General features: G+C 35.8%; 4 protein-coding genes across 4 annotated transcripts; 1 reads left to right on the plus strand and 3 right to left on the minus strand.

Annotated features, from left to right (window-relative positions):
* Positions 1–5,464: 5,464 nt before the first annotated feature.
* On the plus strand, positions 5,465–10,537 carry LOC104103765 (protein trichome birefringence-like 35). Its single transcript, XM_009611695.3, has 8 exons — positions 5,465–5,491; positions 5,991–6,018; positions 7,445–7,543; positions 7,771–8,050; positions 8,411–8,582; positions 8,719–8,915; positions 9,080–9,232; positions 9,967–10,537. The coding sequence occupies exons 1-8, from the start codon at positions 5,465–5,467 to the stop codon at positions 10,292–10,294; spliced, it is 1,284 nt and encodes a 427-aa protein (XP_009609990.2). The 3' UTR covers positions 10,295–10,537.
* A 9,346-nt stretch (positions 10,538–19,883) lies between these two features.
* Positions 19,884–20,844, minus strand: LOC117278602 (uncharacterized). Its single transcript, XM_033658081.1, has 2 exons — positions 20,533–20,844; positions 19,884–20,120 (listed from the first exon to the last, which is right to left on the minus strand). Exons 1-2 carry the CDS (start codon positions 20,842–20,844, stop codon positions 19,884–19,886), a joined length of 549 nt encoding a protein of 182 aa, XP_033513972.1.
* Positions 20,845–42,014: 21,170 nt separating this feature from the next.
* LOC138904592 (uncharacterized) lies at positions 42,015–42,927 on the minus strand. Its single transcript, XM_070193098.1, has 2 exons — positions 42,616–42,927; positions 42,015–42,251 (listed from the first exon to the last, which is right to left on the minus strand). Exons 1-2 carry the CDS (start codon positions 42,925–42,927, stop codon positions 42,015–42,017), a joined length of 549 nt encoding a protein of 182 aa, XP_070049199.1.
* A 24,787-nt stretch (positions 42,928–67,714) lies between these two features.
* On the minus strand, positions 67,715–69,523 carry LOC104093133 (dehydration-responsive element-binding protein 2C-like). The gene is made up of 2 exons (XM_009598847.4): positions 69,437–69,523; positions 67,715–69,281 (listed from the first exon to the last, which is right to left on the minus strand). The coding sequence occupies exons 1-2, from the start codon at positions 69,457–69,459 to the stop codon at positions 68,051–68,053; spliced, it is 1,254 nt and encodes a 417-aa protein (XP_009597142.1). The 5' UTR covers positions 69,460–69,523; the 3' UTR covers positions 67,715–68,050.
* Positions 69,524–72,089: the final 2,566 nt, after the last annotated feature.

Below are 72,089 nucleotides of genomic sequence, written 5' to 3' on the forward strand. Positions count from 1 at the left end.
ATAAGTATAGACGTCTCTGTACCGATATGCAAGACTTTACTAGACTTGCTCATGAATCGTGAGACCTAAGTGAATCTAACACTTTGATACCAAGCTGTCACGACCCAAAATCCACTAAAGGTCGTGATGGCACCTAACGCCGCCGTTAGGCAAGCCAACAGTGATTGTTCAACTTAATTACTCATTTTATTACTTTTGAAATCATAATTTTCATTAATTAAATAATATGAAATAGAATTTACTAGGTAAAAGGATAATAATCACGTGAACTACCATACTAAACATCCAGTAGAAACCCCCAAAACCCGATGTCACAAGTGCATGAGTACCAACTAGAAAATATAATAAAATACAACATATGTCAAGAATACAAGTTAGACAGAAAAACATAAATAACGCTGATGGAGACTCTGTATACTGCAGATCGTAATATAAAATGCAGCTCACCATAAAGTCCCCGCAATAGCTACGCCTCTACGCCCGAAAGACCACTAGAAATGTAAACCTGCACAATAAGTGCAGAAGTGTAGTATGAGTATGTAAATCGATGCATACCCAGTAATTATCTAGCCTAACCCCGGAGAAGTAGTGACGAGGGGTCGACATCGACACTTACTAGTGGTCCAATAAATCAAATGCAGTAGGAAGTAAACAGATGTGAGGCAGAGTAAACAAACGAAGTAAACAAGTATGGATACGTGGTACAATCCTCCTCTCAACAATAAACTCAAGCTCTCAATTAGCAGTTACCTCCTCAACCGGAGTGTATATATAATGGACCTCACTAGATAGGTGGGCTTTATTCAAATCAGGAAAACTCACAGATACACTAGCTTCTTGTCAAATATGATGCATGATTCCATAAGAGTATTTTATAGAAATGATGAGGCCTACGGCCCGATCCCATCATATTGTGTGCACTGTCAAGGGTCGAACGACACGAACCATTGATGCATCTATTATACTGCCGAGACGAACAACCCTCTCTCGTGAGAGTGTGGTACATGATCCTGCCGAGGCGAATGGCCCGATCCCATTAGAATAAGAAGCTTTAACGGGTCCTTGATCCCACTCATGAATAAACGTGTGAGTTATATATTTTTAAGGAAAACCTTTCAATGAAAAAGCATAGCGCGGGAGAAATTCGTAAGAGTTTTACAATTATTCCACAGCTAATCATGAAGATCGTCAAATCTCTAAAATAGCAAGTCTATCACTCTACACAAGTCTAGTCCTAAGTTGTAACGTAAAACAAAGGAATTTAATAGGCCAAGTACAACTCAAATAGTACAGTTATAGCATGGCGGGAACCTATGTCTACCCGGACATAACATGAATTTAGCTACGTACGGACTCTCGTCACCTCGTACGTACGTAGCTCCCGCAACAAGTAGTACATCTCAAATACATCACCTAGGAGTAGTTTCCCCCTCACAGGGTTAGACATGAGACTTACCTCGCTCCGAAGTTCCATAACCGGCTCTAACACTACTCTAACACCTCAAACCGATGTCAAACATCTCGAAACTAGTCAAACATCGTGTAAATCAATCAAAATATACTCCAATGCTTAATTTAACAAATTATAACAATTCCTAACTCTGTTCGAAAAGTCAATAAAGTCAACCCTCGGGCCCACGTGCCCGAATTTCAAAATATTTTTGAAGATAAACTTTACCCATAATACCACGAAATCAAATATATAATTTATACCAATTATGTGGTAAAAAAATAAAAAAAATACCAATTTCTAAGTTTCTCTCAAAATTTCACAATTTTTACAAATTTCCATGTTTAAATCCACATATAATCCATGTATTTCACTAACATTATCTGGGAATTACTTACCTTGCAATGGTTGATGAAAATCTCCCCTTGACGCTGTCCAAAAATCGCCCAAGTCAAGAGAGAGTGAGAGAAAATGGGCCAAATCCCGTATAAAAATCAAGTCTACCTAGCGCTGCCTCGCATCTGCGGTCTCCTGATCGCTTCTGCGACAGCCGCTTCTGCGGCTTCAATCTCGCACCTATAAGAACCCAGGCCAGGTCGCCGGCCGCATCTGCGGTGCCTGTTGTGCATCTTCGCTCCCGCTTCCGCGTTGCCCCCTCCGCAGGTGCAGTTCCGCTTCTGCAGTTTCGTTTCAATTTATGTGAACTCATTTCCTTTTTAGTCCGTGTCAAAAAGAATGACTCCTTTCCTTATTTGGAAAAACTTTATCTTTATGCAATGATTTATAGCCACACAAAATATATGTGCTTCATTTTACACCACAAATTCAAAAGTCCTCTCTTTTTTCTTAAACTTCGTGCCTAGTCAAACGGGTTCACATAAATTGAAACGAATGGAGTATATTGGTATTATATTAATTAGTTGTCACCAGTATTTTAAAAGGTGTTGGCGTAAGGTGAAGCGTTTTACATATGCCTCAGCAAGGCGTAAGCCCCATAGGTATTTAATTTTTAATATTTTATAAAATAATATAATTACAATAAATATTTATAGACATGTAAAATTGCATAAAAATTGAAGAAAACTATAAATATGTGACATATATATATATATAGATGTGCTTCATCCCCATCCCCACAAAAAACTAGTCAAAACAATTTATTATACGCTACTTATAGAAGCACAAGTAACTTGAGTCGAAAAGAATAAAGTTTTCTACATTGAGGAACAAAAAAGATGATTAACTTACAATTTGAACTTTGAACTTGCTGCTACGAAGAAAAATGGAGTTCTATTTGTATTTGTAAAAAAAAACTGAATATTAGTTGCTTTTAGGAGATATTAGCAAACTAACGAACAAGATAAAGAATTGGAAAAGACTATCAATCAGGCTTCAATCAATAAAAAAGGTCTTGACTTTTAAATTTAATACATTTCAGTTCCTTTTTAAAACTTATAAGTAATTACCGAGATGATTTTTGGGAACTTGGATATTATATGAAGGATTTATCCAACAAATTTTATTTTAATTTGAAAAAATCTCTTGGGATTACGCCTCATTAAAAAAATACGCCTCAAACGCCCGGGCATATGCCCCGAACGTCCGGGCGAGCATACGTCCCAAATTGTTGGACTTACACCTCTTGAGACTTTCGGCCCACGCCATTACCTCGGAGCGTTTTTGGTGCGCCTCACCCCAGAGCTTACTTCGAAAACAATTTTTAAAACACTGATTGTCAGAACCCTGTAGTTAAAGCCATTCACGACAAATGGGAGAGGGGTCATATTGGGGACATAATAACGTAGAGACCAAGCATTGTCTTGGTCATTTCTTTGACCGGTGAAAAGGCAGCAACACTGGTTGCCTCTCCATCTCCTGTTTGGATAAGTTTCGCCGATCCTAGAATCACTTTTCTTTTATTTAAAAAAATATTATTTTTTAAAGTTGAAGTGTTTTAAAAGAAAAATAAGTGCATTTGAGGAGAAGCAGAAGTATTTTTGGAGAAACAGAAAAAATAATTTTCGTACTTTTTTGAAAATCAATTTTGAAAAAAAATATACATAAAAATAATTTTTAAAAATTTGACCAAACGGTGGTCAAAAATACTTTATAACCCAAACTGTTTGTTAAGTATTTTGCGGGGAAAGCACTTGGAAAATACACTTAGACTATAAGCATTTTGCGGTGAAGCACAAGCTGAAGAATAAGCTGTTCCTAGTCTCAAAGGAACGCAATAGATTAAATTGGCAAAAATCTCAAGAAATCTCAAGATTAAAGAGAAAATTTCTAGAGTTACACAAGAGAGGAAATTTTACTACTCCGATTTAAGTTAAAGTACTCAAATATGATTGTGGAGTATGTCTTAAAGTGGAATTTGTGATGTAAACATGGTAACCAAGTAACCCTAAAAGTGGGTCTTGTGAAAGAGATGATGAATAGTACCTAGGGCTAGGGAGTAATTTGGGTTATTGTTCCAATAGCTCTAGTTAATTGGTTATAAATACCTCGTGTCATTTCTGATCATGTCTAACATGTTGTGCCCGCACATTCATCTCAACATCCTTATCTCTGCTGCCTTCATCTTCTGGACATTGGACGGCCTATGGAAAGGTAGAGGTAGGACAAAGAAGAGGTGGGGAGAGGTGATTAGGCAAGACATGGCGCCGTTTCAGTTGACCGAGGATATGACCCTTGATAGGAAGATATGGAGGTCGAGAATTAGGGTAGTAGAGTAGGTAGTCTAGAGTGTTATAACAGTAGTATTGGCACGTAGTCTCGCTTTCTGTTGGTAGTAGGGTTTTTATGACTAGTCGTTATTTTCTTTCATTGTTGATCACCTTACTATATTGTTGGTAGTAGGGTTTTTATGACTAGTCGTTGTTCTCTTTCATTGTTGATCACCTTACTATCTTGTTATTTTTATTCTGCTTTTATATGGCTTTTTGGTACTGTTCCTTCTTGTCTATATTTTCATTAATGTGGTGCTTATGCTTTACTGAGCCGAGGGTCTATTCGAAACAACCTTTCTATCCTCACAAGCTAGGGGTAAGCTCTGCGTACACACTACTCTCCCCAAACTCTATGGTGTGAGATAATATTGGATATGTTATTATTATTGTTGTGTGGGTGATAAAATGAACTCTATTATGGTAGTATTCAGAATTATGAGAATCGGATGGCCTTGAGCCTATTGCGACCCCTAAATGGGTTATGATGAAATTGTTTGAGTACTAATTGACGGAATCCGATATGGAATATTGTAGATTAATATAACTTGCGCATGTTGAGCTTGTTGGACTTATTTGGAAGGCAAAGACGAGGTAAGTTAAGATGTACCTTCCCTTAAGAATTATTTGATGAATTCCATGATTTCTAACATTTGCTAAAGTTATTTTAAATGTTGGTTTGGGTTCGTTGGAGCGATCGAAGCTTACCATTCATGCTTTAACATTATGAGACGTCTTATACTATCTTATAGTATCGTATATGCATAAATTGTATTGTTGGTCCTTTATTGACTTGTATTGAATGATAGTACTTTATACCATATTTTTCTACTTGATTTAAATCAAATAGTTATCGCAAATATTGAAACTCATTATCTTGTGATTTTACAGCTTATCGAGATGTTTTTTTAAAAATCGTTTTGTCAAAGTCAAAGAAACTTTATCAAAGTATAGAATTGAGCTATGGACCGTGAGAGCCAATTATCGAAAATGTTTATAGGACCTACGGGTTATACAATTTAAAAAAAATATTATTTGGGAGGACCATAGTTATTATTGCTTATAGACCACACATTTCAGTGTTTACCATATATTGTCCAACGAGACACCTTACTGTGCTAGCACTATCGTCAAAATTCCATAGCAATGGGTGAGACGGCCTCGTGACCAGGCGATGGTTACTATCGTCAAAATGCCATAGCACTGGGTGAGACGGCCTCGTGGCCAGGCGATGGTTACTATCGTCAAAAGCTCATAGCAATGGGTGAGGCGGCCTCGTGACCAAGCGATGGTTACTATCGTCAATATCTTTCAGGTGAGACACCCAGGTTGATCGGGGGATGGTCAACATACATATATCGATTATTGTTATAGTTATAACTATTGGAACTCTCTATTGAAAGATTTGCAGCCTATTGAAAGATTACAACCTATTAAAAGATTTACATCCTATTGAAAGATTACAGCATATTAAAAGATTTACATCCTATTGAAAGATTACAACCCATTGAAAGAATTATATCCTATTGAATGATCTACAGTCTATTCAAAGGTTTACAGTCTACTGAAAGATTTGCTCTATTGAAAGAGTTATAGTTTATTAAATATTTCTTTTCATTATTGATTTTATGAAATGTCATACTTATTGTACTTCATGTATTTTACGTATCCCTAAAGTATCGTTCCAACCTTATCGGAACAAGTGAATGATACTTACGGGGTACGATTTCTATGAAATTGTGCTCAGCCTCCCATGTGGGCAACTTATTTGATGTTTCAGATATTGTGACATTAGAGTTGACGACACATGCTAGGCGTCTTCTCCTTTCTCTGCTATACTTGGTAAGCCCCGCTTATTTTGTCAGTGGGTATATGTCTAGAGATTTTATTATGTTCAGTCATTCTATAGTGGTTCCAATTACACTGTGGGGAGGTCTAGTCATATGGATGATGTTTATACTTTGTTAGAACTCTCGTGTTTATTCCGCACCTATGTATCTTGGCCAAAGGCCTACTTATATTTTTTTAAAAAGACATTTAATTAAATAATTCAAGGCGATATTTTAAATGTTTAAGTGATACTTCAAACCATGAAATAATCAAGATATGTTCAAGTGGTTCGCTTGGTGTAAGTTGAAGGCACTGGGTGCTGGTTGCCCTAGTCTTTTTGGGGCGTGACAAAAACTTATAGACGATGAGTGAAACAGTACCTGTATAGACCCCTTAACTGCTGATGTAGAATATTATATATCTCTATCAATTATGTAGCATATGAGATTTTATTTCATTAGCGTGTCTCCAATTCGTGTGCAAGGACCTTTCATTTGCCTCTATTGCGTCCTCCTTGGAGAGGGAGGGAATGAGGAATTGAGTGTCAGGTGGATGCTAGCTCTTCACATTGCAAGTATCTGAATTACAAGTTTTCTGATATTGCCAAAGCAAGAATATAGTTTGTTAAAACAATAAATGATTCACTAATGTTGACCGAAATCATGACATTACTTTTAGCGTTACTTCCTGTCACGATACGATTGTTGCTTGTTCTTCTATAGGAAAAATCAGGTCCAATGATTGATTTGCTTAATCAGTTAAGGACCTTCTTAGTGTGAAATATAATGCAGGAGCAATGAATTTGGAATGGCCAAAAATTGGAAATTTCTTCAATGAATCACAGCCTGTACTATAGAAATATTATAGAGGAAGTAATCAATCTTTGATGAAAATAGTATTTTAGTACAGTCTGCAGTAGAGGAATTAAGGATAAGACATATGAGGGTTGAAGAAATGCTGAATATAATGCTACTGTCGGATTTCAGAAAAGTTGATCATTCAAGTACCTATTAAAAACCAAATCTTTCTTGAAGTGGAAATAATTTCTTCCTTTTCTGCAGAATGTAAGATTAATGAATTCTTAGGTAAAGAAACATAAAACAGATTCTAATACACAAGCAAATCAACATGTCAATAGGTGGACCAATCTATTTCTTAGACACATCCAGGTTTTAATTATCATTAAGAACATACTTTGATCATAGACAATAAGCAGAAATCATTTTTATCCGTGCCTTGATTTAAACATCATTATCAACTGTCTAAAAAATATGCCTAACTGAATCGTTATTGACCAAGAGTCTGGAAATCCTTCCTTTCTCTTATTGTCACTGACACGAATACACAATGCAGATATGGCTAAAGAACAGAATACAGTATCCTCTCATAACACTCGTTTTTTTTCTCTTCGTATTCTTCTCCATCTTATATAATGCAGAAGACCCTTTTTTCAATGGTGTTACATTTTCATCCAAGAAAGAACCTTTATTGAAATCTAGCCATAAGGAAAACCTCACCATCTCAGGAAATCCTCCAGGTGAGTGTCCAAAAACCTTTTGGGATCGTCAAAATTATATTTTTTTGTTCAAACTTTTTCCTTCATTCATTAGCAAGTTCTCTAGGGCTGGTTAATGGATTGTTACAATATAATATATTCTGCATTCTGTTGAAACTGAGGGTTAAAAATGCATAGTTCAATTTTCATGTTTTTCTTTAGCTGGCCTGATGGGATTTTCCTGTGAATATGTTTGATTTTTTTAATAGTGCCTTTGGATAAATCAAGTACCTGCCATTCTACTGTTAAGTATAGTGGAAGGAGAGCTAAATGGGGTAGCCGTGTACTGGGGTCCGGAGGCCGGAGAGAACTATTGGAGACGTGTGATTACACTTCTGGAAAATGGGACTTTGATAACATTTCACATCCACTGTATAACGAATCTGATTGTCCATATATGTCAGATCAAGTAGCTTGCCAAAAATATGGAAGGTCTGATCTGGATTACCAGTATTGGAGATGGCAGCCTCACAACTGCAATTTAAAGAGGTATATTTTGTTCTTTCTTTTCGTCTCTTGTTCGGACTTACCAACAATTTTGAGATTGAGACGTAATTGTTGTTGTTGTTATTACATCTTCTACGGTCTAGAGCTACTTATTCTTGTACCTTGTTATGCAGTGTCAAGTTTCTTGTTGATCTTATTAATCAATAGTTGAAAGCAGTTCAGTAAAAAAAAAAAAATCTAAAATCTTAACTACGAGAGTGGTTCGAGGTTTCCCCTTTATATTTTAGACCATCTTGTCTTCTTTGTATTTGCTATGTATGACTTCTTTTCTTTCATCAAAATCGTCTCAAAATTGTTGTAATTCTTGTTACCATTGTTGACTTGTTAATGTACGGTATATAGGTGGAATTCGACTGAACTGTGGGAGAAATTAAGAGGGAAAAGACTAATGTTTGTAGGCGATTCACTGAATAGAGGACAATGGTTATCGATGGTGTGTCTAATGCAATCTGTTATTCCGGTTGAGAAGCAGTTCATGACACAACAAGCTCACCTTACAAGTTTTAGAGCAGAGGTCAAGTGAACTTAAAACAGTATATTGAAATATAGCCTGTTGATATTAAACTTTAAATGATGATTTCGCGTTTGTTTCATAATAAAGAAAGTTTAACACCTGGTGCCAAATTGAAGTGTTTTTGTGTTGATTACAGGAATACAATGCAAGCATAGAGTTCCTTTGGGCGCCATTTCTTGTCGAATCAAATTCTGATGAGCCAATGGGTCACAGATTGCCTGAGAAAATACTGCGTCCTGACTCAAATCTTAGGCATTCATCGCATTGGATTCATGCTGATATATTGGTGTTCAATTCATATCTTTGGTGGAGAAAGGGCTCTGTTAAGCTATTGTAAGTGTGAAAAGTAGGTCATGGCTTCTTCAGATATGCAAATTAGATGAGTCAAAGATATGCAAAGAACAAGTAGTTGACAACTTAGGCAATTAATATATGAAAACTAAAATAGATTTGTCAAAGAAAAAGGATTTGCTATCTAATTAGTTCCATTCCATTAGATGGAGCACAGAAGAAAATGGAGTTTGCGAAGAAATTGATGGATTGAGAGGCATGGAGTTGGCCATGGACGCCTGGGCCAATTGGGTAGAATCCAATGTTGATCCGATGAAGAAGAAGGTCTTTTTCGTCACGATGTCACCTACACATTTATTGTAAGTGAGGACCAACTTTTATATTGCTGAATGTTTATTTATGCATGTATCTATACTGGTCTAAATCAGGAACTTTGATGTATGAAGTTGTTCATTTGAAGTTCTATAAGTTTTACTTTGGTGCCTGCTAAGGTTTGTTAAGTCGGATTGCCAAATGCCTAAACGTTGGTGATGAACTAATAACACCTCAAAACTAGTTTACAGGAAATATAGAGTTCTCCATTTCATTGCCAATGTACAGTTATTTATGAGTCCGCTCCACAAATCTTACTAGAACTGCTTGTTTTTTCTTAGAGAAGTCAGATACACAGTAAGTAGAGGAAAAGAATTCTTAATTGTTGGTAGAAACTCAAAGCAGCTGATTCTGTACAGTAGTGTGTGCTGCAATAAGGGGTCCGACGTCATTATGCTAAGAGAGGAAAATTGCTTTATTGTAAGTTAGCGAATTGATCCATTACAGAAACAGAACTTCATAAGTTCTGCTAATGTATAGATATTTATGTTGGTTCATACATATCCAACCCAACCATCTCATAGTTTGAGTTCAAGTTTCCAATTCATTTGAAACAAAAATTTCAGAATTTTCAGTTTCCGATGAAAATCCAAAATTGAAGGACTTCTTGGTTAGCTTTAGTGCTTGTTCTTTTTTGTTTTTGTTGTTGTTATTGTTGTTTTATCTTCTTTACAGAAAGAAATTGTGCTACGTCATTTTGCTTCTGTGTATGTGTATGCAGGAAACAAGAATGGGAACCAGGAAAAAGAGGAAACTGTTACGGCGAGAAGCTCCTCATAAAGAACCAAACCAGGGAAACTAACGTCGACATGCCCACAACGCTTATGGTGGAAAAAGTACTAGCTAGGTTGAGCTCAAAGGTCTCCGTTCTCAACATCACTCGCCTTACAGCATACAGGAAAGATGGCCACCCTAGCATTTATCGAAAATTTTATGGTATACTCTCCCCCGAGGAATTAGCAAACCCTGCAAGTTACTCGGATTGCATCCACTGGTGCTTGCCAGGGGTGTCTGATGTATGGAATGAGCTGTTATTTCAGTTTTTCTGACACGGAGGGTTAGCCCGATTAAGGATATAAAGGCACTCACTACTATTTTGTGGCAGTTGGTGCAAATTTACTGAGTGTGACCGGTAATACTACATACGTCTGTGACAGGACTTTTTCTAACTGATCCTACAACTATCAAAGTTTATGCATAGAGCACAATGTACATCTGAAATGATTTTTGTTGTTCATAATGATTAAAAATTAGTGAGGGCACCAATTGCCCAATGAAGAGTGTTTTACTTATTTCATGTTTCACTTCAGTAGTTCTGCTCATTACTAGTAATTTTGATTGAAAATTTGAACCAGCAGCTGGCCATATGTGGCTTGGTCAGTCAGTTTTATTCTCCCTTGGCTTTTTAAAATGGAAGAATTACGTCCCTTGTTACTTGGCCCAACAACCTAACTGAAAATGGCCCAGGTTTGAAGCTCTTACCGTGTTTGGCCCAGGTTGTACATAACCTGAAAAAATATTTTCATCATTTAGACTAACCTTGAAGACGTAGTTCCTCCGGTCCAAAGCCCACCTATGCTTCTTGATATTTTCTCTTATGCGTATTCTGCCTTATCATATAAGCGTACTTCAACTCCAAGTGTGAAACTCGATCTTTGAACAAGATTTGAAGTTGTCAATTACGAATGTCCCTCATCCTTGCTACTAGATTTAGTACTCTCTTCCTTCGAGTGTATATAATCATAAGACCTCCATCATTGGAGCTAAAGTTTTTCAAATCTAAAATTTGATTGATTAAAAAAAACTTTATTGAAGGTTGAAGCTTTAAGTTTGAACCATATATGAGATTTTGAGTTTGAAAGCAAACTTAGATCTAAGATATGAGATTAATTTTAAAAAGAGTATTATTGAGTTTGCTTGGAAATATCATTGGGTGTTGTTCCAATCCATTGGAAACATCAAGAGGAGTTCGAAACTTAAACTCGAAGTGATTTGGAGCAGATTTGAGCTAAATTTAAGTCAAATTTCAGAAGAAGAAGAAGAAGAAGAAGAAGAAGAAGAGAAGAAGATCCAGTGGAGTTCCATTGATAGGATTCATTTGTATAACAATGTATAATATTATATAATAGTAAATATGGGTATATAAATATCTCTTATACACTATTATACCAAGCTTATACATTATTTACATGTATTTGGTGGATTACTAGCTTCTTCTTCTTTTTCTACAATGATTTTAGAATTAAAATTGAGGTGTAATGGTGGCTAAAAGGTATTTTCTTCGTAAACATATATTGTTGTTGTTTATACACAATGATACAATGTAAATACATTGTTTAAACATTATATATATATATATATATATATATATATATATATATATATATATATTGTATAAATATTTATAAGTGTGTATAATTTTGTAAAATTATATATTAGTGTATAAGAATGTACAAAGGCGAAATTAAATTTTTTTGTGTTTTCTTACCTTTTCTCAAGCTAGACAACCTCCTTTACTTGTTTTTAACTCATTCTCTGTTTTGGGTTAAATTCTATTAATGGCACCATTGAAGAAGAAAAATAAAGAACTAAAATCGAGCAATGATGTGCGTATGAGAAGGAATTACCATATGTTCTACCATTGACAAAGAAAAAAAGCTGCCAAATTTATTTGTATTTGTTTGTTTATATTTGAATGTGTATTTTACTCATTGTTTAATCGACCTGTTCTACTTTTATATACATATACTATATGTATAGTAAATATTTAATTGAAACCCAGCAAATTCTCTGCCACTAACAAAGGGAAAAACGCTACCAGTTCTTTTTTTTTTTCCTTTCTCTTTTTATATTTAAATATATTTTTATTAATTATCTCATAAAGTTAATAATAAAACATTGATTTTGGTAGGAGATAAATACGCTTTCCTCAAAAATAGAAATGTTGAATAGCATTGACGTAAAAAATGCTGGTTGTGTGAAAAAATGCTAGGTTTTTTGGATTAGGCCTATTGTCTTTGGGCTATAGATTTTGTCACGACCCGAAAATTCCCACAGACAGGACCGTGATGGCGCCTAACATTTCACTTGCTAGGCAAGCCAATGTTAGAAAACTCGTTAAACCAATTTCTTATTTCCATTCAGTAAATAACCATAATTAACTAAGATAAAATATATTAAGTGCGGAATATCATAAAACTGTATTAATTACTACCACCTGGATCTGAAGTCACATACACGAGCATTCTAGAATTTGCTACAAGTAATAGTCTGAAAGAAATACAACTGTCTGACTGAAAGAAACAGTAGAACAGAAAAGATAGACGGGGACTTCAAGGACTGTGAACGCCGACAGATCTACCTTGAGTCTCCGGACAGCGGACCAATAGCAAAATCTCGATCAACCCGAGCCGGTACCAAAATCTGCACAGAAAGTGCAGAGTACAGTATCAGTACAACCGACCCCATGTACTGGTAAGTGTCGAGCCTAACCTCGACAAAGTAGTGACGAGGCTAAGGTAAGGCACATACAAATCAACCTGTATAATTTAACAGTGTATATACAAATAACATAAATGAAGAACTAAACAGGAAATATCGGGAGGGGACATATTGAGGGGAATACAAGATAAAGAACTACAACAGAATAATCACCGGAGCAGTCAATATACCATGAATCAACAGGAATAGTGAATACAGTAAGGAAAAATGCACGGCATCACCATTCATGCTTTTACTCTCAATCTCACCATAAAATAAATAAAAACGGCACGACATCACCCTTCGTGCATTAACTCTCATATCATGGCACAGCATCACCCTTCGTGCATTAATACTCACAATATGGCACGGCATCACCCTTCATGCATTAACACTCACAATATGGCATGACATCACCATTTGTGCATTAACACTCACAATATGGTACAGCATCACCCTTCGTGCATTAACACTCTCTCTTACCATAATGCAATGCATAAATAATAACATGGAGATAGAATAACAAGTACAAACCTTACTTGAACATTTGATTCCATAACATCAATCTCAACTTTGAAATAAAAACTCAATTATCACCAGAAAATTCGTAAGCATGATAAGAACGATAAATTAAACAACACTAGTATAACACATAGCAATTAGGCATAGGAATGAGACGATATAACAAAAACAGAGAAACATGGAAAACGGGTAAATTGGCGGTGCATAAGTACTCGTCACCTCACATATACGCCGCTCACATGAATTTCACTTAGTAAGTAATCTAAGGTTCCTAATTCCCTCAAGTCAGGGTTAGACACAATACTTACCTCACTCCGAAGGCCACTTAATTCTCAATCACAGCTTTTTCTTTGGAATTCACCTCCAAATCACTCGTATCTATTCAAAAATGACTCAATAATATCAAATTTTGCTAAAGGAATCAATTACATTGCATAAATTGAGATTTCCTAAATTTTCCTCCAAAAAGTCAAAAATCGACCCTGGGCCCGCTTGGTCAAAATCCGAGGTTCGGACCAAATTCCATTTACCCATTCACCCACGAGCCCGAATATGTAATTAGTTTTGAAATCTGGCCTCAAATTGAGGTCTAAATCCCCAAATTCCCGAAATCCCTAGTTTCAACCCTAACCCCTAATTCTACCATGAAAACTCTAGATTTTAGGTTGAAAATTCAAGAAATATAATGGGTAATTGAAAGAAAATGGTATAGAATCACTTACCAATAATTTGGGGAGGAAATAACTCTTGAAAAATGGCCTCTCACCGTTTGGTTTTTGAGAAAAATGAGTTTTTTTGCTAAAATCCCGTTTTTGGGTTCTGTTAAGTGCTGGGCGACAGTGTTCATCGCGTTCGCGAGAGCACTGTCGCGTTCGCGAAGTGTATGGGTTGCCAAGCCTTCGCGTTCGCGAGACAGTGCTCGCGTTCGCGTAGGCTACCCTTCCCTGGTCTTCGCGTTCGCGAGTCGTTGTTCGCGTTCGCGATGAAGAAAAAGTTGTCTGCCCCTCCCCAGTGCCTAACACTACGCGTTCACGATGGGCTTGTCGTGTTCGCGAAGAGTAACGCCCCCATCGCTTCGCGTTCGCGAAGAAGAAATCCTCAGCTGCCCAGTTTACTTTTCGCGTTCGCGGGAGTACCTTCGCGAACGCGAAGAAGGACATGCCACAACATAGACTCTGCAGAAAAATCAGATTTTCAAAGTCCAAAACATCCTGTGGCCTATCCGAAACTCACCCGAGCCCTCGAGGCCACACCAGTCTAAAAATATCATACAAACTTGCTCGTGTGATTAAATCACCAAAATAATACCTAGAACTACGAATTTAGCACCAAATCAGTTGAGACTCTCAAGAACATTTTAAAATTACTATTTTCTCAACTAGACGTCCGAATCACGTCAAATCAACTCCATTTCTCATCAAATTTCACAGACAGGTCTTAAATATCATAATGAACCTGTACCGGACTCCGAAACCAAAATACGGATCCGGTACTAACAATGCCAAACATCAATCAATTCTTAAAAATAATTAATTTTTAAACTTTAAATTTTCATCAAAAATTCATAACTTGAGCTAGGGACCTCCGAATTCGATTTCGGGCATGCGCCCAGGTCCCATAATTCGATACGGACCCACCAAGACCGTCAAAACATGGATCTAGGCAAATTTACCAAAAATGTTGACCGAAGTCAACTAAAATCAACTTTTAAGGCAAAAATTCTTATTTTTATTAGTTTTCAACATAAAAGCTTTCCAGAAAACTGCCGGACTGCGCACGTAAATCGAGGAGGATAAAAATGATATTTTTAAGACTTAAGAGCGCAGATTTGAGTTCTAAAACATAAGATGACCTTTTGGGTCATCACAGTCTCCACCTTTAAAACAATCGTTCGTCCTCGAACGGACATAGAAAAGTACACGGGCTGGTGAAAAGGTAGGGATATCTACTCCGTATATCGGGCTCAGACTCCCAAGTAGCTGCCTCAATTGGCTGACCTCTCCACTGCACTCGAACTGAAGGGTAACTCTTTGATCTCAACTGGCAAACTTGCCGGGCTAGAATTTCCACCGGCTCCTCCTCGTAAGTCAATTCCTTATCCAACTAGACAGTGCTGAAATCTAACACATGGGACGGATCGCCGTGATACTTTCGAAGCATGAACACATGGAATACCGGATGAACATCTGCTAAACTAGGTGGCAACACAAGCCTGTAAGCCACCTCACCCACTCTCTCTAGAATCTCAAAAGGTCCGAATATACCTAGGGCTCAACTTGCCCTTCTTCCCAACTCTCATAACACCCTTCATGTGCGATACCCGAAGCAATATTCTTTCTCCAACCATGAATGTAATATCACGAACTTTATGGTCGGCATAGCTCTTTGCCTAGACTGAGCTGTGCGAAGTCGATCCTGAACAATCTTGACCTTATCCAAGGCATCTTGTACCAAATCGGTGCCCAATAACCGAGCCTCTCCCGATTTAAACCAGCCAATAGGCGAACGACATCGCCTTCCGTATAATGCCTCATATGGAGCCATCTGAATGCTCGATTGGTAGTTGTTATTGTAGGCAAACTCTGCTAACGGCAAGAACTGATCCCAAGAACCTCCAAAGTCAATAACACAGGCGCGGAGCATATACTCAAAGATCTGAATAGTACGCTCGGACTGCCCGTCCGTCTGAGGATGGAATGTTGTGCTCAACTCAACCCGCGTACCCAACTCACGTTGTGCTGCCCTCCAAAAGTGCGAGGTAAACTGCGTACCTTGATCTGAAATAATAGACACGGGCACCCCGTGAAGGCGGACAATCTCACAAATGTAAATTTCAGCTAACCTTTCTGAAGAATAGGTAGCGGCACTGGAATGAAATATGCTGACTTGGTCAACCTGTCTACAATGATCCCAAACTGCAACAAATTTTCTCTGAGTCCGTGGGAGTCCAACAACAAAATCCATAGTGATACGCTCCCATTTCCATTCAGGAATTTCTAACTTCTGAAGCAACCTTTCAGGTCTCTGATGCTCATACTTAACTTGCTGACAATTCAGACACCGAGCTATATATACAAATATATCCTTTTTCATTCTCCTCCGCCAATAATGTTTCCGCAAATCTTGACATATTTTGGCGATACCTAGATGAATAGAATACCTAGAACTGTGTGCCTCTTCAAGAATTAATTCACGAAGCCCATCCACATTAGGCACACAAATACGATCCTGCATTCACAGAACTCCATCTTCCCCCACACCAACCTTTTTGGTATCATCGTGCCACACTGTGTCCTTAAGGACAAGTAAATGAGGATCATCATGCTGCCTCTCTCTGATGCGCTCATATAAAGAAGACCGAGCGACTGTGCAAGCTAGAACTTAACTGGGTTCTGAAACATCTAACCTCACGAATTGGTTAGCCAAAGTCTGAACATATGACCAACCGGAATATACGCAAGACTGCCCATACTCACAGCCTTTCTACTCAAAGCATCGACCACCACATTATCCTTTCCGGGGTGATACAAAATGGTGATATCATAGTCTTTCAACAACTCCAACCATCTTCTCTGCCTCAAATTAAGATCTTTTTGTTTGAACAGGTACCGAAGGCACCGATGATTAGTAAATACCTCACACGAGACATCGTAGAGGTAATGCCTCCAAATCTTCAGCGCATGAACAATGGCTGCCAGTTCTAAGTCATGAACATGATAATTCTTCTCGTGAACTTTCAATTGCCGTGACGCATATGCAATTCCCTTGCCATCTTGCATTAATACTGCACTAAGCCCAATGTGAGAGGCGTCACAATATATCGTATACGATCCTGAGCCTGTGGGTAATACCAACACTAGCGTTGTAGTCAAGCGGTCTTGAGCTTCTGAAAGCTCAACTCACACTCGTCTGACCATCTAAATGGGGCACCCTTCTGGGTCAATCTGGTCTTAATAGTTGTTCATAATCAATTACAGACTCGTCAATTAACTTCATGTTAATAAAAATCTCGTTTCAAACCTTCACAATACTAATAACGAGATGCGAGGCATGAAGACCTCATAATTATTTTTTCGAATTAACAAATCATATTTAACGCCACCTGGGCGGGCACCTACCTCGTAGGTTACAACTCAATATTTCAACACGAATTTGGCAAGTATGCACAGAGAATTTCATACAAATATTTTTAAATAAGCCTAGCTGTCATGACTCCCTATTAGTACTATCGTACAAATTTAATTTCACAAGGGAGAATTTAAACACAAGAATTCTTTTCACAAGGATCTCGTCCTTATATAACTTTCATCGCAGCTCATAGCCCGGTTTAAACATATCAATTTATTTTAAAATACGAGGACCTCAGCCTCAGTTCTGAATCATAAGTAATATGCACATCTTGCCAATCAAAACTTTCTATTTTTTCCTTTTAAATAACTTTCTTTAAACAAAATCACAACACATAATGAACCCCACACCGATAGGGCATATAATTCACAATTTGTAATTAATTATCCGTAAATTATATCAAAACTTACCGAAATGAGTACCAGAAAGCCACATTTAACCTCACAGCTCTTATCAGTGACCAACATGGAATGATAGGCGTTGTTATCTCCATAGAATCTCCCAACAAGAGTAAACACATAAGTAGATTATAGAATTACGAAGTTTTCTCATAAGTGAAGCACAATAGGAGGACTCGTCTTGATACTCAAAACCGAATCAAGTTAAGAAAATTATTCCTTTATTTTAAATCGAGGTCGTACCTATAACGACACCATCTGATGTAACGACCTCCACTATACCATAAAATAAATATAACAACGGATGGGTCTCCACCTTTAGGACGCCTTCTACCTGCCTGTCCTCCACCCTTAACTGGTCGTGTGGGTGGTGTAGTAACTGCAATGGGGCACGTAGGCTACCCTTCCCTGATCTTCGCGTTCGCGAGTCGTTGTTCGCGTTCGCGATGAAGAAAAAGTTGTTTGCCCCTCCCCAGTGCCTAACACTATGCGTTCGCGATGGGCTTGTCGCGTTCGCGAAGGGTAACGCCCCCATCGCTTCGCGTTCGCGTTCGCGAAGAAGAAATCATGAGCTGCCCAGTTTACTCTTCGCGTTCGCGAGAGTACCTTCGCGAACGCGAAGAAGGACATGCCAGAACACAGACTTTGCAAAAAAACCAGATTTCCAAAGTCCAAAACATCCCGTGGCCTATCCGAAAATCACCCGAGCCCTCGGGACTCCAAACCAAACATGCACACCAGTCTAAAAATATTATACGAACTTGCTCGCACAATCAAATCGCCAAAATAATACCTAGAACTACGAATTTAGCACCAAATCAATTGAGACTCTCAAGAACACTTTAAAATTACTATTTTCTCAACTGGACGTCTAAATCACGTCAAATCAACTCCGTTTCTCACCAAATTTCACAGACAGGTCTTCCATATTATAATGAACCTATACCGGGCTCCGGAACCAAAATACGGACCCGGTACTAACAATGCCAAATATCAATCAATTGTTAAAAACAATTAATTTTTAAACTTCTAATTTTCATCAAAAATTCATAACTTGAGCTAGGGACCTCCGAATTCGATTTCGTGCATGTGCCCAGATCCCATAATTTGATACGGACCCACCGGGACTACAAAATATGGATCCGGACCCGTTTACCAAAAATATTGACCGAAGTCAACTAAAATTAACTTTTAAGGCAAAAATTCTTATTTTCATTAGTTTTCAACATAAAAGCTTTCCAGGAAACCTACCTGGACTGCGCACGCAAATCAAGGAGGGTAAAAATGAGATTTTTAAGGCTTAAGACCGCAAATTCGAGTTCTAAAATATAAGATGACCTTTTGGGTCATCACAGATTTGCAAAGTTATAACTAGGTTGCTCAGTTGCAATGTTTGTGTATGAGTTGTACTTATGTGTAATTCTCCCTTTTAAAATACAAATTGTGTTATAGCTTGAATTCAAATCCTTCAGAAAACCAAACCTACCAAACTTGAATTTTCTCATACTACATGTTTGAATCAAGGATTTTTAAAGAGCTTATTCAAACTAGTAGCCAGAAATCAATGAGAAAATCAACAACGCAGAACAATTCAAGCTACTATCATGACACAAAATGAGTATAGTTCTAAAGGTTGGCTGTTTGTTTATCATTAAACTGATTTGTTGGAGTTACTCAAAAGTACAAGTTGAGCTAGTACGAGTTGCTAAGTTGTTAATCTATGGCCACCTGCAGGTTGACTCATAGCACCAATTTATAAAACATATCGCAGATCCAAACACAAACTTGCTATGGAGCGAATTATTGTATGGGTAAAAGTTCGAACTTACGACTAAGGATATATAAAAGCACACATAGCATTGAGAAATTTAAGTTATAAGAATCACAACATCATTTGATATCGTAATTTGTACATTTAAATAAGCATGCCTATAGTTGACTTAAATGACCACATTGATCACAAGGTTGACTCCCTTTAAAGTTACTTGCTACTAATTTGCATAGTCTTTGCATTTAATCATTCATTTAATTAAATAGATAAACTATTTCAAACTAAAACTATATTTTCTTCTATTATGAAATTAATCTATTTTTGGTATACCATAAATAGTTAGGATGAGAGTGATAGATTTAAATTGACGTTGAACGCTTCGGCAGATGGGGTGAGCGAGCCTTCTGGCCGAGCTGCCTCAGTTTCCGCCACATTCATGTCACCGTCACATTTACAATAGTCTCCATCTTTAATTTGATCTTTACACTTACAGTAGTCAGAATCTTTAATTTGATCTTCCATAGAGACTTGAGCGGAATCTACATCAATCAATCTGGGCATGTCCTTCACTGGATTCTGTGAAGATTCAAACACAAAATTCATTATATAGTTAAGTAGTTGAATGTCATTAAGCTCAAACCCTTCAAACATCAAGTTTAAGCAAAGGTTTTGAATATTAGATCGTAGCATGTTAAAATGCTCTTAGAAGCTTAGAGATATGTATGAGAAAAGAAGGAACATGAAAATATAAAGGTTAAAGCACACACAAATCTTGTCCAGTTCAATACATCAAACTCAAAATTATGCATTTTTCTAGGTTTTTCAATTTTTCCGCTTACAAAGCCGAGTTCTATGTGAACGTAAAATGTCATTTCTGTATTTATATCCTCTTTAATTTCTCTTATGGAAAAGGTAAAGATAATTTCATGATTTAAAATTCATAGGGAAAGCATCATCAGGAAAGCATTCATTCAAAAAGAGTGTTTACCTTCTCCTTCCTATAAATGGTGCCATCTTCTTCAACATGCCAACCAGCTTCGTCACACAGAGCCTTGAGAAGATCATTTGTGTCAGCATGCTTTGGCAGCTTATAATTTCCATGAGCCCTCAGTCCAGCAAAGATCTTGTGTGCCATAGCTCGACGTTTTTGTTCTCTTTGCTTGTTTTTCTGCCTCTCCCTATCCGAAGGATATCGGAACCTTGTCACCACGTTGCCGTTTTTGGTGGTTTTGTGAACCAGCCATGGCCCTCTACTGGTTTTAATGCACCCTCTAAGAACACTTCTTCTCTCTTCAACCATAGTTTTGAGTTCTAGCTGCTTTCCTCTTAGCTTGCTACTTTGTTGTTCGTTCCTCTTCTAGTTCCTGGTTGTAATAATTAATTTATATATAGAAAGACATCATGTAGACAAACTAGGGATAGTACAAAGAGCACAGCATATATTCCTCCAGTTTGGCGTGAGTACTATGTTCTGTGAAGTCCTTTCAAACTACTATAAAATATTTTACACAAATATCAATGATGATCAAAGGAGAGAACTTTACTGATGTGCAGAAGATTTTATTTCAGTTGGCATTTTTACAGTTCTCGGGAACATTGACAAGTGTCAAATTATTAACAGAATTAACATCCTCTTTTAAGTTTCTATTTGAGACATATTATCAACTAACTCATGAATTAAAATAGGATTATTAATTTCTACGTTGTGTGGACTCCCGTTGGATTTTCCAAAAATATATTTTTTTTGGGAGGATCCAACACGTACTCGGCGATATTTTTTATAAAGATCGAGCAACGTAGGTTAATTTAGCTGATATTTAATTGGTGTTGGTAAGAAAACTCTTTTTTATTTTTTAAATCTTGGATTGGTTATAATGTTTCCAACTTATTAGTTAATGTATTAAGGAAAAATAAAGCTAGTTGAGACACGAATAACAATTACTTCTATAATTGGCTAAGAAACAACAAATAAAGCAGCATAGAATTATTTGTTGCTGTCGGATATCAAGACATGATTTCAGGTGAGAGTACTTATTTTCTGAATATTTGATCTTCTGCTCCCTTTTCTCCAAACGACATGAGGAAATCAAAGAATATATGAGTACAGTATACTACAGCCTTCTTAGCCACAGACAAAAGTACTCTTTTTATTCTTTGATTCCTCATATGACATTTGGATAAAAGGGAGCAGAAGATCAAAAATAAGTTTTTATGGATCTTTATAATAATAACCAGAAAAATGATATTGTATAGTCGTTCTAAAAATAATAGCTAAAATATATATATATTTTGTATACATAAAAGTATGTTATATACAAAAAAAATATACAAATTTTATATTTTTTTTTGCGGCTATCGGATATAAATAGTTTTGGCTATTGACTGATCTTTGCCGATAATAATTTGGAAGGTTACCCATATAAGTTCATCTGCTTCAGGTTAATTCTTTTTGATTGAGATCTTTGAAAGAAAATCTACATAGAGTATTCAATAAGAATAACTCAATATATAACCAGTTAATAGTAATGAAGAATCAAATGAGATTAATTTGATTTAAATACCAATATGTTAATATTAATTACTATTAAATGTGACTAAATTAAGCAACATAAACGGTAATAATTCTATCATGAACTGCTTAAGTGAAGTTTCAATCGCGCCAAATTAAGAACCCTCCATTATTAATTCTATCATTTCCTTTTTCAGATTAACCGGTGCACATTATACTTGAAATTCTCTTTCTAAGAAGTCAGACAAGAAGTAAGAATTAACTGAAATATAAGAACGTGGTTAAATAAAAAAAAAGTTCAAACTTGTTTCGCTAAAAATAATGGAAAATTACCTTCCTCTCATTCACATGAGTATTTAACTAGTTAAAATTAAGATATGTTTATATTAGTGGTACAACAGCGTACACAATTGTTTTTAAGTGGTGTCACTATTTAAAAATATGAACAAATGAATAAATTACTATAACGATAAGCGGTATCATTTTTATATTTTTACCCCATATTTTTATTTTTCTTATTATCTAACATATATGTTTAGTAAAAGAATTTAATGTATCAAAGTGCCAATACGCCCCTGAGTGGTAGTAGAGGAGATATTAGATTGGTGGTTAAAAAGTTAGTTTCATATAAGGAATACCACATCAAAATAAAAAATTGGGATCAATAGTTTATTGAATTTAATCTTTGAAACAGCAAAATCCCATTCTTGCTTTTGGATAATTGCTTTTTTGACTAAGTCATACTGAGAGTTTATGAAAAAGCAACAAACTCTGGTTTCTAAAGAAAAGAATGGAGAGAAAATAGGTTATGGAACTTTCTATTGGATCTCATAAAAGCATCCGTTTTAATGAAAGAATCTTCTCTTTTTTCTCCTTCACCAAACAAGGGAAAGCTACTTTCTATAATTTCTTTTTGTCTTATTCATTCAACGTTCCTTATCTAGTTTTCTTTTTATAGCCTGTGGCCAGACCGGAAAAATTAGTGTATTTGAGAAGTATTTTTTTTTTTCAAAAAAAACAGTTTGTGTTTGGTTAAACAATTTGAAAATTTCTTTTGAACAATAATTTGTGTTTGGCCAAGCTTTTTAAAAAGCGTTTAAGTGTCAAATTACAAATAACAACACGAAGAGATTTGCTTAATAGTATAAGTAGATAAATAATTATAAATATTTATTATTAAAGATAATAATTAAGTTTTTTTTATTTTATTTAAGTAAACTATAAAAATAAAATTGAAAAGAACTTTATTCTTTCAAGATAATTTAAATATATCAAAAAATTATTCAATAAATATGAAAGTTCATCCCAAAAGTCATTTTATATTACTTAATAGTTTAAACTAAGGAAGATTATTTTGGTATATATATTATTTTGCAAATGGTATTTTTGGTAGGAAGAAAAGTCAAAACTGCTTCTACTTCTGGGGAGAAGTTACTTTTTTCTGTTTCTTCAAAACTGCTTATGCTTCTAGCTAAAATCACTTTTTTCCCAAAAAAGCTTGGACAAACACCTCAAATTGAGGAATTGGGAAGAAACTTTGCCAAACAGGCTGTTACTCGTTACTTCATTCTCAAGTTGCAGGATACTTTGTTTGGGCATATTTGGATTTAATTTAAATATATAAATGGTTATAATTATATTAAGTGTAATAATCCAAAATTTACTTTTACACTTAATAATTGTGAGACTAGAGAATTAATTTAATTTGTAGCTATTGTGCTAAATATGACACATAACCTTAGAAAATAACTTTAGTATTGGGTAAAGAAAGCAAACTATGGCTATTTCAGGTGTCAAGTGACTAAGAAATTTGATATCTTTGTAATATATATTTAATTAGTTAATTTATTCGCGCTACGCGTGAACATAAAAAATATTTTTAAAATTTTGAAATATATCAATTTGTTAAAAAAGTGGAGATAGAACATAAAAATTATCAGTAAAAGATATCTATTGTTGAACCAATTGAATGGAAACAAAGACTTGAAACGGCAACTAAAATTTTGACTCAGAGAATTAACCAAGTCACTATCATACCATGATCATTTGAGGAAGTATACGCTGAAAAATCAAGTATAGCATAAATGGTATGATTTCTCAACATCTTTCTAATAAAAGTAACCAAAGGAGGTAATGCATTTGCGACGAATATAAGAGCGACACAATTTTTCCTCTTGCCCAATGAGTTGAATATTTATCACAAACAGAAATCATGAAAAATACATATTTTTTTGGGAGTGTTAATTAAAGAAGGACATACATATACTGATTATAACAAAAGGATGATATACATTCGTTTGGATTATGTGATGATTATAAGCTTTTCTCACAACACCTTCTCACTTCAGTAGTAATTTGAGTTTATTTCAATTGCAATATATATGAATTTTCTTTCAACAAAAGTTACAACACTTCATCGTTTCTTGGTCAGACTTTTTTATAAATTCTTCATAGTCTACAGGACGGTTCCCCATTTCGCCAATGTCTCACTGTTAGTTTATTGTTGCTTTGGAGGATTATTATTTGAATGTTCAGATGCAACCCTGCATAAAAATAATAGTTGTATTATTACTAGGTTGCAGTAACAACATAGATATGCAAGGCCGCAATATAGATATGTTTTATATCCATCTTCGAAGTATCAAGCAAAAACGTGGATTTTGGGTCATTTACTTCTGGAAGGAAAACATCCGAAATCTATTTCTAGATCCGGTCGAAAGCATAAAACCGCCCGGTTTGAGTCTAAATGATTTGGTAGTTGGAAAAAGGCATGGGTTGGATAATGAACTTTTTAAAAATTGGTCAAATATGAATAAGATTCATAATATCCACTTTAAAAAAAGGATAAACAAAGTGTTTAACTTTTACATTTGCAAAGATTCAAATTGTAGGTTTCTCAAATTTGGGAGATTAGAAATTCTCCCAAAAGTGATTATACTCAAGAAACCATGGATATCTATTATCCCGGTTAACCAATTTTCTATCTATATATATTAAATATGGATAGAGTCGAATATTTTATCAGTTTTGCATTATCCAATTTCAACGGGCGATATCCGACCGATCTGCCTGTTTGCCGCCCATATTGAATATTAAGATCAACATGAAGCTTGACACTGCATAACAATGTACAAGAATAATTAGCTCTAGGCCGTAGAAGATGTAATAACATAATTGTTTACATTGTTCGAGGAACCCTATGAGAGTGGTTCGAGGTTTCCCCTTTATATATTAGACCATCTTGTCTTCTTTGTATCTGCTATATATGACTTCTTTTAGTTTATCAAAATCGTCTAAAAAATTATTGTAGTTCTTGTTACCATTGTTGACTTATTAATGTTGGGTATATAGGTGGAATTCGACTCAAATGTGGGAGAAATTAAGAGGGAAAAGACTAATGTTTGTAGTCGATTCACTGAATAGAGGACAATGGTTATCGAGGGTGTGTCTAATGCAGTCTGTTATTCCGGCTGAGAAGCAGTTCATGACAAAACAAGCTCACCTCACCAGTTTTAGAGCAGAGGTCAAGTGAATTTAAAATATTATATGGAAATATAACCTGTTATTCTATAAGTGATATTAAACTTTAAATGATGATTTTGCGTTTGTTTCATAATAAAGGAAGTTTAACACCTGGTACTAAATTCAAGTGTTTTTGTGTTGATTACAGGATTATAATACAGTGCCAGCATAGAGTTCCTTTGGGCACCATTTCTTGTTTTTTCTTAGAAAAGTGTGATACTGTTTTTGATGCAGTAAGTAGGGGAAAAGAAGTCTTACTTGTTGCCGTCCCGTTCCGGTCCCGTCCCGCGTTTCGTCCCATCCCACTTAATTCTAAATGGAATGGGCCCATGTTAAACGGGACACGGGATGGGACGGAATGGCCATTTCGTCCCGTTTGTCCCGTCCCGTCCCGCCTGTCCCGTCTCATCCCGTCCCGTCCCGCGTCCTATTTTTTTGTGCATTATATACAAGAAACTTGTAATCCTGCTTTTCAAGGTTTTCTTAAGACCACGGTTAGAAATGATGTTTTTAAATTTCAAACCGAATATTTTCAGTATATTCGTTGTATATTGTTTCACTTAGATTGTAAAGTGTCTATCACATCTGATATAGGTCGTAGTCCTAAAGATTGTGATTATTTAATTATTACATGTTATTGGGTTGATCATCAGTGGAACATGCAAAAACGTATTATTGATTATAAATTTGTTGATTCAAAACACAGTGGAGCATATATTGCAACTATTGTTCTACAAATTGTTGATTTTTATGGACTCATTGATAAAGTTTTAACTATCACCTTAGATAATGCTCCTGCTAAGTGTTAAAACTGCAGCAACTAGCTTAATGAAATGATTGCAAAATTAATCTAACTTATGCACCGGCCATTAATGAAATGATTGCAAAATTTAAAAAGTATTTTTTCCCTATTCCCCAAGTTTATTTAATTTCTACTATACTTAACCCATCTTTAAAATTAAAAGGTGCAAATGGACTTGTTTGTAAAATTTATGAGAATTTAGCAATTCAAGAAAATGAACAACCATCTCTCGAAGACTGCCAAGCTAACATATATTCTTATGTTAGATTAATGTTTGATAAATATAAATCTATGGAAACAACAAGTGGTGAAACTAGGGAAGAAGAAGATTACAATGAGATACTTAGCACCCCGAGCTATGACGGCATGGAACTCATGGAACATCAATCAACATTGCCAATTCCAGAACAATGTCCGAGAGAAATTATAGATAAGTTACAACGAAGTTATATAGGAACTTACAAATATTAGTATGATAATTTGTAATTGGCTACTAAGAGGCCTAGTTTAAACAGAATATTTCCTAGAAGATGGCTGCGTAGATTAGGTGCTCTTCAAAAGAATTATATTTGTATGTGAGATTTGAAAGTTCTATTAATAAAATAAAAGGCTTTAAGCGTTGAATTATTTTTATGAATTGTCTTACACTCTTACTTAGTTACTTAATGGCTTAAAATTATATTAAATAAATTATAACTCTATTATAAATTTATAATTACTAGAATATTTCATTACAAGTCTTTTGTTTTAATATTTTATAATTCTTTACTTAGTTTCCTAATTTTTGTTTAATTTTTAAGTTTATTAAATAACTCAAAAAACTAGTTGTTGCAAACTTTAAAAATTTAGTCATTGTCAAAAGAATAGCGGTTTCCAAACTCAATGCTTAAATAATTTTTTTTTTAAAACGGCACTTAAGGCCCGCGAACCCGTCCCGTCTAGTCCCGTTTGTTAGTGGGACAGGATGGGCCTACCGTCTGTCCCGTCCCGTCCCGTCTCGTCCCGTTTGTTAGCGGGAAGGAATGGGCCTACCGTTTTGTCCCGTTTGTCTCGTCCCGCCACCGTCCCGGCTAAATGTCGTCCCGTTGGACAGCCATACTTGTTGGTATCAAATTTAAAATAGCTGATTCTGTGCAGTAGAATGTGTTGCAATAAGGGGTCTGGCGTCATTTTGTTAACAAGAAAATGGCTTTATGGTATGTTAACGAATTGATCCATTAAAGTATAAAGACTTCATAAGTTCTGCCAATGTATAGAAATACTTATGTTGACTCATACATATCCGATCCATCTCATAGGTTGAGGTCAAGTTTCCAGTTCATTTCATTTGAAACAAAAGTTTCATAATTTTTAGGGTGGATTCTTTATTAACCTTTAGCTTCCATTCTCTATACAGTATGCTTGTGGCGAACAATAATCACTTCTGTGTATTGAGCATTATGTTGCTCGTGTGATCATAACATATGAGACATTGAGAAGCAGGAAAACACACAATTCTGACCATAGAAATGCATATATATTTATTTTCAGTTCTCACACGTCTTACATCATACAGGAAAGATGGTGATAATCGACTTAATGTATGCATATTTTGATATATATAGCCTCATATTTTGCTCATGTCTCGACGATTTGAGATGTTTAATATGATTATTTGTGCTAAATTTTGGTATTTCTATGTGTAGGGATCATTCGGATGCAATTTGGGACGAAAGGGCGCGAATTGGAGCGAAATCGGCACAAAAATGCAAAAAGTAAAATTTGAGGGCCACAGCCAGCGTGGGGCGCTGGCTGTGGCACAATTTACAGCAGCTAAAATTTGTGAGCACCAGGGCCAGCGCCCCACGCTGCCCTGGACGCTCAAGACGAGAAAGTAGCCTTTTTTGACTAGGACTCGGTTATTTCGACCCCTAGACGCCCCCAACTCATATAAAAGCCAACCTAAACCTATATTTTAGAGGGAGGACGTGACTTAGAGAGAAGAGGGAGGCGCCAAACACTCGGAAGCAAGGATTTGATCAATTCTTCCATCCCTTTCCTAGTACTCATTGATTTTATGTTTGAAAATATTATTTTTGATGATTGTATGAACATGAGTGGCTAAGAACCCTATTGTTCTAGGATCATGGGTATACATGAATGTTGATGTTTGAAGTTTAATTTGACGAAGTTGATTTTATCATATTGGGTTGTTTATTTAATTCTGTTTTTAATTATTTTGCTGAGTAGCTAACAGTGAAATACTATCTACGAATCTAGAGTTGAACTCGAAAGTGGGAACTCTAGATTGCATATAGAATTAAATAGAGCAAGTTCTTAAACCCGGGCATCGGGGAACGGATTCGCAATTAGGATAGACATATACCTAATTGCCTTGCTCGGTTGCAATACAGGAATTGTAAATGCGTTCTTGTTAATCTTAATTCCATAGACATATAGGTATTAAGTTAGCTTAAATAGGCGAGTAAGGACTCGACAGATTCTTATGAGTAATATCAACCCTGTCAATCAACAATCCAGATAAATCAATTAGTTATTTTAAGCTAAGAATGCAACATGATTGTTAGATAACCCGTGACCCTGGAATATTATCTCCTATTGATTGTTATTCGAAATTATTTAAGTATTGTGGTTGATTTCTAGTATTTCATTACTTGATAGTTTTTAGGTAGTAAATTAGAAAATTATCTATTTTGTAAGAAATTGCTTGAATCGATAAGTTATATATTTGAGTTTGAATTAGTCAAAAGTTAATCATAAGTTTTCGTGGGAACGATACTCTACTCACTACTCTATTACTTAACGACCACGTATACTTGCGTGAGTGTGTTTGGTCGCAACAAGTTTTTGGCGCCATTGCTGGGGACTTAGAAATTAGCTACTTGACTTAGTTAAGCTTTTATTAGTTATTTGTTCAAGCTCTAATTTTCAGTTTACCTTGTTTGTGTTAACGCATGCTCTTCTCTTGAATGCGGAGGAGTAGAAGCGCAAACAATCTCCTTCCTCTTGATCCTGAAATTGAACGAACACTTCATAGAGTGAGGAGAGAAGTCGAAACAAGAACTAGAATAGAGGGAGAGTTGGACATTGTAGTTCAACCACAACCAACAAAGATGGAAGGTAATGAAGAGCGTGCGGTGATAGAAGCCGCAAGGCCCAATCTTGCGAATATGACTCAGACTATTGTGAAACCTAATATCACAGGGCATTTTGAACTCAAACAGTACATGGTACAGTTGATTCAGTCCACAGGGCAATATGTGGGTCTATCTCATGAAGACCCGCAGAGGCACATTCAGAATTTCCTGGAAATTACGGACACCTATAATTATCCGAATATTTCCAAGGACTATATCAGGCTGACATTATTTCCCTTTTCACTGCTGGGGGAAGCTAAGGAATGGTTGCAAAAGGAACCCGCGAACTCAATCCATACTTGGGATGATCTAGCAAGGAAATTCTTAATCAAGTTTTTTCCTACTAAGAAGACAAAGTCGCTGAGGAGCCAAATTTTTGGGTTCCAACAACGGGATGGCGAGACACTTCGTCAAGCTTGGGAAAGATACAAGAAGCTACTCAGGCGACTGCCCGCATCATTGTCAGACTGATGAGGTATTGGGTCACTCTTTTGTTGATGGGCTAGATGAGGCATCAAAGATGAATCTTGATTCAGCTTGTGGTGGTAGTTGCATGGCGAGGCCGTATAGTGAAATACAACTCTTGCTAAATAACTTCACTGCTAATGACCATAATTGGCAAGGAGATGGGGACTCACGAAGGGCAATTAAACAGCAGTCGGGTTGATTGAGCTTGATGACTTCTCAGCCATGAAAGCCGATATAGCAAAATTGACAAATCAGATGAATAGAATGATAATGCAACAAACACAATAGATGCAACATGTACAGCAGATATCTATTTGCTGTGAACTATGTGGTGACAGTCATATGAGTGACATGTGCCCCACGAATCCTGAATCTATATACTATGTGGGGCAACAGAGCAGAGGTCCAATGAATCAGCATGCACAATATGGGAACACTTACAATCCAAATTGGAAGAATCATCCTAACTTCTCATGGGGAGGAAATCAGCCGAATCAGAATCACTATAAGCCCCAAGGAAATTTCAATCAACCTCAGAAACCACCCCAACAGATAGAAGAGAGTACGAATGACTTGCTGAAGAAGTTGTTGCTTGACAATCAACAGCTCGGGACCGATTTCAGAAATCTTGAGAGGCAAATGAGACAGTTAGCAGAAAATCAAAACACTAGACCTGCAGGCGCTCTTCCCAGTGATACAGAGAAGAACCCTCAAAATAATGCAGTTACACTTAGAAACGGGAGGGAACTAGAAAAAGTGCCAAAGAAGATAAAGGACAAGCCTATACCTGAGGGGGAGCTGATCCCTAAGGCAATACACGAGTCAAAGAAAAATGATGCAGGTTCAGAGCTAGTGGAGGCTGCAAGGCCACCACCACTTTTCCCCCAGAGATTGCAGAAAAAGAATGATGATCGCATGTTCAACAAATTTCTCTCTATGTTGAGCCAGGTTCAATTGAATATTCCATTGGGGGATGTACTTCGTGAAATTCCAAAATATGCTAAGTACATAAAAGATATAGTGGCTCACAAGAGGAAATTGACTGAGTTCGAGACAGTTGCGCTTACTGAAGAGTGCACTTCAAGGGTCCAAAACAAGCTTCCTCAAAAGCTTAAGGATCCTGGCAGCTTCACCATCCCTGTGCGAATTGGTAATATTGACGTGGGTCGTGCTTTTTGTGATTTGGGGGCGAGCATAAATCTAATGCCCTTGTCCTTGTTTAAGCAATTGGGTCTGGGAGCTCCAAGACCAACCACTGTGATGTTGCAATTAGCTGATAGGTCCATAGCCTACCCTGAAAGAGTGATTGAAGATGTGTTGCTACAAATTGGGAAATTTATCTTCCCAGCTGACTTCATTATTCTAGATTTTGAGGCTGATGAACAAGTTCCAATCATATTGGGACGACCTCTCTTGGCTACTGGTGATGCAATAATTAAAGTGAGAGAGGGAAAAATGATTATGAGGGTGGACAACAAGGAAGCAGTTTTTAATGTCTACAAAGCGATCCAACTTCCCCGCCACTATGAGGAGCTCTCTATGATATCTGTTGTGGATGTGGATGAGCAACTTCTTGACACGAGTGTATATCTAGACGATTCTCTAGAAAAAACACTCATGTTGTTCGATAGCTTGGAGATTGATGATGATGTTGAGGAGATAATGCATATCCTAGATGCATCATGTGCTTACATGCAGGGAATACACCCGTTTGAGCCCTTGAATAGGCCAAGTGGATCTCCTACAAAGCCGTCAATTGAAGAAGCTCCAAAATTGGAGCTTAAACCCCTACCCCATCACCTTCAATATGCTTATTTGGGTAGTTCTGATACTTTACATGTTATTGTTTCTTCTGACTTGTCTAAATTGCAGGAAGAAAAGTTGTTGAGAGTGCTATGTGAGACAAGCGAGCAACTGGGTGGACGATGTCTGACATTAAAGGCATTAGTCTAGCTTTCTGCATGCATAAAATCCTCATTGAGGACGGACACAAGCAAAGTGTAGAGCAACAACGCCGCCTAAATCCAATCATGAAAGAGGTGGTAAGAAAAGAAGTGATTAAGTGGCTTGATGCAGGTATTGTATTCCCAATCTCTGATAGCAAATGGGTAAGCCCCGTTCAATGTGTGCCAAAGAAAGGGGGGATGACTGTAGTGGTTAATGAAAATAATGACTTAATTCCTACAAGAGCTGTCACTGGGTGGAGAATTTTCATAGATTATAGAAAATTGAACAATGCCACCCGAAAGGACCACTTTCTCCTCCCTTTCAGTGACCAAATGCTTGATAGGTTAGCTGGCCAGGAATACTAATATTCCCTAGATGGTTATTCGGGGTATAATCAGATTTCTATAGCCTTAGAGGACCAAGAGAAAACTACATTTACGTGTCCCTATGGTACGTATCCGTTCAAGAGAATGACATTTGGTCTCTGTAATGCACCTGCGACTTTTCAAAGGTATATGATGGCTATTTTTACTGACATGGTTGAAAGATTTGTGGAAGTGTTCATGGATGATTTTTCTGTGTTTGGGTATTCTTTTGATAATTGTTTAATGAACCTTGATAAAGTGCTAGTTAGGTGTGAAGAAACAAACTTGGTACTAAACTGGGAAAAGTGCCATTTCATGGTACGTGAAGGTATAGTCTTGGGGCACAATGTGTCAAAAAATGGTCTGTAGGTGGATAAAGCAAATGTGGAGGCGATTGAAAAATTGCCCCCACCGACATCCGTCAAAGGCATTCGCAGTTTCTTGGGCCATGCAAGTTTTTATGGTCGATTCATTAAAGATTTTTCGAAAAAAATTCTTCTCCGTTGTGCAGGCTTCTAGAGAAAGATGTCACCTTCAAGTTTGGTGATGCATGTCTAAAAGCATTTGAGGAGCTGAAGGGAAGGTTGGTGACTGCACCAATTATCGTAGCCCCAGATTGGGGACAGCCATATGAGTTGATGTGCGATGCAAGTGACATAGCAATCGGAGCTGTTTTGGGGCAAAGAAAGGAAAAAATCTTTCACTCCATTTATTATGCGAGCAAAACTATGAATTCAGCTCAGATGAATTACACAGTTACTGAAAAAGAGTTGCTTGCAGTGGTGTGGGCGTTTGACAAGTTCAGATCTTATCTAGTGGGAACCAAAGTTATCGTCTACACAGATCATTCAGCTATCAGATACTTATTTGAAAATAAAGACGCCAAGCCGAGGCTGATTCGTTGGGTCCTCCTATTGCAATAATTTGACTTAGAAAACCGAGATCGAAAAAGAACAAAGAATCAAGTGACTGATCACTTGTCCAGATTAGAAAATCGGAACCATGTAGCTGAAGGGGGGTTGATCAAAGAAACATTTCCTGATGAGCAGTTATTTGCAGTCACCTCAAGTAAAGCCCCGTGGTATGCAGATTATGTGAATTTTATTGTAAGTGGGGTGACGCCACCAGAATTGACACCTGACAATAGAAGAAGATTCCTACATGATGTGAGGCTCTACATGTGGGATGAGTCATTCCTATATAGGCAGTGCGCAGATCAGTTGGTGCGAAGGTGTGTTCCTGAGGAAGAGATGAATGCAATATTGCATGGTTGCCATGTTTCGCCATATGGAGGTCATCACGGTGGGGATAGAACCGCCCAAAAAGTGCTACAATCAGGTTTCTATTGGCCAAAATTGTTTAAGGATGCACATGCCTTTATTAAAAAGTGTGACAGATGCCAAAGAACTGGAACTATCACGAGGAAGCACGAAATGTCTTTGAAAAATATTCTGGCAGTAGAGCTTTTTGGTGTTAGGGGGATTGATTTCATGGGACCGTTCCTATATTCTAATGGTCACAGGTACATCTTGGTGGTGGTCGACTATGTTTCTAAGTGGGTGAAGGCCATTGCTCTTCCTACTAATGATGCAAAGGTAGTGGTAAGCTTTGTAAAGAAGCACATCTTCACGCGCTTTGGAATTCCAAGAGTGTTAATAAGCGACAGAGGAACTCACTTTTGTAACAAATTGCTGAATAATGTTCTTGCAAAGTATGAAGTTAAGCACAAAGTTTCCACTGCCTCTCATCCCCAAACGAGTGGTCAAGTATAAGTTTCAAACAGAGAGGTAAAGCAGATTCTGGAGAAAACAGTAAGTGGAAATAGAAAAGACTGGGTCGGGAAGCTGGATGATGCATTATGGGCATATCGAACTGCATACAAGACTCCCATAGGTACTTCTCCGTACATGTTGGTTTATGGGAAGGCATGCCACTTACCCGTCGAGCTTGAACATAAAGCTTATTGGGCGATCAAAAAGCTAAATATGGATATGGACTCAGCTGGTGAGAAGAGGTTTCTGCAACTCAACGAGCTTGATGAGTTTCAATTGCACGCATATGAAAATGCCAAATTATATAAAGAAAAGACGAAGAGGAGGCATGACAAGCACATTCAACATCGAGAGTTTGAGCCGGGTCAAGAAGTTCTCTTGTTCAATTCGAGGTTGAAGCTATTCCCTGGAAAGCTTAAGTCTCGTTGGGCAGGTCCTTTTGTCGTGGTAAGTATGAGGCCTCACGGAGCGGTGGAACTGCGTGATACGAGCTCAAGTGGTACCTTTTTGGTAAATGGCCAGATAATAAAACATCATTGGGGTGGTGACATTGCACGTCACAAGACCTCAGTGGACTTGGCAGATGATTAAACACGTGTTGAGTCGTGCCGCGACGTTAAATCAGACGCTCGTTGGGAGGCAACCCAATTTTTACCGCTTTCGAAGCATAGTTTTTTTTGTTTTATTTTAGTTAGAATAGGCTAATTTTTTCTTTGTAGTTGCAAAAAAAAAAATCTTAGGTGGAAATGGTGTGGAATGTGTGTAATATATATATTGAGTGCTCGGGTAGTCGGGATTGTTTATCAAAAATAAAAAATAAAAAATAAGCGAATTGAGCGCCCAGGCCAGCGCCCCACGCTACCTGGGGCGCACTTTCCAGTATGTCTGAAGCTTCAACGCCAGCCCCAGCATGGGGCGCTGGGCTGGCGGGTCAGGTATGTATTTTTTTATTTTTTCTTTATTTTTATTTTCTTTGTTTAATTAAAAATACGCAACCCAATTACCCATATACACACACAATCCAACGCATACCCAATTACCCAAACCCATCCCCCACCTAAATTAAAATAGCTAAAACCCAAAACCCCTCCTTGCTCCAAAAACGTCGAATACTGCCCGCTCTTTTTCTCCCCTTTTCTCTCAAGTTCTCATATTCTTTAATCTTCCTTGCTCAATTCCATCTCAAGACTCTAAGGTATGTTCTTCTTGTTATCTCTTTTCTTGTATTTTGGAAGTTCTTAGAGTATTTGTAGTCTTCTTTCTCCCCCAATCCTCAAATCCCTTAGGTCTCTTAAACATACTTTGATGTTATTGTGGGTGGAATGATTATACACGAAATTGGTGCAAAATTAGTTGTGCAATTGTGTTTGAAGTAGTAAACTATAATTCCCTCTACTTCATGTAAATTTGAGAGGCCCACCTTCCACATTCTCCCACCATTGTTGAAATAGAAGAGCAAAATTGATGCCCACAAGGTGTTTGCTAAAATACTTAAGAGAGTAAATTTGAATACCGGTGAAGTCTAAGTAGCCGAGTGTAGTTGTATATGAGTTTGGGCGAAGTGTGAGGTGTTTTGGGGGTATTGTATCTTGTTGTAAACTTTTGTAAGTTGTAGTTAGTGTACTAAAATAGTGTAGTAATATAGACTTTAGCTTTGTTATGCTTGCACCATAGTTAAGTTACGGCCATGTTAAACTAATTGAATTTTATGGCATAGGGAAGTCTAAGTACCATTGCTAGCCTTCGGTTTTAAGTGTGGGGTCATCTTGCCTCTCACGATGACCTTAGGCAACATCTCTTGATTCATTCTTATCTTTGTATTTATCATGTGTAGGTTGCTATGGCTCGTGACGATGCCGCTAAAGGAAAAGGGGTGGGGAACTGCTCCCCCTCCAAAGAAACGCAAGCAAGGCGAGAGCTCTTCTCGACATGCAAGGGAAAGCAAGTGGCTAGCGGGTCTACGAGGCCACCGCGGCCTCGGGTGGAACTTGTTCGGGATGACGCCATCAAATGGCATGATACTTTTGTTCCATACAGGAGATATGTGTTTGAAATGGGGATAAATGTGAAGGCTTTAGAACGGAAATTCCCAGATGTACTTGCTACATTGATCGAAAAGAAGATGGATAAGCTCCTCGAATGTCCAGGCCCGGCAAATCTCAGCATGGTAAGAGAGTTATATGCCAACTGGAATGAGAAAAATGACGAGTCGTGGGTCAGAGGAAAGGAAATTCCAATAGATAGGGAAGCCATGTGTCATTTTTTGGGAGTTGATAGCCCTAACCCACGAAGGCTTCGAAAGTTCTTCAAAAGTCCACGCTACCAAGCAATACGTCACACACTTTGTGGCGTTGATTCTAATGCAAAGTGGACGCGAACTAAGGGAAATATTCACCTTGAAATGCTCCGGTTCGACTTCAACAAAATGGCCAAGGTCTGGCAAAACTTTGTGCAAGCTAGATTAATGCTCGTTGAGCATAATAGTGAGTGCACTCGAGCTTGAGTGTGTGTGATCTACTTTTTGATGACCGGGCGCCCCATAAATATGGGTGAGCTCATGCTTGGGGAGATGACTCGCACCCGTTTTGAAGGAAGGATCAAAAGGTTTTTTTTGTAACATTCTGACACAATACATGCTCTCTCGTGGGGTACAAGAGTACCCTGGCTATGATGAGGTAGTAGAAGCACCCACAGCATTGTTAGACATCACATCCATGCTAGAGTCCACATGTAAGCTCACCCAAGCTGCTAGGAATGAGAGGGACGGAAATTTCAACAGGTATCTTTACAAATCCCTCAATGTTATTATGAACAGGCTAGGGGTGTCAGATGAGGAGCGCACGCGATTGCGAAGTGATCTCTCCAGTTCTTCTAAGGAGATGTTGGGCATAGTACCAGGCAGTCCCGTTCATCCGTCTGAGGATAAAAATACTGACAAAGAATCTGATAATGAGGATGCGGATGATGATGAAGTTATTGGACCAATGGCTTTGGTACCCTTAGGATATGATTATGAGCCCATTGCCGCAGCTGGTTGGTATCCTGATGAGGCAGACTCCGACTAGCACGGAATTCTTTCTTTCCACCTTACTTTATTTTTGAATTTATTATGCATCGGGGACTATGCATTGTTTAAGTGTGGGGTGGGGGAATACTCCTTGAATTGTATAAAATATTTTTTTAGTGTTATTGTTTTTTTTTTTCTTTTAAAACCTTTTAACTTAGTTTAAGACTAACATAGTCTAATTAGCTAGATTACATAAAATAAAAAAAATTAACAAAAACTTGAACTTTTCCTGACGATGGATCTGTTGGACAATTTTCTTGAGGGATTAAAGTCCGATTAAAAATACCAAAAAGATTTTCTTTTGTTTTATTTTTGATAGTTAGGTAGTATCCCTTGGTTTTTCTTTGGACGCCGATTCTTTTCCAAGGGTGTAGCTCGAATCGGGTGTTTTGTTTTATTTTTTTTTAAGTAGGATAAGGGAGAAAACTGAGGTGCTTGGAGATACCTTTTGACATGTTTGGTGTTTGCAAGTTAAGTTAGGGCATGCGTTCTGTCTTCCTGCATATATGATTTGAATTGTAATGCCCAAGTAGATTAAGTAGCCTACTCTTTGACGCCTTTTTCTCAGTTGATTGACTTGTATGCCACTTAATGCATTGTTGCTTACAAATTCTCAACTTGATATGCTTGCTTGACCTGAGAGTCACACAGAACCGTTTTGAGTGAGTCAAGTGCCATATGTGTGTAAGGATTGTTGATATTATGTGCTATCCTGTGTAGTCTATAACTTTCTCCGTGTGTTAATCAACGCGAAATCATTAAGTCGTGCTAGTCTAGGAGATGATGTAGGCGTTTCTTGCTTGACCATAAAGGTGCTTGTCACTGACAAATAGAATTTTCCCATTGCTAGCCCCTTTGAGCCTATAGACTGTTTCCTTGGCACCCACATTACAAGTTGTACTCCTACTTTGTTCTTAATGTGAGATTGTTGAACCTTTACCTCCTAAGGTACTTAGTCGCTAGAAGAAGTAAGGTGAGAGATTGGGAAGTGGCTTTCGAGTGGAACCATGGAAGGGCCCTTAAGGTGTACTAAAATTGTGAATAAAGGTCACTAGCTTATGTACTTCAATGTATGGAGTGTGTAAGGAAAAAAAAAAAGAGGAAAATTTTTGCAAGAAAGAGCAAACAAAAGTTCAAATAATGTAAAAAGACACACCTCCTAATCCTTCTCACTCGTGCTAGTAAAACCATAGAGGTGCTTGATGGAAAAGAGGGCTATGTTAGTTATGGTGTATGACAAGTGAATGGGTTGCGAAGCAATTGCGCTTGAATTGTGAGTGTAGTGTATTAAAGTGCTTAGGAGGATTAGTCACTATGCCTAAATGTATCCTACCCATCCCTTAGCCTACATTACAACCTTAAAGTCCTAATTGATCCTAGATTTAGCTAGCTTAGATTAGTAGATATGTACACTACGGGCAAGCTTATGGTACGACCACGGGATGCACATGAATTCTTTGTGAGAGTGAGTGAATGTTATTCAATTGTGTGATGTCCTTAATTTATGTTCAATGACATATTTGAATTTGTGGACTACTTTGATATTCATTTTTTTTTCTTGTGGAGAGGGCACTTGATCTCATGACAGATTGATGATGTTGTACACTTTCTTGTGTTGAGTAAGTGCGTGAGTTGAGGATGCTCAGTGGTAACGAGTCGTCTCTTGAGGTAAGGTGGTTGTGGAGAGGTTGCTTGAGTTGATTGAGTTGGTTGAATAACATTGAGTATACTTGGGCTATTTAAAACTGGGAAGAATGTGAAATTTGTGTGTTCATGCTTAATTACCGACATCGATCATAGTCAAAAGGTAGTGTGTTTGACTGAATTAATTGTGAAGTCCTCTTTCATAGTGCTAAGTACGTTTTGGGGGTGTTAATATAATTCCATTGCTCGAGGATGAGCAAGAGTCTAAGTGTGGGGTGTTGATAATCAGCTTAATGTATGCATATTTTGATATATATCACCTCATATTTTGCTCATGTCTCGACGATTTGAGATATTTAATATGATTATTTGTGCTAAATTTTGGTATTTCTATGTGTAGGGATCATTCGTATGCAATTTGGGACGAAAGGGCATGAATTGGAGAAAAATCGGGACAAAAACGCAAAAAGTGAAATTTGAGGGCCACAGCCAGCGTGGGGCACTGGCTGTGGCGCAATTTATAGCAGCTAAAATTTGTGAGCGCCAGGGCCAGCGCCCCACGCTGCCCTGGACGCTCAAGACGGGAAAGTAGCCTTTTTCGACTAGGACTCGATTATTTCGACCCTTAGACGCCCCCAACTCATATAAAAGCCAACCTAAACCTATATTTTAGAGGGAGGACATGACTTAGAGAGAAGAGGGAGGCGCCAAACACTCGGAAGCAAGGATTTGATCAATTCTTCTATCCCTTTCCTAGTACTCATTGATTTTATGTTTGAAAATATTATTTTTGATGATTGTATGAACATGAGTAGCTAAGAACCCTATTGTTCTAGGGTCATGGGTATTACATGAATGTTGACGTTTGAAGTTTAATTTAATGAAGTTGATTTTATCATATTGGGTTGTTTATTTAATTCTGTTTTTAATTATTTTGCTGAGTAGCTAACAGTGAAATACTATCTACGAATCAAGAGTTGAACTCGAAAGTGGGAATTCTAGATTGCATATAGAATTAAATAGAGCAAGTTCTTAAACCCGGGCATCGGGGAACAGATTCGCAATTAGGATAGACATATACCTAATTGCCTTGCTCGGTTGCAATACAGGAATTGTAAATGCGTTCTTGTTAATCTTAATTTCATTGACATATAGGTATTAAGTTAGTTTAAATAGGTGAGTAAGGACTCGACAGATTCTTATTAGTAATATCAACCCTGTCAATCAACAATCCAGATAAATAAATTAGTTATTTTAAGCTAAGAATGCAACATAATTGTTAGATAACCCGTGACCCTGGAATATTATCTCCTATTGATTGTTATTCGAAATTATTTAAGTTTTGTGGTTGATTTCTAGTATTTCATTACTTGATAGTTTTTAGGTAGTAAATTAGAAAATTATTTATTTTGTAAGAAATCGCTTGAATCGATAAGTTATATATTTGAGTTTGAATTAGTCAAAAGTTAATCATAAGTCTTCGTGGGAACGATATTCTACTCATTACTCTATTACTTGACGACCACGTATACTTGCGTGAATGTGTTTGGTCGCAACAGATGGTCACCCTAGCATTTATATATCGCAAATTTTATGGTATACTCTCCCCTGAGGAATTAGCAAACCCTGCAAGTTACTCGGATTGCATCCACTGGTGCTTGCCAGGGGTGTCTGGTGTATGGAATGAGCTGCAAGTTAGCTCGATTAAGGATATTAAGGCAGTGAGTGAAGAATACTACTGCACTCACTACTATTTTGTGGCTGATCTTTCAGCTATGAAAGTTTATGCATAGAGCACAATGTACATCTGAAAAGCATGTGACTTTTGTTGTTCATAGTGAAAAAATTTAATTGACAGAACCAGCTGGACAATGAAGAGAGTTTGGTGTATTTCAGAGTTTCACTTTATTACCAGTCTTGCCCATTAGTAGTACTCCATCCGTTTAAAAAAGATTGACACTATTACTATTTGGGAAGTTTACGAGGTTGTTTTTTGACCAAATATTTTGAATTATGAGTTATTATAAATTATAATACTTTTTTATGTAGTTCTGAAAATATAAATTTTAGAATTTATGTCTAAATTCATAGTCAAAGTTAAGTCGGCGTTTGGACATAAGAGTTGTAAAATTCAGAAAAAAATAATTTTTTTTTTCGAGTGAAAATGGTATTTGAAAATTAGAGTTGTGTTTGAGCATGAATATAATTTTGGCTTGTTTTTGAATTTTTGTGAGTGATCTGAGTGAAAATTTTGAAAAACAGCTTTTTGGAGTTTTTCAAAATTCATCTTCAAGTGAAAATTAAAAAATTTATGGCCAAACATTGATTTCAAAAAAAAATAAAAATTTTCATGGCCAAACGGATAGTACTTTGACCCTTGTACTCCGACAATCTTTTTGAAACGGGGGAAGTAGTAATTGTGATGAAAATTTGAACCAATAGCAGTGAACACATGCGACTTGGGCAGTCAGTTTTGTTCACCCTTTGCCTTTTAAAATACAAATTGTATTATAGCTTGAAATCAAATAATCAAACCTACCAAGCTTAAATTTTCTCATCCCACATATTTGAATGAATCATTTTTAAAAAGCCTGAGTTTAAACTAATAGCCAGAAATCAAAGGAGAAAATCAACAAAGCAGACCAAATTCAAGCCACTATCATGACACAAAATGAGTATAGTTCTAAAGGCTGGCTGTTTGTTTATCATTAAAACTAATTATGTTGGATTCTGACTCAAAAATGCAAGTTGAGTATAGTTCTAAAGTCGACCTGTTGGTTGGCTCACACCACCATTTTAACAAGTATAGTACATCCAAACATAAACTTGCCATGGCGCGAACTATTTGAGTTGTCACTTGACCTTTAACAAGAAATAACATGGTCACGATTGAACTCGATTATGACAGTGTGAAACTTGTATGGACAAAAGTTCAATCTTTAAGGAAATATAAAAGCTAGCATAGCGGTAAGAGATTTAAATTGAAATAATCACAGCTTCATTTGAAATCGTAATTTGTACATTTTAATAAGATGCCTATAGTTGGCTTAGATGGCCACATTGATCATAAGGCTGACTTCTTTTCAAGTAACTTGATACTGATCATTAACATATTCTTTGACATATTACTCATTCATTTAATTTAAATTATATACTTTAAATAGCTAAATTGTTTCAAACTAAAATTATATTTTCTTCTATCTTGAAATTAATCTATTTTTGCTCCAACATAAATAGTTAGGAAGATAGTGATAAATTCAAATTGACGCTAAACGCATCAGCAGATGGGGTGAGTGAGCCTTCTAGACGAGCTGTCTCAGTTTCCGCCACATTCATGTCAACATCACATTTACAATAGTCTCCATCTTTAATTTGATCTTCACACTTACAGTAATCTGAATCCTTAATTGGATCTTTCATAGAGACTTGAGCAGAATCTACATCAACCAATCTTGGCATGTCCTTCACCGGATTCTGTCAAGATTCGAACACAAAAGTCATCATATAGTAGTTGAATTTCATTAAGCTCAAACCCTTCAAAAATCAAACCGAAGCAAAGGTTTTGAATATTAGATCGATGGTAGCATGTTAAAATGCTATTAGAAGCTTAGAGATATGTATGAGAACAAAAGGAAAAAGAAAATACAAAGGTTAAAGCACACACATACTAGTCCAGTTCAATATATCAAACTCAAAATTATGCATTTTCCTAGGTTTTTCATTTTGTTTGGCTTATAGAAGCCGAGTTCCATGTGAACATTAGATAGCAAGATTTAAAATATCATACGGAAAGCATTAATTCATGCGCAGACAGAGAAATATTCAAAAGAGTATAGACCTTCTCCTTCCTATAAATGGTGCCATCTTCTTCAACATGCCAACCAGCTTCGTCACACAGAGCCATGAGAAGATCATTCGTGTCAGCATGCTTGGGCAGTTTGTAGTTTCCATGAGCCCTCAGTCCAGCAAAGATCTTGTGTGTCATAGCTCGACGTTTTTGTTCTCTTTGCTTGTTTTTCTGCCTCTCCCTATCCGAAGGATACCGGAACCTTGTCACCACGTTGCCGTCTTTGGTGGTTTTGTGAACCAACCATGGTCCTCTGCTGGTTTTAATGCACCCTCTAAGAACACTTCTTCTCTCTTCAACCATAGTTTTGAGTTCTAGCTACTTTCTTCTTAGCTTGTTGCTTTGTTGTTCGTTCCTCTTCTAGTTGTGGCAATAATAATTGATTTATATATAGAAAGACAACATGTAGACAAATTAGGGATAGTACAAAGAGCACAGCATATATTATATTCCTCCAGTTTGGCGTGAGTACTATGTTCTGTGAAATCCTTTTAGCTTACTATAAAATATTTTACACAAATATCAATGATGATCAAAGGAGAGAACTTTACTGAGTACAGAAGATTTTATATCAGTTGGCCTTTTTTTTCCAATTCGGTGTTCGGAATCCGTATTGAAACCAGACTATATCCGGATTCGCGCCGCGCAAAATGTCATTCGGGGGTAAGCGCTCCCTGCCAAGAATTTTTTCATACCCAAGACTCAAACCCGAGTCATCTGGTTAAGAGAAGAGCAGCGCACCATATCTTTGATGGTCATTCGTTGCCTTTTTACGGTTCTCATGAACATTGACAAGTGTCAAATTAATAGAATTAACATCCTCCTCTAAGTTTCTATTTGAGACATATTATCAACTAACTCATGAATTAAAATAGGATAGTTAATTTCTATGTTGTGTGGACTCTCCATAAATACTACCGTATCCATGTCGTATTTTTCAAAAATATACTTTTTTGGGAGAATCCGACACGTACTCAGGCGATATTTTTTGTAAAGTCCGAGCAACATAGGTTAATTTAGTTGATATGTAATTGGTGTTGGTGAGAAAACTCTTTTTTTTATTATTATTTTAAAATCTTGGATTAGTTATAATGTTTCCAACTTATTAGAGTACTAGTAAATGTATCAAGGAAAAATAAAGCTAGTTGAGACACGAATAACAATAACTTCTATAATTGGCTAAGAAACAACAAATAAAGCAGCATATTGCTGTCGGATATCAAGACATGATTTCAGGTGAGAGTACTTATTTTCTGAATATTTGATCTTCTGCTCCCTTTTCTCCAAACGACATAAGGAAATCAAAGAATATATGAGTACAGTATACTACAGCCTTCTTAGCCACAGACAAAAGTACTCTTTTTATTCTTTGATTCCTCATATGACATTTGGACAAAAGGGAGCAGAAGATCAAAAATAAGTTTTTATGGATCTTTATAATAATAACTGCAAAAATGACATTTGTAGTCACTTTAAAAATAAAAGTTGAAAAATATATATTTTATGTATACATAAAAGTATGTTATATACAAATTTTATACTTTCTTTTGCGGCTATCGAATGTAAATAGTTTCGGCCACGGACTAACAGTGATTTTTGCCGATAATAATTTGGAAGGTTACCCATATAAGTTCATCTGCTTCAAATTAATTCTTTTTGATTGAGATCTTTGAAAGAAAATCTACATAGAGTATTCGATAAAAGTAACTCAATATATAACCAATTAATAGTAATGAAGAACCATATGCGATTAAGTTAATTCAAATACCAATATGCTAATATTAATTAAATGTGACTAAATTAAGCAACATAAACGGTAATAATTTTATCATGAACTGCTTAAGTGAAATTTCAATCGCGCCAAATTAAGAACCCTCCATTATTCTATCATTTCCTTTTTCACTATTCACCAGTGCACACTATACCTTGAAATTCTCTTTTTAAAAGGTCAGAAAAGAGGTAAGAATTAATTGAAATATAAGAACATGATTGAATTAAAAAAAGTTGAAACTTGTTTCGCTAAAAATAATGGAAAATAAACTTCCTCTCAATCACATGAGAGTACTTAACTAGTTACAAGATATGTTTATATTAGTGGTAGTAGAGGAGATATATTAGATTGATGGTTGCTAAGTTAATTGTTTGGGTTGAAAAGTTAGTTTAATATAAGGAACACCACACCAAAATAAAAAATTGGGATCAATAGTTTATTAAATTTAATCTTTGAAAGTTGTGAAATTATTATATTAGAAAATGATGTGAAACCTTTTGAAACACGATAAAATTGAAGAGAGTCTCCTGTAAATCCTTTTTACTTTTACTTTCCCTTTCTTTTTTTTAATATTCGGTACTCGCATTGAAATGGACTATATCAGAATTTGCGTTGCATTAGATATATTTAAGGAGAAAGCGCTCAGTAAAATCGAGACCTGTGAGGTTAAGGTTAGAAGAATCTCTTATCTTCCTTTTGCAAAATCTCATTCTTGCTTTTCAATAATTGGTTTTTTGACTAGTCGTACTGAGAGTTTATGAAAAAGCAACAAACTCTGGTTTCTGAAAAAAGAATGGAGAGAAAATAGGTTACGAAACTTTATGTATTGGATCTCGTAAAAGTATCCATTTTAATGAAAGAATCTTCTCTTTTTTCTCCTTAACCAAACAAGAGAAAGGTACTTTCTATCATTTCTTTTTGTCTTGTTCATTTCCACATTCCTTTTCTAGTTTTCTTTCTTACTCGTTACTTCGTTCTCAAGTAGCAAGGTTGTTTGTTTGGGCATATTTAGATTTAATTTAAATATATAAATGTTTATATATATATTTAAATAAGAATAGCTCTACTTTCCCTTCTCTCTTCCATTGGCCATTGCTCTCATCATACGACACGAATATGGTATAACACCAGCCCATAACCAGGTAAAAACTTACTTATGTATTTACCTCGACCCAATAGATCTATGTCACGATTCAAAATTCCACCACAGGTGTCGTGATGACACTTAGTTTCTAAAACTAAGTAAGCTGATTTTAATAACAATTCAAGCCATTTTATTTTCATAACATATAAATAATCAAAACCAAGGGCGGAAGTAATTTTAACAGCCTCCCAAGAATGATAATACTGAGTCACGAACTCTAACTGAATACATAAAATGATCTCGAGGGTCGAATATATAATATTGTTTGAATAAGAAATTAACAGTACAAATAAATGGAAAGACTCCAAGGGACTGCGACGACCAAGCAACTCTACCTTGAATCCTTGCGATCACAATCTAACTTTGTCCGAGTTTGATATCTCCAATACCTGGCTCTGCACAAAAATGTACAGAAGTATAGTATGAGTAGACCACGGTCGGTACTCAGTAAGTATCAAGACTAACCTCAGTGGAGTAGCGACGAGGTACAGTCAAGACACTCACTAGTCAAATAACCTGTGTAATATAGCATACAAAAATAATATAAAATAAATAGCATTGATGGCAACAATAATCAACTTGTGACATAAACAGCAAGGCAACATGAACACCATAAATATTTCTCAAACGAATAATAAATACAAGTACAGCCAATTAATCAAGTCCTTCAAAATATACATCTTTTATCTATAGATTTTTCAAATAAAAATCTTTAGAATGTAATCTGTACAATTAAATATATCCCGAATATACTTCCTTCAAATAAATATTTTTCAAATATAATTCTTTCAAGTAAATATCTTTCGAATATAATTCTTTCAAATAAATATCTTTTGAATATAATTTTTCAAGTAAATACCTTTCGAATATAATTCTTTCAAGTAAATATCTTTCGAATATAATTCTTTTAAATAAATACATTTTGAATATAATTCTTTCAAGTAAAAGTCACCATGTGACACCTCATTTAACTTTCTTGGTGTGAGAAATATAGTCAAGATATCACATCAAATGGCACGGTAATACTTTCGTGCATTTATCTCATTAAATTCATAACTTTCCTGGTGTGAATAATATATTCAATATATCACATCGAGTGAAACGGTAATACCTTCGTGCACTTGTATTATTCTCACTCAATATATATACATATATAGATCAAATCAATTGGCATGGCAACACCCTTCGTGCATTTATCTATTTCTCACAGAGCATACATGTAAGAGTACCAACTAGGTGGGAGAATGTCATTAACAATAAAAGAAATAAAGTGGGAGGCACACAGGAAGCCACAACGACTACAAGTCACATAGAAAACATAGGTGCACAATAACATCTCAAGATAAAGGCATGAATGCATACACAACGAAAAGATATCACAATATAATGTATGTGTCTTATCCCCGCCCGTACAGAAATACCCTTCGTGCCATGAACATATGATAATATAAAAATAATGGCACGGTATCACCCTTCGTGCTTTTATTCTCATCCTCACGTGATAATATAATTGAAATGGTACGGCATCACCCTTCGTGCTTTACACTCTCAAATGGCACGTAATCACTCTTCGTGCTTTACACTCTTCCTTACCAAGCACATGTATGTCATCAACAAGCAAGATAGGAAGCATAAATAAAATCATGGAGAGTGTTTAAATGACAACACAATACAACAATTTATATCACAATTGTCACACCCCTTTTACACCCCCCCCCCCCCCCCAAAAAAAAGATATGTATTATGGGTTAAAGTATTTTTCTAATTAAAGTGACAAGTTTGAGTAGGGGTTATTTTATTTACAGAGTCGCCACTTGGAATTGATTTTTTGGGTGTTCCAAGTCACATTTTATTTGAATCCCTAGTGAAAGGAAGGTTTGACTCTATTATTATTGGTCTGCAAAAATAAAGTTCGGGTAAGGATTTATGTTGACCAGAGAGAAGGTGTAAGGCATTCCCCAAGTCTCGTGGTTCTAGCACGGTCGCTTTATTGACTACATTTGGCTTGAATTAATTTTGGATAAACTGTGATTTATTGGTTTTCATGCGTTATCTATCCGCTTTTAATTATTAAAATATGGAATTATCTTTGAAACAAATCACGTGTGAATCCGTTTTGTTTATTGTGCCAAAATCATGTTACGCGCACGTGTACACAATTAATAACATTTTATTATATTAAGATTGTTCTAACCAAAGTTGCGCGAATACATTCTTCGATTTTAATTTTGAAAATCACAATTATGCCACGCGAAGGTATACATAATCGCGATAAACTAATTAAAAACGTGCCTAAAACACTCTAACGATGTTCATTATTCTTCCTAAACTTTGAAATTATTGTGAGGTCATGAATTATGGAATTACTTGTGGAAGAAGTGTATGATTTTAGATATTTGAATAAATAAACTATCATATACCAATACCCTATAGCCCAACAATTGAAGATCAAACTTATTAGGGTCCAAATCTTCCCAACTTTAAAGCAAGCTTGAATACCATATTTCTAGAAATATAATTAAGCATATAACTTTTAAGGACTAATTTACATTATTATTTATAAAATTTAAAGGCAAATAAATAAAATCACATGAAATAAAATAAAAAAAGAACAGAGGAAAGACTTTAATGCAAAATTTCCAATTAAATGAGTCTTCAAGAACATGTACAATAACTTAGACGAACGCCGAACAAGCATAAACAAAGAAGAATATCAAAGCTAGTGAACGGAGCTCCAACGGAATTCTCGACCTCGACTATTGACTCCACTGTTTGGCGTGTGAAAAAGGATATTTTGAAGTATTTTTTGTTGGGTTTTGGGTGATGACTTGCTGGATTTGTTTTTCAAAAGAAAGACGAAGAAAGAATGACACAAGTAGAAATTCTCTTAGCATAGAAGAAGAAAAATAATTTCTCTCAATTCCCTCCTTCCTTCTTTTTTTTTCTCTTTCTCCTTCCACTTATAGAAAAAATTTCGGAATTTTTTCAGATTTGTATTTTATTATTTTATTTTATTTTAATTAAAAAACAATTCTCACTTCCCATTTTTCTTCTTTTTAAAAACAAATAAATCCCCCACTTTCCTTTACTTTTATTTTTTAATTTTTCACTTTTTTTACTTTTCTTTTTTTTTTATTTTCCTCTTATTTTACTTTTTTTTTTATTTCCACTTATTTTACCTTCTTTTTTTTTTTACTTTCCACTTATTTTACTTTTCTTTTTTTTTTTTTAATTTCCACTTTCTTTTACTTTTCTTTTTTAATTCAAACTTTCTTTTTCTTTTCATTTTTAAAATTTTCACATTCTTTTACTTTTATTTTTTTTAATTTTTCACTTTCTTTTACTTTTTTATTAAACAATTTTCACCTACTTTTACTTTTACTTTTTAATTCCATACTTTTAATTTTCCTATTATTTTATTCCCATCCGAAATTTTAAAAAAAATATTTATTTTTTTCGGTTTTTTTAAATTTTATTTTATTTTAAAAAAATAAAACTAATACTAATAGTAATAATTTGACCTTTTAAATTATTTTAATTCTTACCCTATATATAAAAAATATAACAAAGCTAAAAAAAATTATATTAAATTTTGAAAAATATTTAGATAAGAGAAGGTGGTAAAAATTCAAATATAGTAAAAACTTAGGTGCTCACAGGTGCCCCTCTTTGCTTGGAAACATTAAAAGTTTTTAGGAAAAGACTAGGTGAGCCATGTGACTAATTTTTGACCAAACCGTTATTCAAAAGGAAAAGAAATAAAAGATAGGGTGTAACCGAGTCCTGGTTTTGGACAGCCTACATATCCCGGGTTATAGGGAAATCAGGTCACGTGTAGTTCAAGGAGAATGGTGGAATGATGAGTTGAGGAATCGAGTGAGGTTCCGTCGAGGCTCCGATCCGCGATCCTGCTATTATAAAAAAAAAAGAAACTAAACAAGCCTATCAGCCATGAGTTACAAGATTCCTATCTATGAGTCTTCTGAAACTTGATCTTGAGTCTTGACTGGTTCTTCATGCAGACTCTAATCTAAACCTTGATGTTCGCTATCTGTAGGTGCTAGTTCATTGTTCTATAGCTTCTTCTAATCAAAGCAGGACTCCAATGCCCGTGGCTTTAGTCATGTCTTGAGCATTCCATATCTTTTCAACTGCTTTTGCATTTTGGATTCACCTATTTTTCTTTTCTTTTATTCTGAATTGAGGCTTCTTCTTTTGATCATCTCGAACCCTGTTCCTCGAAGTAAAACCTACTCAGACAACAAAATAAAAAAACGAACAAAATTTTTCTGCCCCAGTTTGCACTAGGAAAATTTCGTGAGTTATTGTAACAAAATTCTAAATTACTTCTTTATTGAAAGCAATAAAAAGTCGGGAATGATGTACCCCGAAAAAAAATAAAGACTAGGGAATGGAGACCCTATGTCTAAAATGAAAGAAATTGGGGAGTGGAGACCCTATATTGAAAGAGCGACTAGGGAGTGGTGTACCTTGATACTGGTAAGAAAATATAAACAGGGGTTGATATCCTGTATTACGGAAAAAGAATGTAATCATGGGTTGGTACCCTGTATTACTGAAAAGAATGTAGTCATGGGATGACGTCATGTATTACTGAAAGGAAATGTAAACAAGGGATGTCACCCTGTATTACGGAAATGAAATATAACCAGGGGTTGGTGCCCTGTATTACTAAAATAAAAATGTAACTAGGGGTTGGTACCCTGTATTACTGAAAAGAAAATGTAACCAGGGGTTGGCGCCTTGTATTACTGAAAAAGAAATGTAACCAGGGGTTGGCACCCTGTATTACTGAAAAGGAAATGTAACCAGGGGTTGGCGCCATGTATTACTGAAAAGGAAATGTAACCAGGGGTTGGCGCTCTGTATTACTGAAAAAATATTGAATCCCCTTGGCGAAAAGGTTCTACTTGGGTTAAACTATGAAAAGCAAGCCTGGACAAAAAGTACTTCTACCCGAATTAAGCTACAAAAAGCAAACCTGGGCGAATAGTACTTCTACCCGGAAATATGAGCTGGATCCCCCTAGGTAAAAAGGTTCTACCTGGGTTAGGCTACGTAAAACAACCTGAGCAAAGAGTACTTCTACCCGGAACTATTGGATCTCCCTAGGCGAAAAGGTTCTACCTGGGTTAAGCTATGTAAAACAACCCGGGCGAAGAGTACTTCTACCCGGAACTATGAGCCGGATCCCCCTAGGGGAAAAGGTTATACCTGGGTTAAGCTACTGTAAAACAACCTGGTCTAAGTGTACTTCTACCTGCTATGAGTTGGATCCCCTAGGTGAAAAGGTTCTACCTGGGTTAAGCTACGAAAAACAACCTGAGCGAAGAGTACTTCTACCCGGAACTATGAGCTGGATCCTCCTAGGCGAAAAAGTTCTACCTGGTTTAAGCTACGAAAAACAACCTGAGCGAAGAGTACTTCTACCCGGAACTATGAGCTGGATCCTTCTAGGCGAAAAGGTTCTACCTGGGTTAAGCTACGAAAAACAACCTGAGCGAAGAGTACTTCTACCCGGAACTATGAGCTGGATCCCCCTAAGCGAAAAGGTTCTACCTGGGTTAAGCTACAAAAAATAGCCTGGGCGAAAAGTACTTCTACCCGGAACTATGAGCTGGATCCCCTTAGGCGAAAAGGTTTTACCTGGGTTAAGCTACGAAAAACAGCCTGGGTGAAGAGTACTTCTACCCGGAACTATGAGCTGGATCCCCCTAGGAGAAAAGGTTCTACCTGGGTTAAGCTACGAAAAATAAGCCTGGGCAAAGAGTACTTCTACCCGAAACTATGAGCTGGATCCCCCTAGGCGAAAAGGTTCTACCTGGGTTAAGCTACGAAAAACAGCCTGGGCGAAAAGTACTTCTACCCGGAACTATGAGCTGGATCCCCTTAGGCGAAAAGGTTTTACCTGGGTTAAGCTACGAAAAGCAGCCTGGGTGAAGAGTACTTCTACCCGAAATTATGAGCTGGATCCCCCTAGGCGAAAAAGTTCTACCTGGGTTAAGCTACGAAAAATAAGCCTGGGCGAAGAGTACTTCTACCCGGAACTCTGAGCTGGATCCCCCTAGGTGAAAAGGTTCTACCTGGGTTAAGCTACAAAAAATAACCTGAGCAAAGAGTACTTCTACCCGGAACTATGAGCTGGATCCCCCTAAGTGAAAAAGTTCTACCTGGGTTAAGCTACGAAAAGAAATTTGGGCAAAGAGTACTTCTACCCGGAACTATGAGCTAGATCCCCCTAGGCGAAAAGGTTCTACCTGGGTTAAGCTATGTAAAACAACCTGAGCGAAGAGTACTTCTACCCGGAACTATGAGTTGGATCCCCCTAGGCGAAAAGGTTCTACTTGGCTTAAGCTACGTAAAACAACCTAGGTGAAGAGTACTTCTACCCGGAACTAAGAGCTGGATCCCCCTAGGAAAAAAGGTTCTACCTGGGTTAACCTACGAAAATGAGAGGTATGAGCAGTAGTGATGCATGCTAAAAATAAAGGAAAGTAGAGATTTTGAGGAAACTTACCTTTGGAGACATTCTTCTTTTAGGAGTCGCCATTCTGCACTGCTTTGTTCCTGCTGCAAACAAAGAAAAATTATGAGTTTAAAAGTGGTGGTCGGTTTGTGGCCTTGATGTCTTTGGCAGCTTGGATTTATGCCCATCTTCTTTTGATGATGATTTCAACTTGCCACTAGATGTTTCGTGAATACCACTTGCATTTCTGACCCCAGAGAGCCTTTGACTTTTCAAACTTTTACATGATGGTTGGTCACGTGGAACTTAACCTTTTCAACTTTATTTTGCCTTTTTGGCATTTCACTTTTGACTTCTTTCCTCCAAAACTTTCAATTCCAGAGCATTGGGGAACCTTTGGCTTTTCAAACTTTGCCAAAACGGTTAGCCACTTGGGACTTAACCTATTCAACTTCATTTTGCCTTGTAGGCACTTTCAATTTGATTTCCTCCTTTCGAGAGTTTTTGATTTCAAAGCATCATCTACCATGGCTAATCGGGGTTGACTTAATGCCCCTGCCAAGACTGGGTGCCTCTTGAATATTAGCTTGTATCAAACGAAAGCCCTGTAAATCAGTCTTGCTATCCCTTATTTGCCTTAGTTTTGGACCAGAGTTAGACCGAAATGGATTCAAAGAACAACAAAGAATGGAATGGACAATGAATTTAGACAAGAGATATCCCTTTCGGAGGAAGGAAAGAAGGACTTATCTGGAGTATATGCGGACTTCAATGAACATGACATGCCTTTTGGACTGGATGCGTGATATGTGTCCACTGTATGACTTTCAGAAATTCATCACAACTTTTCCCTTGAAACCGAGAAACCTTGCCTAGGACTGTGTCAATGCCAATGGGTGTGAGGATCCTATTTTCGATTAGTGGCGCCCTTTGCGGGTTTTTACCAACTAACCTCTCTCATTTCTCTTCTCGCCATCGCCTTATAGTACTCTTTGCGAGTTTTCACTAACAAGACTCTCATTTTGGTTTCTTTACTCACCATCGCCTTGCAGTGCCCGTGGGGGTTTTCACCAATAAGACTCTCTCATTTTACTTCTCTCATTTTGTTGTATCAGATCCAAGTAAATGTATCCTCCAATTCTTGAACATTCTCGTTGATTGATCGGAAGGACTTGAAAAGGATTTGGGTAAAAAGGATTTGGATTGAATTACAACTTTGGAACCTTTCAGGCGAAACCATCGCCAAACCATTGTAACATGTGCCCCAGTTTTAACTTTTGGGGGAATGTGGATTTTTGTTTTGGTGTAACTGAACCCCAGAGAGGCTGTCTACGTATCCTTTCGGAATCAAGTCAAACGTAGTTCAATAAACATTGTTTTTGATTTTCTTTTGTTTTGCTTTTTCTTCTGTTTTGTTTTCTTTTTCCTTTCCTTTTCCTTTTTTTCATTTTTTATTTCATTTTCCTTTGTCTCTATTTTTTTTCCTTTTTTTTGTTTTTTCAATAACACTTTCAGGTTCCAAAGAGGGTAATCAAAGAAAAGGTAACCAGCTCAAAGGGTTTGTAAATGGTTGATAGTATTTGGGTAGCGAGAATGAAAGCCTTTGTCATCCCAATCAGAGAGCATTAAAGCTGTGTAAAAGGGTCAAACATAATACCTTTTGACCGAGTCTATATTGACAGCTGGCACGGATACATTTTCTTCAATATCTCCCAAATACAAAGCTCCCTTTTGGCAGTACTCTTGTTACAGTGTATGGACCTTTCCAATCTGGAGCCAATTTTCCTTTAGCTATTCCGAGTCTTTGTTTTATTTCCTTAAACTTATCTTCATTGCATCCTGATTCTTGATTCATTATTTCGAAGTCTGACAGCGTTTTAGGATCTAGGCATGAAGTCCGCAAGCATGTCAAACCATTAAAATCTGCATTAACAGAACTGAAAAGAGAATAAGGAAGGTGGCAAGAATAAGAAAAGAGACATTCATGTACCATAAATATTAATTTCATTTGATTTGATTTTTTTAAAAATTTTTAAAGATAGAAGGGTTTATATCAGAAAGTAAGACAATAAAAGTAAAACGTCCGGATTACACCCTGAAATAATCCAGACGAAGAAAAGATAGCAAGATCGGCTACCGAGAGTCCCATCTGATAGAGAACTTTTCAGGTTTGGCGCCCGTTTTTAGGTTTCTGTCTTGGCAATGACTACTGTGGCTTTCACTGCTTGATCAAATTCCTCATTTTCACAGATTATTCCGACTACTGGCCCATTTGTGTGAGTAGGCAAAGGATTGTTCATCATATTAGGGGTCTCTTCATCCCTAAGCATTATTGCCTTGACCTCGATGAGGTCTTCCACTGCTCTCTTAAGAATCCAACAGTCTTTTGTATCATGTCCCACTGCTCCAGAGTGATATTCACATCTAGCATTAGCCGGATGTGTTGGGGACTCAGGGTTTGGTCCGTTCGGGGTTACTGGCTGCAGTAGACCTAGCCTGACTAGCTTTTGGAACAAGCTCGAGTATGATTTACCAACATGGGTGAACTAATTCCTTTTGGAGAGTCTCTTTTTTTTTTTGATTTTTTTTCTTCATATCTTGATTTCTTTTTATTTCTCTTTTTGTTGTTTTTCACCTTTTGTTTTTCTCTATTATTTTTCATTACTCTTTTCTTTCTTTTCACTCAATTTTTTTCTTTTTTTTTCGGTTTATTTTTTCACTCAATTTGTTTATGACTATGATCGAATCCGATGGGGATTGCCTACGTATCATGACGCCGCATGAATCAGATCATTACGAAGTTCAGGGAGATCAGGAATGAAGTAAATAAACTAACTCCTTTTTTTTACTTTTTTATAACACTCAAACCATGAAGCGTTTAGAAAAAGAATATACATTTTTGCATTCCATTTTTTTTCGGAATTTTCGAAAGAAAGGCTTTTAAAGAGGAAAGAAAATATTTTTTAATTTTTTCAGAAATGTTCGAAAGAATGATTTCTAAAGGAAAAAATTTGGATTTTGATTTGTATTATTATTATTATTATTATTTTCTGAATTTCTAGGGGAAAGACTTCTTAAGAATGGAAAAACATATTTTTTGGATTTTGATTTGTTTATTTTTCTCGAATGAAAAACTTTTAAAAAGAAAGAAAAATATTTTTGGGTTTAAAATCTTTTTTTTTTAATATTTGGGATTTTCTAAGAAAAGATTTCTAAAGAAGGAATTAAAGGAAAATATTTTCGAAAGAATTGGGGCCGGAACCGATGTGGTTTGCCTGCGTATCTCACATCCGGTGATAATCAGACCCGCGTAGTTCGGTCATATCATGAATAAAGTAACTAAGCTAACTCTTTCTTTTTACTTCATCATTTTTTTCTTTTTAAAAAAATAATCGTACCACAAAAAGCTCCTAACAAGGAAAATATTTTGGATTTAGAATTTTCTCTTTTTTTTATTCGACTTTTTTGAAAGAAAGACTTCTAAACAAGAAAGAAGATATTTTTGAATTTTTAGTTTTTTTATTTTTTATTTTTTTATAATTTTCAAAAGAAAGAAAATATTGTTTTTGAATTTTGATTTATTCTTTTTGGGAGAAAGACGTCTAAAAAAAAAAGAAACATATTTTTGGATTTTGATTTAATTTTTTTAATGAAAGACTTCTAAAAAGAAAGAAAAATATTTTTTGGCTTTAAAATCTTTTTCTTTTATTTTGGATTTTCAAAGGAAAGACTTCTAAAGAAGGAATTAAAGAAAAATATTTTTGAATTTTTGAAAATTTGGGGCCGGAACCGATGAGGTTTGCCTACGTATCTCAAATTCGGTGAGAATCAGACTCGCATAGTTCAGTATGTTTTGAAAGAATAGGGGAAATATAACACTTGAAAATTTTGGCTCAATTTGAAAAGCCTTGGGTAGAGTTTCGGGATTTTTCAAATACCGTGACTTTTGGAAATCGGATGAATTTTCTCTCTCCTACCTCTCACTCTTGCTTTTCTCAATTTTCTGTTCATATTCTAGAAGTCGGTCAATATGCAAACCAGATCAAACAAAGTGGACAAGTAGCACGTAGGGTGCATTAGGATGGTCTTTTATTTTGGGTACACCTATCCTAGACGGACCCAACTCCTGTATTAAGTCCCCAAAGTCAAATGCACGTGATGCAAACAAACGTACCTACTAGGGATCCGGCATGAGGTTTGTTCTTCTAGGTTTAAATCCTGGTGGAGAAGGTATCTAGACTGGCTTATTTGAGCGGACAACTCGAGCCGAGGAGGGCCAGCGTACCGGTACCATTGCTTTTCGGCTTAGCTGGTGGTGTTCCCCACCTAAAATATGTGTGACTAAAATCCTTCATCGGGTGACAAACACCTCGGCTATCTCAAAGAAAGCGGGCTATGTCAAGCAAATGCCCAATTTAAATTCAAGAAAACTTAGAGATGTGCGAGAAAAGACAGTTTATATATACAGTTCAACAATATCAAAGTGGTAAAAAGCGGACAAATAGCACATTAGGACCAAATAAATCACACTATATACAAAAATTAATAAAACCAAATAAAGTCAATGTACAAGCTCGAATTCTTGAAAATTCCCCAGCAGAGTCGCCAGAGCTGTTACACCCCTTTTACACCTCCCCCTCCCCCACCCTCCCCCCCCCCCCTCCCCAAAAAAGATATGGATTATGGATTATTATGGGTTAAAGAGTTTTTCCAATTAAAATGACAAATTTGAGTATGGATTATTTTATTTACAGAGTCGCCACTTGGAATTGATTTTTTGGATGTTCCAAGTCACATTTTATTTGAATCCCTAGTCAAAGGAAGGTTTGACTCTATTATTATTGGTCTGCAAAAATAAAGTTCGGGTAACGATTTATGTTGACCGGGGAGAAGGTGTAAGGCATTTCCCGAGTCTTGTGGTTCTAGCACGGTCGCTTTATTGACTACATTTGGCTTGATTTAATTTTGGATAAACTGTGATTTATTGGTTTTCATGTTGCTTTATCTATCCGCTTTTAATTATTAAAATATGGAATTATCTTTGAAACAAATCACGTGTGAATCCGTTTTGTTTATTGTGCCAAAATCATGTCACGCGTACGTGTATACAATTAATAACATTTTATTATATTAAGATTATTTTGACCAAAGTTGCGCGAACACATACTTCGGTTTTAATTTTGAAAATCACAATTATGTCATGCGAAGATATACGTAATCGCGATAAACTAATTAAAAGCATGCCTAAAACACTCTAACGATGTTCATTATTCTTCCTAAACTTTGAGATTATTGTGAGGTCATGAATTATGGAATTACTTGTGGAAGAAGTGTATGATTTTAGATATTTGAATAAATAAACTATCATATACCAATACCCTATAGCCCAACAATTGAAGCTCAAACTTATTAGGGTCCAAATCTTCCCAATTTTAAAGCAAGCTTGAATATCATATTTCTAGAAACATAATTAAGCATATAACTTTTAAGGACTAATTTACATTATTATTTATAAAATTTAAAGGCAAATAAATAAAATCACATGAAATAAGATAAAAAAGAACAAAGGAAAGAATAAACCTTTAATGCAAAATTTGCAATTAAATGAGTCTTCAAGAACATGTACAATAAATAAGACGAACGCCGAACAAGCATAAACGAAAAAGAACATCAAAGCTAGTGAACGGAGCTCCAACGGAATTCTCGACCTCAACTATTGACTCCACTGTTTGGCGTGTGAAAAGGGATGTTTTGAAGAATTTTTTGTTGGGTTTTGGGTGATGACTTGCTGGATTTTTTTTCCGAAAGAAAGACGAAGAAAGAATGACATGAGTAGATATTCCTTTAGCGTAGAAGAAAAAAAAAATTTCTCTCAATTCTCTCCTCCTTTCTTTTTTTCTCTTTCTCCTTCCATTTATAGAAATGTTTTCGGAATTTTTTCAGATTTATGTTTTATTATTTTTTAATTTCAAAAAAATCCCACTTTCCATTTTTCATCCTTTTTAAAATAAAAAAAATCCCCCACTTACCTTTTCTTTTATTTTTTAATTTTCCAATTTTTTTACTTTTCTTTTTTTTATTTTCCACTTATTTTACTTTTCTTTTCTTCTTTTTTTTCACTTATTTTACTTTTTTTTAATTTCAACTTATTTTACTTTTTTTTTTAATTTCCACTTTCTTTTACTTTTCTTTTTTAGTTCCAACTTTATTTTTCTTTTCATTTTTAAAATTTTCACATTCTTTTACTTTAATTCTTTTTAAATTTTTCACTTTTTTTTACTTTTTTATTAAACAATTTCCACCTACTTTTACTTTTACTTTTACTTTTTAATTCCATACTTATAATTTTCCTATTATTTTATTCCCATCCGAAATTTTAAAAGGAATATTTAATTTTTCGTTTTTAAAAATTTATTTTATTTAAGAAAAAATAAAAATAATACTAATAGTAATAATTTTGACCTTTTAAATTATTTTAATTCTTATCCTATATATAAAAAACGTAACAAAGCTAAAAAAACATATATTAAAATTTTAAAAATATTTATATAGTAGAAGGTGGTAAAAATTCAAATATAGTAAAAATATTAGGTGCTCACAAGTCACAACAATTTGCCTACCGGCCACAACCAACTCCAAAGATACAACAAAAATCAATTAATTTCAAAGCAAATAGCTCATGGTTCCACACAACGTATATAAAACCTCAAAACAACAACAGGGATGGAAAAGTAACTCAGCATAGGACAACACCTTCTTTAATCTAAATTTCTTATAAATATATTAACGCTTCTTTTTAAACTTATTTAATTAATTATTTGCAGATGAAAAATCCATAATGAAATTAATTTCAAGAAATATCTAATCAACAAACACACGGAATTTACATAAAATCCAAGTGGCGATCACCCCAAATTATCATATAAAATATAAACTCGATAAACAAGGAACGAGGCATGACAATTAGAGGATTTACTATGTTCCAACAATTTTTTAATTTAATACATAAGGGTGTCTACGAATTTAAACCGATATAATTTGCACATATAAACCAAGTTCGTACTCGTCACCTCACATACATGATTTTCAATCACACAATTTCCATATAAGACTCAATGCCTAAGGGGAATTTTCCCCACTCAAAGGTAGGCAAGATACTTACTTTTTTGTATTTAGGCCGATATTCCAAAATAACCTTCTTGCTTGAATTGAACTCCGGACAGCTCAGATCTATCCAAATTGATTGTATAACTTCATTAAAATTCATCGAAAATAATTTCGGATAATAAAACGTCGACTTAAAATTTTACATTAAAAAGTCAACCAAAGTCAACGCGGGGCCCGCCTCTTGGGACCCGACAGAATTTTCACAAAATCTGAATACCCATTCCGATACGAGTTCAACCATACAAATTTTATCAAATTCCGATAAAGAATCGACCTCCAAATCTAAAATTTATTTTTTTTGAAAGATTTTACAAAAATCTCAATTTCTTCCATCAAAACTCGAATTAAACGATGAATATAACCATATATTCATGAAATATAATCACAAGGGAGTCAGGAACATTTATCAAGTTCAAACTTGTGAAAAACCCCTCAGACAATTGTCCAAACCGAGCTCCCCAACTCTATTTTTATCAAAAATGGCAAAACAAAACCCGCTTATAGAGCCTCACCTGTTTCGAGCGCCACAGGTAGGGTGGGGGCGCTGCCTTTGGCGCAGTTTCCAGATCTCCAATTATTCCCGGCGCCAGGGCTAGCGCCCCACGCTACCCCGGGCGCTGGCGGCGACCGAAAATCTTTCTTGACATGGAAATGGGCATAACTCTCTCATACAATGTCCGAATTCGACGATTCTTTTTGCTATGGCTCTGAAATTTCAATACGGATCTAATGATTCAATCAAAACTGAATTTAGAGCTCATTTAGTTAATATAATACCACTTATTCTTGAAAAAACGACGTCGAAACATCCTAGAAAAATCCAAATTAAATTCCGTTAACCATGCGAAATCCACCCGAGGCCCTCAGGACCTCAACCAAATATATCAACAAGTTCTAAAACATCATACGAACTTAGTCGATACCTCAAATCACATCAAACAACACTAAAAAAAATACAAATCACACCCCAATTCAAACTTAAATGAAACTATCGAATTCCAACTTCTACATTCGATGCCGAAACCTATCAAATCAAGTCCGATTGACTTCAAATCTTTGTACACAAGTCATAAATGACATAATTGACCTGTTCTAATTTTTGGAATCGAATTTCAACCCTGATATCAATAAAGTCAATTCTCGGTTAAACTTTCTAAAAATCTTTCATTTTCCAACCTTCGCCAAAATGCGTCAAATTGCCCTACGGGCTTCCAAATCCAAATTCGGACATACGCCTAAGTCCATGTCCCCCTCTTCTATCTGTACTCTTTTGCTTATGAATAAACATGGTAAGGATCTTGCCTAACCCCCCACACCGAAGGCAACATGTCTGAAGGTGGTGGTTTTAAACCAAAAAAAAGACTGTCACAAACCCTAAAACTCTGAAAAATTAATAATGAGCATGTTGTAATTACACATAAACAAACAAGAACAACAAAATAATATTCACGGTGGTCCCTTGAATAACACATAAACAAAGATAAAAATTTACTCCGCTAGAAAGTTATCTGCTGGTTTGGTCGGATCCCATAACTTTAGTCCAAACATCTCATGACATGACAGAAGGTATTATATCATTGTTCCTGACGTATCATAATTGTGTTATGTGTCAAAACAATAGCCTGCCTTATCATGGATCAAAGACTAACAATATATGACGAATGTGTCATAAGATTACTATATTATTGTGAGTATATTACTTCGAGAAAATGACACTGCATATAAAACCCGTCTTCGAAAAGAATGTGCTGCATACCAGAAGAACCTCATTAGCCCAATCCCCAAAAGAAGAATTAATCTAAATCGCATAACGTTTAAACTAAAGATAGTTAGTTGATATTTTAATAAAGGTAGAATTCATGAGTAATATGTATAAAACTATGTATAATTAGTATATAATCTATGTATACTGACTAAAAATAAAAGTAAATACGAATGGCTATTTGTGTAAAGATCCCTTTGAAAAGACCCAATTTTTGGTGAAAATAGCATGTACTGGCTAGTTTCTGGATTGAGCGTTTGTAAAGTCATCGAAAAATATCCATTATTTTATGTGGAGATAAAATCTGGACAAAAATACCCTAGCTGAAACCCGAAAAATTCTAGCATACTATGCTGGATTTTGGAGCTCCTGTATAAACTTCCAACATATTAATTATGTTGGAACTCCAGCACATTATGAAATTCCAGCATATTATGCTGGAATCTCATATTAAAAAATTTGAACTACAGCATATTATGTTGGAATTTTGCTGGATTTTAAGGATGTTTTGTTCAAATTTTATCTTTATATGAAAAAAGGGCTAAATTTCGATTTCAAGTAGTTATTTTTCAATTAGCAATTATAAATCAGGCTATTTCTGTTCTTTTCCCCCCAATTTTTGGCTAAAAGAAGCCCATGTTGAAAAGGTTCAAATAAGCGTTAAACCAAAATAACTGACGATTTAACAAAAACAAAACCATTAAGAAACTCGAATAGCGGATTGAACTGACGAATTAAAAAGAACAGGTCGAATCGAACTTAAACCAATTTCAGGAAAAACAAATGGAACTGAACCAATTTACAAACCAAAAATCGAAAATTCGAACCTACATAATCAAAAAGTGAATCAAATATTCCGATGCCCCCCCTTAAAAGAAAGACTGCCGGTTAAGTTACCTATTTTGACTTGCCATAACCTCTTTATAGATCATTATCAGCTTAATTCATTTGACTCATCTACTCTTTCGACACTTAATGGACCTGTTGAAATTTTTAGAAAGGGGTTGGGTAGGTTATAAAATTAATTACGTATGACACATTAATTTTCTTTGGCTTTCTCTGCCACTTTCTTTTACCTACCTACTCATATTCAGAGCTTAAATTTCCAAGTCTGGGGAATAATTAGTCAGAAAACAGGGATTCAATTTTGCGATTTCTTAGAGCAACGGTAAAGTTTCCGTGTGACGTATAGATCACGAGTTTGAGATGTGAAAGCAATCATTGATACTTGTATTAGATTAGACTATTTACATCATGTCCCTTGAGGTGCGGCTCTTTCCGGGTCCTATGTGAATGCGGAATATTTTATACACTGAGCTGTTCTTTTTATCTCTAGCTCACTCCTACATTAATTAATGGCGAATGAGTAATGACTTTACTTGGGATTTGCCATAATCCTTGTTTAACATCATTGGAGCTAAGGTAGAAAAATATCACAAAACCATACTACTAGTACTTCCCTAGTTCACGGTAAACACTTAACATCATCCTATTTTTACACTAAATCAAGTAATTTAATTTTACAGTAAAAATTAAAATGACAATACGTATCATTTAACCATGGTCAAGCAAGAAATATATGTTTGAAAAAAATGTCTTGCATTAATTATTTTTGTCTAAACATCAAACGCGAATAAATTTTTATTCATCTACGCCGTAAAAAGCCCTTGTTTAGAAAAGGATGGGGATGATTTTGGGGGAGCTTCCAAAGGGAGTCATGTGAGTTTGTTTGTTGGCAAGTTAAGTTTTTCCGACTGATTCTAATTAGGGGTGCTAAATGGGCAGGTCGGTTGGATATGAGCGGGTTAAATACGGTAATGCAAAAACGGATAAACTATTTGACCCGACCCATATTTAATACAGATAAAAAGTGAGTTAACCAACGGATAATGTGGATATCCATATTATCCATGACTTCTTGAATATGATCACTTTTGGGAGAATTCTTAGTCTCCCAAATTTGAGTAACCCCAAATTTGAGTCTTTGCAAAGGTAAAAGGTAAACTCATTAGTTATCCATTAGCTATGTATTTATTAAGTGGATAATATGAATCTTCTCCGTATTTGACCCATTTTAAAAAAAGTATATTGTGAGTTGCTCTAGTGGTGAGCACCCTCCACTTCCAACCAAGAGGTTGTGAGTTCGAGTCACCCCAAGAGCAAGGTGGGGAGTTCTTGGAGGGAGAGAGCCAAGGGTCTATCGGAAACATCATCTCTACCCCAGGGTAGGGGTAAGGTCTGCGTACACACTACCCTCCCCAGACCCCACTAATGAGATTATACTGGGCTGCTGTTGTTGTTATTATTGTATCCAACTCATTTTTTTAAGTGGATATGGATGGATATATAACTGTTTTCTTTATCCATTTTATCACCACCAATTCTAATAGTAGGATGTAACAGGGGCGTATCTTGGGGGTTCCATGGGGCACGTGAATCCATGCTCCCCGCCCTAAATCATGTATAGTAATGTTATATTTTTTCAAAAAATATTTAAATATATGTGTGCACCGATGCTCAAAGTATTATATGATGTGATGGTTATTGAGTGTACCTTTCTAGGTGAGGTTATGAGTTCAAATCTTATGTCAATCTTGTTGTTTTATTATTTTTTGCGCATTAATTAAGCACTTTTTCCTTTTATTTCTTTTTTTGTTTGGTTAATTCTTTCAAAATTTTCACACATTGAAATTTCTATTCTTCTTTTGTCGCCGTAAAATCTTATATGATTAAACGAAATATGTATATTAAAATTGTTAGCAGTGTATGATGTAGCATATAGTCAACTGATCTCAATATTTTCAACATGAAAAATAGATATAGAGGTCAGAAAATTACTATTTTAAAAAATAAAAATTTGAACTTATAATTCCAAAAGTGCAATGGGTACGCAATCGTAAGAACTAAAAGTTGAACCCGTAAAATTTATATTATGGATCCACTTCCTCTTAATAGTACACCCATCCTGCCAAAATTCTAGATCCGCCTCTGAATGTAACTTGCTAATTTTTGAATATTTCAAGGACATTTTTGTTCACAAGAATAACTCTAAGGATGTAATTCAAGTTTGTTTATATTTAAGGATATTTTGACTAGAAAACTCAAGAAATATAATTTAGGTATTTGTGTGGCAACGACGAAGCAGACGTAAAATTTGGAAAATTTGTCTCAAATAAGACGAAGTTGTAATATCGAAATTCTACAGCCATTTGTAAAGCAAGAAAAATCTCGCAATTTTCAATTTAGACCGTACCTCGGCACCTATTTCAAGATTGGAGGGTAGTTTGAGTAACGTAGTCGGCATAGGCACTTAAGTATTTAAGTACATTGATTTTCCTTGCAATAATGACCAAAGGAAAAATCGACAATAATTCGAAGCACCAATATAGAGACAAATGCTTAATTTCGTACGCACGTTGTGTAAAAACTTAGTCACATTCCCATGTTACTTTAGCTACTATAAATAGACCTCCTTCTTCAACACTTCCCAGCCATCCATTCATTTATAGTAGTATATGTTTAGTCCTTTCTTCTGCCTTTTCCCTTCCATTTTCTTTCACTCAATATATATATATATATGTATTCAATAACAACAATATACTAGTGAAGTCTCGCAAATGGGATCTAAGGAGGGTAATGCATATGCAAACCTTACCCCTATATACGGTGTTGTTGTGGAAATTGCTTGGAAAATCTGTAAAGCTCAGGAGGGATAGCACCAGAGAGAGATTATCTTAATGAGCTTAATTAACACTATTTAGGCTTTCTTTTTTGACTATCGATCTGTAGCGCTATCCATCCTGAGTTTTATGGCTTCTTCATGCTGTCTTTTGGTTCATGTTACTGTGCTTTCAATGATATTTTATTGTTTTGTTTTTTAAAAATGACTTAAGTTATATACAAATATATTGTAGATGTTTATATACCACAGTATAGTTAGTCAGTTGTCAAGGACGACTCAATAAAATATGTGGCCTAAAGCAGAAGGTTAAAAAGAGTCTTTGCTTAATAGGAGTAGAATCTTTATATAGTTTATTTGAAGTTTATTCTTAGGGGTCGTTTGGTACACGGGATAAGGTGGTATAAAGTGTGGTACTAAATTTATACTATGTTTGGTTGATGATATAAATTTATACCGTCAACCAAACATGGTATAAATTTAGTTCTAGACTTAATCCTGGATATCTCATCTTATTCCACTTTATCCCATCAAACTTGGTATTATTTTATTCCACCTCCCAGGTGAGATAAATTAGTCTAGAGATTATAATCCCAGGACTATTAATCTCGGGATAATTTAGTCTGTGTACCAAACGACCCCTTAGGGGGAGGGGTCGTTTGGTACGTGGACTAAATTATACCACATGGAAGGTGTAATAAAATAATTCCAAATTTAATGGGATAAGGTGGGATAAGATGGGATATCCTGAATAAGATGTGGGATTAAATTTATACCGGTTTAGTTGGCGGTATAAATTTATACTCGTACCAAATGACCCCTTATTGTTTCTTAAAATATAAAGTACTCAAATTTTTGAAGGACCTAGAACAACTAGTATAAAGGCTTGGGGCTTAAGCCGCCCCTATTATATGGTTGTATCTGGTTTAAATGCGTATTTGCAATGGCGGAGCCAAAATTTTTACCAAGGGGTGTCAAAATATAAAAAATTAGATACACCAAAAAGTCAAGGGAAGTTAACTTATAGTAAATATATATAAAACAGAAAAAATTATCTAGTGTGTGTCGATTGACACCCCTTGATTGAATGTGGCTCCGTCACTGCGTATCTGCAGTTAAATTTTTAAACTGATCTGATTATATGAATATTTTCTGCACCATCAATTTATATAAACTTAAACTCTGAAGGAGGCATATGATTAGCATGAGCGATAGATGAAGATAGTGTTTTATTCATATCTGGTGCAAAGACTAACTGGATATACACTTCTGCTATAGTATTTTGTTTGTTGTGCAGTAAAGGGAATCTGGCAACATTGGGTCACTACGAAAACAGACAAGTATCCAATTGTATGTGCTTCAGCTTATCGCATTGTTGTTCATTTTAAATCTTATGTTACTACCAATGCAATAATTTGGCAAGTTCTCCTGGTGTGTGACTTGCAGTTAATTATGTTACTGATGTCTTTTTGACAATGCTCATTACCTACAAATGAAGGCAGAACCAGGCTTATCATTAGGCAGGGTGGTGTAAGTTGCTGACCGCAGCGTAAGCATATACAGTCACACCTCTCTATAGCAGCATCTCTATATAACAACCATTCACTATAAAAATCAAGTTTCTTTTAGAACCAATTTCCAGGATAGGCAATGTTGTGAACCAAGGTATTGAACCAGCTGCACTTGATATTGGACTTTGTGGTCCCCAAAGCCAATGGATAAGAGAGGTCACCTGCAATGCTGTTATGTGAGGACAACTGTGAGCACTATTGGAGAAATATTCCCAACAGACATTAGTATAAGTAGTAGTAGGTTTCCCTAATTAGGCAGAAAATATGCCAAGTCTTTTTGTTTGTTTTGCTAAGGAGCAGTCTGGAACCTTCCCCCTTCTTCAATTTTTTCCTTTCTTTTAGTGTTTATCTTACTTTTTGAGTCCATTGTAAGCAGATTTGCTAAGTTTGAGATTGAATCAAAGAAGTTTCCTGTTATTGAATCAATTATCTCTGATAAATTCATAACATGTTATAATATATTCTTTATAACAGCACTTCGCTATAACAACCAAAAAAATCTGGAACAAACAAGGTTGTTATAGAGAAGTTTGACTGCGAAGCTGGTCTTTGTCAATGCTCTAGATCTTTGTCTTGCCCTATCTTGGACTCTGGATTTCTGGAGGTCTATTCTGCAGGCACATTGAATTCATCAGTATAATGTCTGAGATTAAACAGTTAGTAGATGCCATCGGTCTTTTCATTGGACATTGTTTTCGTGAGGCTAATGAGGTTGCGGACAGAATGGCCTATTTAAGCCACCCACTGGAGGAAACTCACATTTATAACTACTTGCAGACAATGCCAAGGCAAGTGAAAGGATTACTCAATGTTGATAGATGGCAATTTCCATCTTTCCAAATCAAGAAGAGAAGGTCTAATTCTCTAGAATGTGAGCCACCTTGAACATCTCACCTTATTACCACTTCTTGTTATGTGTTGTTCAATATTTTGTCTCAAAGTCAGGAGTTTGCTGTGTCAAACTCACAAATTGTAACAGAATGCCAGGCTATCCCCTCCTTCTACAAATCACTTTTTGCTCTTCATTGTTATGTGTTGTTCAATATTTTTCTCCATAAGAGCTTGCAAATTTTCTCTAATAATTCCTTCACCAAACCAAACAACATTAGTCCCTTAGTTCTACCTGGTATACTCGGTGCTCTCTTTTCATCCCACCATTAACTGTCTACTGAAATTGGTGGCACACATATACTCTGCACTTTATCCAACCCCTGCCTCTCTTCCCTTCTCTCTCACTGTTTGAGTTTACTATGGCTTGGATTCTGAGGACACATCCATGGATCCTTATAGTGGTGTAATTTTCGAACATTTTACTAGCCTTCAATGACCAGTTGCATATCAATATTTCAATAAGATGCGTACTTTGACCTCCGCCTTCATTATGTATAACTTCAAGAAGTAATATGATCCCCCCTATAACAAGAATGATGAGCAGAAAACCAGCAAGACATCCTTTCTAACGCACTCAAACATATGCTTATGTTTTGTTCATTGACTAATAATTTGAGCTATCCTAATCTGAAACTGTACATGATTGGTGATACAAAAGAAGACAACTCTTTGACAGTGTAACAACAAGGTTATCAAAAAAAAAAACAGTAAGAGGTCTAGAATAGAGGATTAGAACATCAAAAGTCTCTTCTTCTTTTCCTTTTGAATTCTATGAAGAGTGATAGACTATATATGTGGCGAATAGAAGGCTGACTTTCTGCTTACAAAAAATGGTATGCATTCTAACCTAAAAACTTTCTAATCTCTAGTGTAGCAGACTATATAAAACAAATTACAAGGATGATGAAACGAAACAGTAAGTTCTTATAATTAATGAACATCATCAAGAAAGGATTATATATCAAAATCAAAGTTAAAGACAGACAAATCTTTGATACTATCCTCCGGTTGCCAACTAATCGAAGAATTCGTATCAGCTTGGTTGCTAATAATTCCATCTGTCTGCTGGTCAATTTGCTGGTTGTATGTACAATCAAATTGCTCCTCATTCTTCACATTGTTTAGTTCAGCAGAATCTTGAGGGACAATCATTGGCTTGAAATCAAATGATTCCTCTAAAAACTTCTGAAATTCTTCATTATGGTTCTCTGCCAAACAAAATGTGCCTGTTACTTTTGTTGCTTCGGTTGAAGAATCGTCTTCCATTAGCCAATGCTCCATGTATTCTAGACGCCTGCAAAAATCTTCACTCGGGTTTTCAGTAGACCTGAAATCCAATGGTTGTTCTTGCAATATATTCAGATCCTGTGGCTTCACATCTGTCGTCTCCTCGTTCGTAATGTGCAAACTGTTTGAGACTTCATACGAGTTCAGGCGTTCCAAATCTTTATCATGTACAAACCCATCCTTCTCGATTTCTTCCTTTATAAGTGTCTCAACTTTAACACAACAACTTGGAGACTTAGAATCAGTTCTAGAACTGCATCCTGAATCGTTTAACTCGTTCTCATAATCCTCCTCTAGCATTACACCTGATTTCTCAGTCAAACAACAACAAGAAGAATGTTGCTTTTCATCTGCTGTAACTACTGATGTTGCAAAAGTGGACTGATCAACTCTAATCTTTGTATCTTCAGCACCTGAATCCTCATGATCAACAGATGATTGATCAGTCGATTCGAGTGAAGATGTTCGAGCAATGTTAACAATACTCGACGAGTCATTCTGTACACAATAATTCGGGAAGTTAAGTATGGCATTAGAACCATACATAACCTTAGCAGCTTCATCATAAGCAAGAGCAGCATCAACAGATGTAGAAAAAGTACCGAGCCAAAGACGTTTACCGCTAGTTTTATACTGACCACTATTATATACAGGTTCTCTAATTTCAGCTACCCACTTTCCCCATATCCTTTGTCTAACTCCTCTGTAAATACAACCTGAATTCTCAGGACCGCCTTTTCCGCGCATACAACCTTTTCTTGATCTCTTAACTGGGATTTTTCTCTTTTTTTTTACTTGTACATCTTCAGTGCTAGAATTAAGCTCCTCATAATGATTTTTCCACTTTAACAAAATTTCCTCTAGAGAATCACATCCATTGCGCCTTCTTTTCTGTTTCCTGTTTGCAAAAGAAGCCATAATTTTATTTTAAATAAAGATTAGAAAGAGGCTATTAATTAACTACAAGAATTGTACTATAGTGGCAAGTAATTGCAGCGAATACTAAGTACTACAAAGTTGGCAGTTGTTTTAGTATTTTAAAAAGAAAATCACCTTTGAAGAATGTGAGAAGACATGTACGTCAAAGGTGTTAATTTATAAATCTGATTTGAAGTCTTGTTATTTGCTTTGGCCAATGGAATATTTGTCGCGCGCTCTCCTTGTTTGGGTGTATTTATATAGTTCAGTTTTACTTCTTCAAATCCTTTTCCTTGTCAAATTGGGTTTCACTATTTCACTTATTTTGGGAAAATAAATACTCCTACTAAATAAATAACGTGCTATTTTGGTACTTAGTGTAAACGTGTGCTGATTTAAGAAGGAATGTGGGCGAATTTTGGGGCACATAGGAAACTTAAAACGGTTTTTGTTTATGATAATGCTTTGGTTGGCTGTCTTTATTTTTTCTTGGCGACCACGGAATTTGTCTTTTCCTGTCTCTTTCCAGATTAGAGATCTTTCATTTTCAACCAACACAAATCATAATAAATTGCGGCTATTTGTTTCTTGCGCGCAAAGAAAGAAAGGCAGAAGAATAATATAGTAAGGTAACTGATCAATATTACATCCATCGGCAGAGACGCCTTCACTTCATTTTGGTCGAAAATTCACAAAAACATATACTCCTATATAAATAGAGTAATATTTTTCTTAAAAATTGGAAAATATATAATTGGAAATACGGGTGTACATGGATCGAGTTGGTTCACTTTTTATTAAAACTAAATCAGACCAACTATAACGGTTTGGATTGATTCGGTTTTATCGGATTTTTCGGGTTTTTCAGATTTTTTTATTACATGAATATTATTTCAATCTTAATTTATTAAATTTTTAGTAAAGGTTGAAAAAATTGACAAACATATGATCGAAAAAATTGACAAACATATGATCTATTAAAATAATTTTATAGGAGAATTTTGTTAATAACACATGATAGTTACTTTTTTAGTCGTCAGACAATAATTTTTCGTTGATGTATACTTTCAAGGTTAAACGAATTTACTAATTAAACGTAAAAATTAATATGATACCTAATTAATGATATATTCTATTTAATGTTAGATTGTCGAAATACCACTTCAAATTCGAAAAAGATATAAGAATTTAATAAATCTTGACATATGAACATGGAAGAATAAAGAGATTGATGCATTTCAGAAACACTTGATAAAAAAGTGATCATATAACCCATTACTTAAGGTTAATAAAAATTGAGTACTTCATATTCTATTAAATATTACATCCCATAAGAGAATCCCAAATATTTTTAGAATTTTTGTAAAGAGAATTCTATATAAGGTTTTAAAAATATATATAAAAATTATATATATTTATATATCGGTTTGGTTCGAGTTTTTTACTCAATACCAAACCAAATCAAACCAAACATAGTCGGATTACGTATTTACTCCATTCTTTTGTCGAATTATTAATTGTTCAGACAAGTCAAATAGAGTTGATCTTTACAAGTCAAATTATAGTAACTTACGAACGAGCAATTTTTAATGGCAAGGCCAAAAGTTTCAACGTTTGATATAATATGTAGTAGTATTCAATACTATTAAATATACTTCGCACCCAGTATATCTCCAAATAAAAATAATTTGATAAAGCTGAAAACAATTCCTGCAAAAATATGGTCCTACCACTATATCCAAATGCTTCTTTATCTATCTATGTTTCAACCTTGTCTCATAAAAGAAAATTAAAAAAAGAATATTTACCCGAAAAATCGGATAGAGTTAAATTTGTGTATGGTTTTAAGGACACATGATATAACTTGATACAAATTGTAGAGTGACATGTAGAAATCTCTATATTTAGGTAGATAATAAGGAAATGTTGATGAACAAGGCAACGTAATCCCCCCTAAATGTGTTAACATCCCCCTCTTATATTAGAAGGATACTACTTTATCTATAATAATAAAAATATATAGTGGAGGATCCACGATGAATTGTCTTTTCCTCGATTTCCGCCAAGATTCTCTCCCATAGTGCAGTTGCAACGGCTCTTGTCTGCGAGCTTGATACTGGCTCGAGCTCGGTAATGGATCGAGCCCTCGGCCTTGGTTCGAGGTCAATTCTTACTTGGGGTCTCGATATTCGGGGTGAGTGTTGGTCAGTCTATGCATCTTCGATAATCTCCACTTTGCCTCGTAGTTCGATTTGGATATGAGCTCGATAATGATACCGAGCTTGTCATTGATTGGTCTTAGAGCTCGAAGCTCGACTCCCTTACTTCGGATCTCGATCGAGCTTGTCATGCAAATACCCTTTGATCAAAATATTATCGTCTCGACTAGTCCGTATGACTGACTCAATCGGTTTTGACCGTACACAAATAGTTCCCTCGTTTCTCGAAAAAGGATGTGGCGAGAAACGATATGATTTTCCAACAGGTCGATCAGATATATGCTGATGTTTACATCGATCCCGACCATGACGTATGTGATAGTTGTCCCATCAGTTCGATTTTACCAAGGCATTTAATGTGTGTCAGACGGTGATCGGCCACCGCTGATATTGAATCGCCATTGCTTCAATCTATAAATAGCCTTTCCTTCCACTATTCATCACTTTTACGTCTTCAATCTTCCAAATTTTTTAAGTTCCTTTTCGTCTTTTCTAAGTTTTCTGCCTGTAAATCTGTGAGTTTTACTGCAAACTCTTTCTTAAAACACCAAATACTCACGTTCTTTGTT

Source organism: Nicotiana tomentosiformis, chromosome 2 (assembly GCF_000390325.3).
Source record: "Nicotiana tomentosiformis chromosome 2, ASM39032v3, whole genome shotgun sequence".
In the NCBI taxonomy this organism is placed as follows: domain Eukaryota; kingdom Viridiplantae; phylum Streptophyta; class Magnoliopsida; order Solanales; family Solanaceae; genus Nicotiana; species Nicotiana tomentosiformis.

Coding starts and splice junctions, on each gene's coding strand:
- LOC104103765 (XM_009611695.3), top strand. CDS start 5,465: ATGGTTACTATCGTCAATATCTTTCAG. Junction 5,492..5,990: donor CTATCGTCAATATCTTTCAG/GTGAGACACCCA, acceptor GACACATGCTAG/GCGTCTTCTCCTTTCTCTGC. Junction 6,019..7,444: donor TCCTTTCTCTGCTATACTTG/GTAAGCCCCGCT, acceptor TATATAATGCAG/AAGACCCTTTTTTCAATGGT.
- LOC117278602 (XM_033658081.1), bottom strand. CDS start 20,844: ATGGTTGAAGAGAGAAGAAGTGTTCTTAGAGGGTGCATTAAAACCAGT. Junction 20,121..20,532: donor CCATTTATAGGAAGGAGAAG/GTAAACACTCTT, acceptor GAATCTTCACAG/AATCCAGTGAAGGACATGCC.
- LOC138904592 (XM_070193098.1), bottom strand. CDS start 42,927: ATGGTTGAAGAGAGAAGAAGTGTTCTTAGAGGGTGCATTAAAACCAGC. Junction 42,252..42,615: donor CCATTTATAGGAAGGAGAAG/GTCTATACTCTT, acceptor GAATCTTGACAG/AATCCGGTGAAGGACATGCC.
- LOC104093133 (XM_009598847.4), bottom strand. CDS start 69,459: ATGTCTTCTCACATTCTTCAAAG. Junction 69,282..69,436: donor TCTTCTCACATTCTTCAAAG/GTGATTTTCTTT, acceptor TTTTGCAAACAG/GAAACAGAAAAGAAGGCGCA.